Source organism: Macrosteles quadrilineatus, unplaced genomic scaffold (genome assembly GCF_028750875.1).
Source record: "Macrosteles quadrilineatus isolate MER2022 unplaced genomic scaffold, UCM_ALF_1.0 Scaffold_9__3_contigs__length_116548681, whole genome shotgun sequence".
Lineage (NCBI taxonomy): Eukaryota > Metazoa > Arthropoda > Insecta > Hemiptera > Cicadellidae > Macrosteles > Macrosteles quadrilineatus.
This window is the reverse complement of record NW_026542602.1, coordinates 14,997,085-15,069,173: the sequence shown is the minus strand read 5'-3', so window position 1 is coordinate 15,069,173 and position 72,089 is coordinate 14,997,085. Positions and strand designations below refer to the sequence as shown.

Genomic DNA, 72,089 nt, shown 5'->3' with positions numbered 1-72,089 from the left:
CCAAGCTAAGTCTGCTAATCTCATGTCTGCTTTGTTCCGAGCAGCAGTATCGGGATTATTCATGTAGAATATGTCATGCTCTTTACAATAAGAGTCTAGTTTATTTTTTGGAGGTACATTTTTGGCTAAATTCTCACGTACATTCGTCCCAGGTCCACAGTACCGATATGATGGTATGTGAAGTGGAAATGGAAGGTTATTTATAAGAGTATTCAATAACCCTCGACCCCTGTAAGGCTTTAGGAATAAACCTTTGCCCTTTTTACATGTTTTCTTACTATCATTTTTTACCATTTTTATTATATAAAAAATGTCTTTTATTCAACAAAAACATAAATTTAAAATAGTACATACTAAGGAAAAAATACCAAAGAAGTTGGGTCTATTTCCTACTAATATTCGATGTGTTATTAGCGGTCCAAGTGGAAGTGGGAAGACGGTTGTAATTTATAACTTAATTGTAAGAAAGGAAGGATTAAAATTTACAAACTTATATTTAATATCTAAATCATTAGAACAAGAAAAATATAAAAAAAATAATTGAAATATTTAGTTTGTGTGATGAAGTGAAATTACACACGTTTATTGACTGTGAAATCACACCAAATGATGTAAAATCACAGTCAGTTGTTGTATTTGATGACATAAATAGTCCAAATATTACACAATTTTTCTCAATGGGTCGACATAAAAATATTAACTGTTTTTACTTGTGTCAATCTTACAGCAAAGTACACAAACATTTACGTGATAATGTAAATTTCCTAATATTATTCAAACAAGATGATTTAAATTTAAAACATGTATATCACAATCATGTTGGTAATGACTTTTCATTTGACCAATTTAAAAATCTCTGTCATCAATGTTGGGATAAAACTAAATATGGCTTTTTCGTAATAGACAAAGAAAGGTCAAAGAATAATGGTAAATATAGATTTATGTTTGACCAATTCTATCAAGAGGATGGTAAGGGTAAATAAATAAAAGACTGGAGTTTTTTAACATTTGTATTTATTATATATCTACACATACAATTCATGTTTGATCAATTTTATAATGACCAAGCGCAAGAGTATTAATGCCATCTTCAAGAATAAACCTCTTGTCATCGTCAAAGGATAGTACTTTCTTGTTCATGGTCAAGGTTTGAAGATGATGATTTGTAGATTTAATTCTTGTCACATTCTCATAGTAATCTTGCCCAGTTGCAAGACAGTTCAAATAATGTTGATGTCTGAGGAGATGTTTAACAGTGGCACCATCAGCTCCTTTAGCTTTTTTCACCTCTAAAGCTTGCTTGTCTTCTTCATATAACCATTTTAGAGGAATGTAAGAATATAACTTTGGTCTTAAACCACAATATTCATACATAATATGACCATCTAATTCGTCTTTAAACTTGCCTGTGACTTTTTTATTTTTATCAGAGTATAAGAAATGGTCTTTACTATATCCAGAGGTATCAAAATAGTGTAAGTCACATTCTATTTCCTTGTAAAAGTCCTCTGTAACTATAGAATACATTAAAGAATCTGTATCAGTCATAAGAAATCTTTTGTTCTTAAATTTTGACATATAATTATAGTGGAAATCATACATTATTACTTTACTAATATCCAAAATGGTCATTCCCAAATATATCGGCTTATTAAACTTTACAACTAATTTATTTAAATGTATAGCATGTAAATTGTTATCGAACTTTTTGCTACAGTCAAACCTTGGATTAGTGACATATTTTGTTAATAGTGACTCATCCTTGAGATATATACTTTCGTTGATTCATAATTGTTCGACCAAAGAGACTATTATTTAGCAATTTGTAAAAGTCTTTTTCAAAATCATTTTTAGCCCATTTTCGTTTTTCAATATTAAAATTAATATAGGGTGCAAGCCATTTTGATTGTCTAAATTTTAAAATTCTATGGTATTTTGTAACAACCAAACCTAATTCCTCATATTTTTGTAATGCTTTATAATGTAAAATATATTTAGTTTTGTCATTTAAATTTGGCATTAATTTGCCATTCATTTTCTCAGGTGCTAATGGATAGTCATTATGTAAATCATGTAAGCTTTTATCATATTTTAAATCAACTTCTAAAATGTATCCAAACTCATCATTTTGATTATATTTGTAGTCTATCTCATTAGTCCAACGGAATTCGTCCACAGGCAGTGGCTCGCACATAGCTGTGGAGTATAGCGAGTTACAATCTAAATATATTAAATACACACTCTCTTGATTGGGATCATAATGTTCGCCCATATATCTATTATTGGCTTTAGCGTAACGTGTAGAAATCATACTGACTCCTCCTCTGATTGCACTTTCTATGAACAAATGCATGTCAATATCTTGAAATAATTGTAATTTTATACCGGTCATTCTAAGACAGGCCTCCCATGTAAGTCCTGGAAGTGAATACATATGTACGGGGTCAAGTTTATAATCCTTTAAACACAGGTCTCTAAATGTCTCAAAGACATCAGCCAACAGCAATACATCTGTTTTAAGATATAAATCATGATATTCTTGTAAATTATTTATATTAAAATGGGACCATACATTTTTAGCATGTTCATATTCATTGGGAGAGATATGTTCTTTAGTTAGAGTACTGTAAAATGCTTCTTTTGGAGGTAGAGACTCTGCAAACTTATCTGGTCCCGTCATGTATTCATAGGGAAATACGCCTTTACGTTGTAGTAGTGGATTGTCTATGAATCTAAATGTATTTAAATTGGAAGCTAATTTGTATAATGGAAGGGACAGAAAGTTATAGGAATCTAAAAATACTAAATCATCAACTGAGAATGAAATGTACTTTTCCATATCCTTGGCTATGCAATTTAATTTACGATTAAACTTTCCCAAGTGTTGCATTATTAAATGTCCATCATAATTTTTCAAGTTATGGAAGAATATTGGGATTTTCTTTGTTACTTTATAGTTTAAATTACAATCATTGTGGGCAGCTCCACGGTATTGACCAGATGAATGAGAATGATCTCGCACCCTATCAAAATATAGGGGCTTTTCACAAATGTGACAATGCGTTGTGTTTTGGAAAGATACCTCTTGCTCAGGAGTCATTACTAGGGGAATATATATCGCCATTTGACGTTTAATGAAGTCATAAGTCTCAAATAATCTTTTGAAAAACATGTCCATAACATTTTCACCACTATATAACTCTTCATAAATAATTGTAGAATCTTTTACTACAACAAATGCAAATCCAGATGGAGTATGGCTGTTAGAGTTTATAAAGCATTCAAAATCTGCATAAATCACAAATGGGGCTTTAAGTTGATATTTATAATTTTTAAATTCTAATGTATATTGTTTCGACATTTCCACTCGTTGAGCATCAAAGTTTTTACAATATGTTGTGTGACGTTCTAATATATCATTAGTATAAAAATGTTGCAAACACAACTTGCAAAAATACTTCTTATTGTTATCTTTTGTACAGTGGAACATTAACTTATCAAAATCACGAATTAAACAATAATGTGATTTACGACCTTCTTGTAATAATAATAAATCTACATGAGTATTACTATTCAGTTTCGTTGTTCTTAATGGATATACACATTTCTGGTCTTCAACTCCAAATACATTAACACTTATATTATTTTGTGTTTCAAATTTATCAATATCAGATATTTTTACGGGATAATTTATATTTGTCATATTTAACTGACTTTCATAGGGTACATAATTAGAGACTCTATTAGCGTGTTCATTAGAGTTCCTTGGATATAAAGCTGCTAATATCGACCAAATGAAACATTTATTATCTGTGTTTTTTATATTTAGAACTGCATGTTTTGATTGAATACTTTTTGGTGTGGGGATATATGACTTTGGAGTTAGGGGCTTATACTTATAAACATGCAGCTGCCAATATTTAGTATGGTCATATATCCATCCACTACCTTGGGCTTGATATTTATGTACCGATGCATCAATCTTTATAAGTGCATTTTTAATTTGAGACTTTAAATCTCTCTTCTCAATAGTTAAGGTAGTAAGGCTTCTAAAATCTGCTATACATTCTTTTTCATCAACTAATTTTCCATTTTGATCCATTGAATATTTTATAAATTTAATTCTCCTTACTAAAGTCCATTTTATTGGCAGAGAACAAGACTTAAGAGTATTTTCAAGGTCAGTTCTAATCAATTCACCAACAAATTTAATCATTGTATATGGACAATTATTGCAAGAATTTATATGCCTTCTAAAATGACCAACAACATTTTTCTTACAAAAATTACAAGTCTTGTGACTTTGTAATATATGTGACTTTAGAGTCATGTGGCTATCACAGATTAAATCACAAACCTTGCACAGTTTCAGATTCATTTGATGCATTACCTTATAGTGGCGAATCAGGTTGCTTTTTGTGGAGAGCAACACGGAGCAGTGTTGACATGACGGCTTCATGTTTAGGAATGAGGTCTCGGGCTGATGCCACCTCTATACATAGACTTTTGGAAAAATTCAAAAATTTTAAAATTTATAAAATTTTAGAAAAAAAAATTATAATTTTGAAAATTTTAATTTATAAAATTTAACTTTAGAAATTTTAATTTATAAAATTTGACTTTAGAAATTTTAATTTATAAAATTTGACTTTAACAATTTTAATTTATAAAATTTAACTTTAGAAATTTTAATTTATAATTTTTTTTAAATTAAGAAATTACTTCAACTAGAGGTTTCCCACCCAGGACTCAATCAAGAGCTACCACTAGAGACAAGGAGCAAGAAGCAGGAGCTTGCCCGTGACCATGGCAGTGCCTATAGGCCGGGAGCGCGCCTGAGTTTGCGTACAAACCTCGCTCGATTTTGAGAATATACATGTGAATGGGTGTTGGAGATGGATTTGAAATTATACAATATAGATATGGAGTTGTACATTTATATAGGCTTGTATAGGCCCAAGAGCAAGTTTAAGAGGTATATCTCAAAAGACAAAGAAATGAAAATATTAAACAACTCATACAACTAATATATATAGATAAGACAGAAATATAGACAACAATATATCAAATCAGTCAATAGAACAACTAGAAAGGGGAATGGTAGATGTACTAGCAATTAGGCATGGGCGGAGAGTTAGCCCAAAAACCCCGCACCTCAAAAAACGGCAGCGACAAACTATACTACTAAAAAAAATACACGGTGTTGCTCCTGATACAGTTAATAGTGTTTTTACACACAAAAATATATATTCAATCCAAAACAGGTGAAACATCGTGAGTAAAATATCGTGTACCGGTACACATGATGAGGTGCTATGGTACAATTGGGGGTTGCTGCTCCTGATCCAGTGAATAGCGTTTTTACACTACTATACTACTACACACCGCTGGAGATGAGAAGCATGGGCCGGGAGTGCGCTTGAGTTCTGCTGCAAATCTCACATGATTTGAAAATATATGTTGATTTGTAATGTTAATGGAGTTGTACAGTAGTATAGGGGATGTATAGGCAAAGATCAGGATTTTTGGTTTTAGTGGCCAAAAAATGATCCCATGTTATTTCTTATGGGAAAACGTGCCCCAAGTGGCGTTAAACCCGTAGTTCGCCACTACTACCGAACCCTGAGGAACACCAAAATCGACAGGTTGAGTGCCGGAGACAGCTCCACCAACTGCAACGACCTGCGAGCGTCGTTCAAGGTACGTACTCAGGATGGAAAGAGCAGCTCAAATGTCCACCAAATTGTCAAATTCTGTCCAACTAATAATATTTTAATTATTTCTTCTATATTATTATTGCTGGTCTATAGAGTGCAGCTCCAAAGATGGAACTGAACTGTGATTTGTGGCAAATATACCGTTATTAATTTACAATCTGTTACAGCAGTCTTGCAAACAGTTACAAGTCTCATAAAACTTAGCATTAGCTTAATGCATTATAGCTAAAACAAATACTATTCATCCAATTAGCAAACAAATCTCATACAGCAACAAGTAGGTGTTACTTAAATAGCAAAATTTATATTTACAAAATAAAGCCTAAAGATGTAACCGATTCATAAAAATTTGTTATGCTTTAATCATCTCCGAGAAAAAGTGCAGAAAAATTTTGATAAAATTCCTAATTATAATTGAATTAAATTCATTCATATTCCCTCCCTTGAAGTAATCGAAATGAGGAATACTGAAACAAGTTTAAAAATAAATCATGAGATGTATTGAGCGGAGCGAAGCGAAGCTCTTATACTACACTCCTGCCTTTGTTTTACAAATACTTCTCCTGAACGGCTGAAGCGATCTGCGTGAAATTTAGCATAGCCATAGTAACCAAAAACCATGGGAAGGTAATGATACTGCAAGTAGATGTTACGTTATGAGAGCCAGATGAAACGTAGACTTTGGATCCTGTAAGAAGACATTTCATTTACGTGAACTAGACTGATGATGACTTTGGATACTGCAAATAGACATTCCATTTATGTGAACCAAATATACCATTGAAATTGGATACTGCAAGTATATATCTCATTTACGAGAAACAGATGTAGCATTGACTTAAGAAAAGAATTGGATTAATATTCTAGCTTCAATTTGCAAGCAGACAACTACATTGTACACCTAGTAAGTGATTAAGAATTTTATAGTTTAAAAAGATATAACAAAAGACATGGCTTATACTGTTTAAAATGTGTTTTGTATAAAAGGAAATGTATCGAACATCTTTGTACATATTACATTTAGTATTAGACTCAAGTCTTAACAATGGCGCATTCATGTACACTCTGTTTCTATGTGATGAATAATAAGTAATTTGATGTAAATGCAGGTTACAAGTAAACAACATCAATTGCTTCAGTTAATCTCCCATCCAGATGCAAAGAAAAATGTACGCAGGAAAACAGGGTCCCTCATCCCACAACTTACGCCTTCTTACTGCCAATTACATGTTATATTTTACTCAGTCCTCATTACCGATTCAAAACACGACCCGTATTCAACTGTTTCATAAGTTTACTGTTACCAGCATAATAAACTGATATAGCTAAAGAGGTAGATTGCCTTGCAAAGTAATACCTTTGTTGGAGGGGGTTTAAATTATTGCAAATTAAAAAGTTGTAAATGATAATAATTATTAGAGTTATATGTGGTCATATTTGGAAAACTAATTAAGTTATGTTTACCATCATAATCAATGACACTAACCTATTTCAATAACATATCTATCTCAAGTTCAATAGAAAGAGGTCGCAGCACTCGTCATCAGCTTTTTGTTCACCATCTCATCATGAGACATCCTCGTTGATAGTACCAAATGCAGCGCGGATCCATAGTTCTACATTTGTAAGGAAAGTTGGGAAAGATCATCAGAAACGGTTTTGAAATTCATTCGGTTTGAACTTAAATCCTGCAACCATATAGATGAACTTAACAAAACTGCATAGCCAGTGAAGGCCAGTGAAGAACGTATGAGTAGCTATCCACTTCTCTTGGCTCGCTCTTTGGTGGATACGTGTGTGCGTTTAACGGTACGAGTCAGTACTTGTACGCATGCGTAGACATTTCTGCACTACGCAGCCGCAGTGACCGCTGCACTACGCAGGCGTCTGCGTGCTAATGATGACGTCAAGGTCACACGCACCGCGGTCAGAGCTCCCGCCACGAGCTGTCCCTATTTCATAATCAGACATTCTATTGTAACCGCATCATCATCCTCCGGCCTGTTACAGAAATATTGGACAGGATGGTGTTTGAAGAGGAATTTCATCCAGGCGTGTGAAAATATACAAAAATGTGTTCTATAAATAGCATATAGCAAATATTTCGTTCAACCTTTGATCTACTACTATCTCTCAACTACATTGATCTAAAACTCCTTATTTGATTCTGCCAAAGGGTACGTTTTTTATTGGTCTTTTCACTGTCATATAGTTATCATGGAGATGTACTTTTGTTCTCAGCAGCCCCTCTAATAATGAAACCGTATGCGGATTGAACAAATGAATGGTGTCAGGTGTTCGTATACCTAACTGCCCAAAAGAGAAGGGCTATACGGGGTTTTTTTTTAAGAAGACGTTGATATTCGAACTGGTTTTGGCCAAACCTTTAAATAATATGCCAATATGAATGCACGAAATGCTATCTCTAATATTTTGACAGTTCGTAATCAATATTATAACAGAGGTGAGCTGAGCACAAACAAATGTAATTTTTACATAAATCTAAACGATGCTAAAAATATCACAGTGCACTCAATAGCACAATAGCTTATTCGAATATACTTATACTTAACAATATATATATATTTTTGGGGCATTCATAAAGGGACATCACTCTATTAGATACACTTCCATGCCTCAGGGACTTATATTTTTTACTTGGTAGGCGAACCTTATGTTGAATAAGGGTTCCTGCCCACCAAATCACGTACCTTACCCGCACAATATCCATGATAGGCCCATCCATATGGCCCTAGCAATTGGGGATTTTCGGATTCGAAGCTGGTCTTACAGGAATAGTTATTTGTGTAACTAGTATGTGGAAAGTTTCTTGAGTGCAGCAAAGGCACTTTGCTTAAGGCACATTTTAGGTTTAGACATTCCATCCCCATATAAATTTGTAGCCTGTTATTATTCTACCAAAATCGTCGTAGTTGATGTGAGCCTCTGACAGATTGCGCTGATCTTAATCACTAATTTCTGTCCAATAAACAATCTTTATTAGTTATTCAAACTAATGGAATTACCTATTATGAGCTGTATCAACTTTTGGGACCCATCAATATGGCAAGGAAAAATTAGGTAGAAAATAGAGTTTTAGTTACTAGCGCATTCTGTGACTGGCTCTCTTCTCTCTAAGTGTTGCCAACTTATTTTCAAAGGATACACGTATTTCGTGCCTAATAAACGTACACTGTTTTTTGTTGTTTGATTTGAATACTGGATTGCGGCAAAACAATGAGTGCTGCAAAAAAACAATGAGTGTGGCAAAACTAACTGTAAATGCAACAATTATCTACATTGTGTGCTATAATCAGTGCAAAGCGATCCACTTTGCCAGGTAACTGTAAAACTGCGCTCCTCGCTAATTTCATAATAAATAACAAAACAATTTAAATATTTCAAATAAGTTGACTGTAGTTTACTCAACAGTAATATTGCAGTTTTGGCGAAGAAAGTGTGATACAACACGTAACGTTTACGTGGTCGATCGTATCTCACACTCGCCAAGTGTGTTGGAACTTGGAAAGGTATGGAGGAAGGGTCGTGCGCGCCTCAATTGATCCTACTCTTGGTTTTGTTACGGAACTGGACATGTTAGAGATTCAATTATTAGTTTTGTTTTTAAGGGCTATTTGTTTCACAAGTTGTTTCACAAAATGTGAATTGTGATATGAAACATTGTCTTGGCCTTACCCTTTTGTCTCTAGGTGTTTATTCGAATTGTTTAAATCGTAGATAGCTTTAAACTAACAAAGTTCTATTGGATCATTCTTCTATGTGTAGTGATATTTCGTATATTTTGTTTGACCCAATATTTTGTGTTCGCCTCACCACAATTGCAAATGCTGTTATGTTGTTAGCAAATGTGTTGTTGTTTGTTAATGCTGTGTTGTTGTTTGTTAATGCTGTGTAGTTGAATGCTGCGTGTAGCTTGCGGTTTTGTGCCAGCATACACAAATTATTTTATTAAACTTTAGAGTGTAGTTGATTAATTCTAGCTGTATAGTTTGGTTTCAGATGCTAGTTTGTCATCTCAAGCCAAATGTAAATTCTTTAAGTATAACAAGAAAAGTATATGACTATCCGGTAATGATAAATTAATGAATAAAATGAACAGTATATGCCTCATTTAAACTATTAGCTAAAGTAAGTATTAACATCTTTCGATACTAGTCACGAATACCTTTCTGTTCTAATGTTCGTGGTACTAGTGTTAACACAGGTCAGTAGGTAGTGTGGTAGGCCTACAGGTTAATAGAAAGATATTTTTGTTTGTTTCGAAAGATATTATATTTTATAAGCTAGACGACAATCATCTGATATATTTATTCTAGGTATCAACAGTGTTATTTTTATAAAAATCCAAATATTTATGCAACAGATTAATGTAACGATTCTATGTCACAGAGAATTGGTAATTAATCCCAAGTGCTTAAAGATTGGAAACAAACTAAATTATTCTCAACCTTATAACCTTATTCACCAGTATTCTGTGTGGTTATTGAGGTAGAATATAGTACTATCATTAATTTTTATACAAAGGGTGTTCCGGAACCCTCTACCAAAATTTTTGAGATTTTTTCCTGAGTAAGAAACATATCTAAATACCACATTTAAAGTCCTTATTTACTCACAACAGCCACAATTTAGTTTTTTTCACTTATTAATTTTTTTTAAAGGATGGTTAAACATACGAAATGGGCACTTTGTACAAACATTTATGACAACTAGACAAAGCTAACAAAAAACTATGACAGTTTTTCAAATTCATAAAACAAAATGGCGGTCATTTTAAATTATGTTTCTTAAATAACTCAAAAACTGTTAATTGTCTAAAAGGTTTACACGAATAACTGGTTTAAGGCGATTTCATTACAATTGACACCTTAATTTTAAAGATTGGACGAATATTAACTGAGATATGACAGTTTTAGTGATACGTGACCGCTGGAGGTTAGTTGCAGCGCATGCTGAAAGCGGTCACGTATCACTAAAGTTGCCATATCTCAGTTAATACTCGTATCGTCCAATCTTTAAAAATAAGGTGTCATTAGATTTGAAATTGCCTTAAAAAATTATACTTGTAAAATGTTAGTAAAATCAACGGTTTTTGAGTTATTTAAGAAACAAAATTTTAAATGGCCGCCATTTTGTTTTGTGAATTTGAAAAATCGTCATAATATTTTGGTAGCTTTGTCCAGTTGTCATAAATGTTTGTGCAAAGTTTCTATTTCGTACGATTAACCATTCTTTAGAAAAAAGTTAATAACTGAAAAAACAAAATGGTGGCTGTGAGAGTAACTAAAGACTTCCGGACAATTTGAATATGATATTTATGTTTCTTACCCAGGAGCAATGCCCTAAAATTATTGGTAGAGAGTTCCGGGACACTCTGTATTTTTAAAGTGTTGTTTCTTTTAGGGCTAATCAAGTTCGAAATTACGAGTCGAACCTTAGATAGCTGAGTCAAACTAGGTAGCTGAACAGACTTTTCCTGCTTTTTGTTTCAGTTGGTTTTAATCAAACACCAACGTGACTGCAAGTCTTCCTTGCGGTCGCTAGAAAATCATACGCGATTAATATTCGCATAATGTGAAAGGAGACATAAGCTCCAATTGGTTGACTACAAATCCGATTAATAATCGTACGAGCGAAATCGTATAGTGTGAAAGGAGCGTTAAAGTTCCCTGTTAACAAGAATATAAAGATCTGTCTGTAATATAAAATCTTCTGTCGAGATTTTATCTTAATTTTGTTCATGTTCACCTTTCGACGATATTATCAACTGATCAACTCTACAAGTACCAGAAACTGACGATGGTGTTTCAACACCGAAAATGTCCTAATTGGCACATTTTGTTGAGCTGTGACGGGATTACGTTAAGTAATTTAGTCTTACATTATACTGTTGTTGATACATTACCATAATTATAGCTATGTTAAGACAAATCTTTTTCATTCCTTCCAAGTACTATCCCTATATATTACATTGAATGTATGCGTGTTTTAGTTCACTGTAAGTTACAAAATTTTGTTTACCGTTGACACTTTTAATATCAATACTAATCGCGTATTAATACTATTCTATAGTTGGACTGTGTGTGGTGATAAAAACCTGTGTAATATAAAGTGATCTAAATTTGTATATATTCAGTTTTTAATCGAAATTAAAAACACCAAACACAATTAGAACTACCACGAGTAGATATAATAGGAGAATATGACCTCACTTTCGGCGTTTTAGAGGCACTTTTAGGGCACTTTTTATAGGGGAAAAATGAGAAAAAAATGGAAGAGCTTTTTTTGGCCACTTTTTTAAAGACCCAGCTCTCGACCTATACACCCCTATATAAATTTTCTACTTTTTTAATACTGAAAAACACGTCTGGAATATGGCTCATTTTTTTGGCCACTTTTTTAAAGACCCGGCTCTCGGCACGCGAACTCGGGCGCGCTCCTGGTCGCGGGTGTGCTCTAGGCATGCTCTTGACCCATGGCGTGCTCCCGGTCGCGGGCGTGCTCTTGGCATGCTCTTGACCCATGGCGTGCTCCATGCTATGGTCGGGCTCCTGTCCTATGCTCCTGCTCCTGACTCTAATGAATGACTGAGTGTAACCCAATGACCCCAATCAAAACTAATTGTTAATTTTTTCTGCCTGTCTGGCGCCAGTCTGTCTGGGGCAGGTTTTTTGACAATTTTTGGGTATAAAAGGGGGAGATTCTATCGTATCCTCACTCACTTGGACCACCTCGCCCGCCTGGACCACCTTGCCCGCCTGGACTACCTCACCCGCCTGGACTACCTCGCCCGCCTGGACCACCTCACCCGCCTGGACCACCTCGCCCGCCTGGACCACCTCACCCGCCTGGACTACCTCGCCCGCCTGGACCACCTCACCCGCCTGGACCACCTCGCCCGCCTGGACCACCTCACCCGCCTGGACCACCTCACCCGCCTGGACTACCTTGCCCGCCTGGACCACCTCACCCGCCTGGACCACCTCACCCGCCTGGACTACCTCGCCCGCCTGGACCACCTCACCCGCCTGGACCACCTCACCCGCCTGGACCACCTCGCCCGCCTGGACCACCTCACCCGCCTGGACTACCTCGCCCGCCTGGACTACCTCGCCCGCCTGGACCACCTCGCTCGCCTGGACCACCTCGCTCGCCTAGACCACCTCGCTCGCCTGGACCACCTCGCCCACCTGGACTACCTCGCCCGCCTGGACTACCTTGCCCACCTGGACCACCTCACCCGCCTGGACCACCTCACCCGCCTGGACTACCTCGCCCGCCTGGACCACCTCACCCGCCTGGACTACCTTGCCCGCCTGGACCACCTTGCTCATCACCTGAATCTTCTTGTTTTAACATGTAAGCTAGACTAGTGTAGGCCTAATATATTGTCGCGTGTCGGGTCATGGGATCAATTGGTTGTGACCAATTGATGCTTGTACTCATATTCTGTATTTCTTTTAGTTTGAAGTTTAGTTTCTTTTAGTTCTTTTAGTTGAATTTAGTTTTGATTTAGAAAATTATAATTGCCAAATCTAATTGTGTGAAATAATTTTGAATATTAAAAATATAAAATTAATATTCAAAATTATTATTTTTATTAAATGAAATTTTTTAAATGTAATTTCTACTATATATAGAAGATGTCAACCTAGTTTTTTAGTTACATGTCAATTGTATGCTGCTTCCCTATCTAAACTGTAACCTTATTTTGTTATTACTATTTTCAAGTGAGTCAAAAGTGTACAAGTTATTTTTTTAAAACTTAGCCGAATCTCAATCACTGGGGACTTTGAGTCAAAAGTGTACAAGTTATTTTTTTTAAACTTAGCCGAATCTCAATCACTGGGGACTTTGAGTCAAAAGTGTACAAATTATTTTTTTTAAACTTAGCCGAATTTGACTCACCTGGGGACTTTGAGTCAAAAGTGTACAAGTTATTTTTTTTAAACTTAGCCGAATCTCAATCACTGGGGACTTTGGGTCAAAAGTGTACAAGTTATTTTTTTAAAACTTAGCCGAATCTCAATCACTGGGGACTTTGAGTCAAAAGTGTACAAGTTATTTTTTTAAAACTTAGCCGAATTTGACTCACCTGGGGACTTTGAGTCAAAAGTGTACAAGTTATTTTTTTTAAACTTAGCCGAATCTCAATCACTGGGGACTTTGAGTCAAAAGTGTACAAGTTATTTTTTTAAAACTTAGCCGAATCTCAATCACTGGGGATTTTGAGTCAAAAGTGTACAAGTTATTTTTTTAAAACTTCGCCGAATCTCAATCACTATATAATTTTTTCATAGGTAGTCTTCTCTATATAACTAACACTAACTCTGTATAAATGTAGACTCAGCATTCTACTAAAAAGAGTTTTTATTTAAGATTTAGAATTTAGTTTTGATTTAGAAAATTTTAATTGCCAAATATTATTGTATAAAATTGTTTTGAATATTAAAATTTAGAATTATGATTTGAATTATTACTTCTCATTAATTTAAATTGTAAAAATGTAATTTCTACTATATAGAAGATGCCAACCTATTTTTTAATTTCATATATAAAAATGAAGACCACATGTCAACATTGTTTTGCATCGCTCTCCAAAAAAAGCAACCTTATTCGCCACTACAAGGTAATACATAAAATGAAGGTGAAACTGTGCAAAGTTTGTGATTTAATCTGTGATAGTAACATAGCTCTAAAATCTCATATATTACAAACTCATAAGACTTGTAATTTCTGTAAAAGAAATGTTGTTGGTCATTTTAAAAGACACGTAAATTCTTGTAACAAATGTCCATATACAATGATTAAATTTGTCGGTGAATCGATTAAAACTGAACTTAAAAGTACTCTTCAGTCTTGTCCTCTACCGATAAAATGGACTTTAGTAAGGAGAATCAAATTTATAAAATATTCAATGGATCAAAACGGAAAATTAGTTAATGAGAAAGAATGTATTGCAGATTTTAGAAGCCTTACTATCCTAACCATTGAGAAGAGAGACTTAAAGCATCAAATTGAAAATGCTCTTTTAAAGATTGACACTTCCATGCACAAATACCAAGCCGAAGGTAGTGGATGGATATATGACTATACTAAATATTGGCAGTTGCACGTTTACAAGTATAAGCCCCTAACTCCAAAGTCATATATCCCCACACCAAAAAGTATTAAATTGACAAAAGCAGTTTTAAATATAAAGAATGCTGATAGTAAATGCTTCCTTTGGTCAATTTTAGCAGCTTTACATCCAAGGAATGCTAAAAATGCTGAAAGGGTATCGAAATATGCACCCTATGAAAATCAGTTAAATATGACAAACATAAAGTATCCTGTTAAAATATCTGATATAGATAAATTTGAAAGACAAAATAATATAAGTGTTAATGTATTTGGAGTTGAAGACCAAAAATGTATATATCCATTAAGAAGAACCAAACTGAATAGTAATGCTCACATAGATCTATTATTATTACAACAAGGTCGTAAATCACATTACTGTTTAATTCGTAATTTTAATATGTTAATGCTGCGGTCTACAAAACATAACAATAAGAAGTATTTTTGTAGGTTCTGTTTACAACATTTTTACACTAATGATAAATTGGAGCGTCATATAACATATTGTAAAAACTTTGATGCCCAACGAGTGGAAATGTCTAAACAAGATACATTACAATTTAAAAATTATAAATATCAACTTAAAGCCCCATTTGTAATTTATGCTGATTTTGAATGTTTTATAAACTCAAACAATCATACTCCATCTGGATTTGCATTCGTTGTAGTGAAAGAGTCTAAGATTATTTCTGAAGAGTTATATAGTGGTGAAAATGTTATGGATGTGTTTTTCGAAAGATTATTTGAGACTTATGATTGTATTAAAAGTCAAATGGCGATATATATTCCCCTTGTAATGACTTCTGAGCAAGAGGCATCTTTCCAAAACTCAACACATTGTCATATTTGCGAAAAGCCTCTATATTTTGATAGGGTACGTGATCATTGTCATTCAAATGGCCGATACCGTGGAGCTGCCCATAATGATTGTAATTTAAACTATAAAGTAACAAAGAAAATACCAGTATTCTTCCATAACTTGAAAAATTACGATGGACATTTAATAATGCAACACTTGGGAAAATATAATCGTAAATTAAATTGCATAGCCAAAGATATGGAAAAGTACATTTCATTCTCTGTTGATGATTTAGTATTTTTAGATTCCTACAACTTTCTATCCCTTCCATTATACAAATTAGCTTCCAATTTAAATACATTTAGATTTATAGACAATCCACTACTACAACGCAAAGGCGTATTTCCCTATGAATATATGACAGGACCAGATAAGTTTACAGAGTCTCTACCTCCAATTGAAAAATTTTACAGTACTTTAACTAAAGAACATATCTCTCCCAATGAATATGAACATGCAAAGCATATCTGGACCCATTTTAATATACATAATTTACAAGAATATCATGATTTATATCTTAAAACAGATGTATTGCTACTGGCTGATGTGTTTGAGACATTTAGAGACCTGTGTTTAAAGGATTACAAACTTGACCCCGTACACATGTATTCACTTCCAGGACTAACATGGGAAGCCTGTCTTAGAATGACTGGCATAAAATTACAATTATTTCAAGATATTGACATGCATTTGTTCATAGAAAGTGCAATCAGAGGAGGAGTCAGTATGATTTCCACACGTTACGCTAAAGCCAATAATAGATATATGGGTGAACATTATGATCCCAATCAAGAAAGTGTCTATTTAATATATTTAGACTGTAATTCACTATACTCTACAGCAATGTGCGAGCCACTACCCGTGGATGGATTTCATTGGACGAAAGAGATAGACTACAAATACAATCAAAATGATGAGTTTGGATACATTTTAGAAGTTGATTTAAAATATGACAAAAGCTTACATGATTTACATAATGATTATCCATTAGCACCTGAGAAAATGAATGGCAAATTAATACCTAATTTAAATGACAAAACTAAATATATTTTACATTATAAAACATTACAAAAATATGAGGAATTGGGTTTGGTTGCTACAAAATACCATAGAATTTTAAAATTTAGACAGTCCAAATGGCTTGCACCCTATATTAATTTTAATATTGAAAAACGCAAATGTGCTAAAAATGATTTTGAAAAAGACTTTTACAAATTGTTAAATAATAGTCTCTTTGGTCGAACAATTATGAACCAACGCAAGTTTCGTGATATATATCTCAAGGATGAATCACTATTAACAAAATATGTCAATAATCCAAGGTTTGACTGTAGCAAAAAGTTCGATAACAATTTACATGCTATACATTTAAATAAATTAGTTGTAAAGTTTAATAAACCTATATATTTGGGAATGACCATTTTGGATATTAGTAAAGTAATAATGTATGATTTCCACTATAATTATATGTCAAAATTTAAGAATAAAAGATTTCTAATGACAGATACGGATTCTTTAATGTATTCTATAGTTACAGAGGATTTTTACAAGGAAATAGAATGTGACTTACACTATTTTGATACCTCTGGATATAGTAAAGACCATTTCTTATATGCTGATAAAAATAAAAAAGTCACAGGCAAGTTTAAAGACGAATTAGATGGTCATATTATGTATGAATATTGTGGTTTAAGACCAAAGTTATATTCTTATATTCCTCTAAAATGGTTATATGAAGAAGACAAACAGGCTTTAGAGGTGAAGAAAGCTAAAGGAGCTGATGGTGCTACAGTTAAACATCTCCTTAGACATCAACATTATTTGAACTGTCTTGCCACTGGGCAAGATTACTATGAGAATGTGACAAGAATTAAATCTACAAATCATCATCTTCAAACCTTAACTATGAATAAGAAAGTACTATCGTTTGACGATGACAAGAGGTTTATTCTGGAAGATGGTATCAATACTCTTGCACTTGGTCATTATAAAATTGATCAAACATAAATCTATATTTGCCATTATTCTTTAACCTTTCTTTGTCTATTACAAAAAAGCCATATTTAGTTTTATCCCAACATTGATGACAGAGATTTCTAAATTGGTTAAATGAAAAATCATTACCAACATGATTGTTATATACATGTTTTAAATTCAAATCATCTTGTTTAAATAATATTAGGAAATTTACATTATCACGTAAATGTTTGTGTACTTTGCTGTAAGATTGACTCAAGTAAAAACTGTTAATATTTTTATGTCGACCCATTGAGAAAAATTGTGTAATATTTGGACTATTTATATCATCAAATACAACAACTGACTGTGATTTTACATCATTTGGTGTGATTTCACAGTCAGTAAACGTGTGTAATTTCACTTCGTCACACAAACTAAATATTTCAATTATTTTTTTATATTTTTCTTGTTCTAAAGATTTAGATATTAAATATAGGTTTGTAAATTTTAATCCTTCCTTTCTTACAATTAAATTATAAATTACAACCGTTTTCCCACTTCCACTGGGACCACAAATAACACATCGAATATTGGTAGGAAAAAGACCCAACTTCTTTGGTATATTTTCCTTAGTATGTACTATTTTAAATTTGTGTTTTTGTTGAATAAAAGACATTTTTTATATAATAAAAATGGTAAAAAATAATAAGAAAACATGTAAAAAGGGCAAAGGTTTATTCCTAAAGCCTTACAGGGGTCGAGGGTTATTGAATACTCTTATAAATAACCTTCCATTTCCACTTCACATACCATCATATCGGTACTGTGGACCTGGAACGAATATACGTGAGAATTTAGCTAAAAATGTACCTCCAAAAAATAAACTAGACTCTTATTGTAAAGAGCATGACATATTCTACATGAATAATCCCGATACCGCTGCTCGGAACAAAGCAGACATGAGATTAGCAGACTTAGCTTGGACTAGAGTAACGGCCAAGGATGCAAATCTTGCTGAAAGAGCAGCTGCTTATGCCGTGACAAATTTGATGAAGGCAAAAGCAAAGATGGGAATGGGATTAAAATTTAATAAAAAATATGGACAACTATCAGCTGTTAGAGGCCGCAAAAGACGTGCCTCACTTCCGGGGGGTGTACCTAAAAAACGAGCTAAAAAATCTAACACCAAGAGTAAAAGAGTGCGGAATAGTTAATTTAGACAGTTCATCTGGCACACATTGGACAGCATATCGTAAAAATAAAGATATTGTAATTTATTTTGACCCATTTGGAATCCAACCTCCAAAAGAAGTAATTAAATATTTTGAGGGACATAAAATCTTCTATACTACTGATCAAATACAAGATTTAAATAGTTCTACTTGTGGAATTTTATGTTTATCATTCATAAAAAATTTTTGTTTATAAAAATGGATTCATTTACTATAACATTTTCGGGTACAGAGCCAGAGCTAAAGTCAGTGTTCTTTCCTCCCATAGAATTAAATGATGATTATGTAATTGGATTAGTAGATTTTCAAAGTTATAATTCTATATTTAATGTAAAAAAACCACTTAATACTTTAACATATTACAAAGTAGAGAAAAAAACATTACCAAAGGGAGAGATCTTAGTTGATGATTTAAACCAGTTATTAGATGGTAAACTTAAAGTTAGAATACATAAGAATGGAGAAGCATTAATTAATACTAAAGTCAAACTTTTATTCAAAGGGCTTATTCCAAAATTAAATCAACTTAAAGGCAACAAATTAACCATTGGAGAAGGTGATGATGTTTTCTATTATGACCACAAAGCTCCAGTTACAATAGAAATTTCTGAAGGAACATATGAGGTGGTTGAGCTTGCAAAGGAAATTCAAAAGCAAATCCCAGACTTTTTTCTTACAGCTAATAATAAAACTATGAAAGCGACATTACTTTCTAGCCACGTGTTTGATTTTACAAAACCATGTTTAGGGTCTGTTTTATTGGGATTTAAAGGTGTTTCTACTCCTGGTGTTCAGTTTGAATCTACAAATAAAATAAACATTAATAATGTAAATGTGATTAGAGTAAAATGTAATATTGCAAACGGGTCCTATTTAAATGGAAACAAATCACACACCATACATAGCTTTTATCCAGAAGCTCCTCCTGGCTACAAAATTATTGAAGTTCCAAGAAATATTATATATTTTCCTGTAAATAAGAGAAGTTTAGATGTTGTCAGTATTACATTTGCCGATCAGCATGACAAGGCAATTGACTTTAATGGAGAAGAAACTACAATTACTTGTCATATAAAAAAGATATGAGAATTTATAAGAATTTATCTATAAGTGTACAAAATGCTAGGTTCCTACGATCAATAGGACTAAAGTTAAAATTTTCTATTAATAAAAATGGAAGATTTTCTAGATGTTACAGGGAAATCCCAATTCGACGATAGTGTGGTTAAAATTACAAATCACTCCTATGTTCCCCACAACACTTTAGCAATAAATAATTCCGACGAAATTCGAATATGTATTAATAATCAAGATTTGCTAACTCTCCCGTGTAGGAGTTATCTATATATTAAGGGAGAAATTGAAAATCATGATAAAGGTCATTTTATAAATAATGCATTTGCATTCTTATTTGATGAAATTAGATATGAAGTCGCAGGTAAAGAAATAGACATTGTAAGAAACCCAGGAATTTCTAGTCTTATGAAAATATTGAGCTCTTACAATAAAACTACTAAATTGTCAAATGTAGCATTTGATTCTGACACAAATTTAAAAGAGTTCCATAAAGGTGGCAAGTTTAGTACATGTTTGCCATTAGAGCTGTTAATGGGTGTATTCGAGGACTTTAATAAGGTATTAGTAAATGTCAAACAAGAATTGGTGTTGAAAAGATCCAAAAATGATTTGAATTGTATATTAACAACCGCTAGTGCTCCAGCCAGTGGCACTGCTGATACGATTCCTAAAATTACACTTAACTCAATTCAATGGGTGATGCCACACGTGATACCATCAGATGGGGAAAAGTTACAATTACAAAAGATGTTATTGCAAAATAAAAATTTGCAAATTGCATTTAGAAGTTTAGAGCTGCATGAACTTCCATCATATCCCAATACTACAAGACATACATGGTCAGTAAAGACATCTTCCAGTTTGGAGAAGCCTAGGTATATTATATTTGGTTTCCAAACAGCTAGGGATAATAGTGCACGAAAAAGAACTGATGAATTTGATCACTGTAAATTAAAAAATCTCAAAGTATTTCTAAACTCTGAATATTATCCTTATAGTGATTTAAATCTCGACTTTGAAAATGGAGATGTCTCTAAAGCTTATGAGATGTTTATGAGATTTAGAGAGACTTACTATAATACTATCCCAGATCCTATGATTAGTAGGGCTGAGTTTATGAAGAAATATCCACTAATTGTAATAGACTGTTCTAGACAGAACGAAACAGTGAAGGAAGGAATTGTTGATATTAAATTAGAGATTGAAACTGCAGAAAATGTGCCAGCAAATACATCTGCATATTGTTTGATAATACATGATAAAGTGTTTGAGTACAATCCTTTGTCAAATGAGATAAATAAAATGTAAATAAAAGATGAAAAATATTCAACAAGAATTGGTTGACTCTGCAAATCAAATACGAGAGAAATATAGAGCTTTAAAACGTGGCAAGTTTCTAGAGGCTGAAGAGAGGTTTCAAACATTCCAACCTTTAATAGAGCCATTACAAGAATTAAAAAAAATTGCCAAAACAGAGAGGCCTCGAATGGAGATTCTCCCAATGACTCCATCTAGAATACCAATAATACCAAGATTGCAACCATTACAACCACACACTCCACATAAATTAGATTTTGGTCTTTTAGCATCAGACTATTTAGGAAATTACCTCAGTAAAAGTAGTATGACAGACACTACATATGGTATTAGACGAGAAGCAAATAAATTTTTTATTGGAAATAAGGAAGTTGACATTGCCAATGATGATGTTACAATTGCAAATAAAACCTACAAGGGGACAAAAGGTTTGTGGCAATTGTTAACTTTAAAAGAACCTGAGGATTATACTCCGGCTGATTTGCAAAACTATAAAGAAATTTTGGAAGCTACAAATGGACATTTAAAGAGTTACAAAGATGGTGCACCAATTTCAAGTAATAGACATACTAAATATCTTAATATAATTAAACCTCTTTTTAAATCTGTTGGTGAAGGTTTGAGACAAGTGACTGGTAATAAAATAGACTATATTTATTGGGATGATCCTAATGAGCTTGTAGATAGGTTAAGACTTCTTTGGCTAAGTCGCCAAGCCGGTAACTCAGGAGTGGATAATGAAATAGATTCCATTATTGAGGAATTGAGAGAAAGTGGAATTATTTATTAAATAAAAATATGTTTATAGATAAATTTTATCGTTTATATAATCCATATAATAAGCCTGCAGAACCTAGGGCTAGTAGTGAACCTACTTTAAATTTACAAGACGATAGTTGGAATTGTTTAAACCGTAAAATTGGTAATGTTAAAGATGGGGAGTTTGTAGATGATGTATCAACTTTAGGACAGACATTAACTAGAAAAGGTGATGTCTTCTTACAAGGTAAAACTAAATATGAGTTTTTAGAATCTAAGAATAAAAATTGGAATGCTAAAAAACAGAAAATTACTAATGTGGAAAAGGGTGAAAGTTTAGATGATGTGCCCACTTTACAACAGACTTTAATACGAACAGATGGTGGTACATTTGTACAAGACAATAATAATTATGAATTTTTAGAATCAGAGAATGGTATTTGGAATGCTAAGAAACGGAAAATTACTAATGTGGAAAAGGGTGAAAGTTTAAATGATGTGCCCACTTTACAACAGACTTTAATACGAAAAGAAGATGGTAAATTTGTACAAGACGATAGTAATTATGAATTTTTAGAATCAGAGAATGGTGTTTGGAATGCTAAGAAACAGAAACTTAGCAATTTGATGGAAGGTACAGATAGTAAAGATGCTGTGAATGTTTCACAAGTTCCAAAAATGGAAGTAGGCTATTGGAATTTTAATAATAAAAGGTTAGTACGTGTTAAACCTGCCATTGATGACACTGACTGTGTTACAAAAGAACAGACTATAACTTATAATAAAAAACTATATTGTTGGGATGCCAAAAAACAATTCATAAGAAATCTACCAGAGGGGAAACATTTGGATGATATTTGTCTAATGTCACAATCTATGCATTACGATGGATCAAAATTTGTATATGGAGAAAAAAAGTTTAATTTGATGGAATATAATCCTGATTTATTAGTTGCTGACCCCACATCTTTGAGTGGATTTAAGTATATAGATAATAGACCATATATACCAGAAAACTATGTATTTAAAAGAATGGAAGATAATCTATTGATTGGGGCTAATGGTGATGTATTTAGAGTTACAGGAAAGGATGATGTTATAAAAAATGAATGAAATTGCATACGAACTTCATAAACCTGCAAGAAAGAATTTCATAAGAAGGTCTTTCAAAGTATTAGGTATAAATGAAACCATACAAATAGATTTAATTGATATGCAAAACTATGCTAGAGAAAATTCTGGCAATAAATATATTTTAACTTTAATAGATACATTTTCTAAAAAAGCTTATGCTGCTCCACTAAAGAATAAGACAGGGTTAGTGGTTACAGAAGCCATTAAAACCATTCTACCAAAGGGGGTTAAAAACATTCAATCTGACAATGGAAAAGAATTTTTTAATCAATATTTTAGCAAACTAATGAAAAAATTAAATATTAATCACTATCACACATTTTCTACAACTAAGGCTGCAATTGTGGAGAGGTTTCAGAGAACTTTAAAGAATTGGTTATATAGGGAATTTAGTGCTCAGGGGAGTTATAAATGGTTGGATTTACTTCCAAAGTTAATTCGAAAATATAATAATAAGGTGCATAGATCTATAGGAATGAAGCCTAACCAAGTAAATGTTAAGAATAGTAAATTTGTGCATGAGAGGTTGACTTCTAAAGTAGAGCAAGTTAAAAAGCCAAGATATAAGGTAGGCGATAGCGTAAGGATTTCCAAGTATAAACATGTTTTTAGTAAAGGTTATACTCCAAATTGGACAGGGGAACTATTTACAATAGCAGAAGTTAAGAATACAAAGCCTGCGACTTATATCTTGAAAGATGAAAATGGCAATATAATCAGGGGAGGCTTCTATACAGAGGAGTTGTTAAAGACCAAGTATAAGGACATGTATTTGGTAGAGAAGGTAATTAGGAGAAAGGGTGATTCGTTGTATGTCAAATGGCTTGGGTTTCCAAGTAGCCAGAACTCATGGATTTCCACTAAGGATGTCCAAGGGAGCACATCATAAGCTGGGAGCGCGCCCGAGTTCGCGTGCCGAGAGCCGGGTGGCCAAAAAAATGAGCCATATTCCAGACGTGTTTTTCAGTATTAAAAAAGTAGAAAATTTATATAGGGGTGTATAGGTCGAGAGCTGGGTCTTTAAAAAAGTGGCCAAAAAAAGCTCTTCCATTTTTTTCTCATTTTTCCCCTATAAAAAGTGCCCTAAAAGTGCCTCTAAAACGCCGAAAGTGAGGTCATATTCTCCTATTATATCTACTACCACGGTTATTTAACACACAAAACCGATTCTACAAGTTAAAACCTCCTGATTCACTAACCAAAAGTGACACTTGAACTAATTAGATTGCGAGAGGGCGACAGAAAGTGGCCCGGGTTAGATAACTTTGGCTACTTTGGATGCTCGACGGTGGTTTGGTACGGAAGTGTTGTTAGGTATATGTACTACACCTTCCCGACAGTGGCACATACAACCTGGGGCAGCCAAGTGGTACAATCATGGTGAGTAGATAAATATTAACTTTATGTATAGGAAAATATTTTTACCAAGAAACATAAAGTAGTTAGATGGTTTTCTTGTAATACAGCCAAATTTACTTATTACAAACCCGTTTTATTTTGAGCCTGAAACGTTCAATATTCAACGGATTAAAAAAAAATACGTAGAGTTTAACATTGAGTCTTTTTACGTTTAAATAAAGCTCCTTTGCCAATTAAATATGTTCTAGGAAAGTAAATTTTTTTTAAAACGTTAAAAGATTATTTTTCATTTACATTAATTATGAAATTTAAAATTTATCCAATTTACTATGAGCTATTATAACTAACAACTGTGAACTGTATTTAGGAAAAAATTATAACATAACATGAGATATTTTTGTTAATTAAAAGTGTAAGTACGCTGCTTATATGATAGACATTGAATCCATAAAAATACCTCTATTTTTATATTCAAGAGTTTCAATGATATGATTCTGATTAAGAGTGCTCAAAAGGCAAAGATTTAATGAGAATATTCAAAGGCATCTTTTAAAATGCTACTGATTAACTCAATACTTGTTCATTTTACAACTATTGCAAGCTTTAACCTTTCACCAATACATTTCTGAAATCACCATTCAGATATGGGTTTCATTTAACCCTGACATTAAACTAGTGTTCAAGGAATGTTGTTGATAAAAACCCGTGACAGAGGGAGGCAATTAATGCTCCAATGAAATTTCACTGCCCACACCTCAATACAGAGGTTAACTTTTGGTTTATTTTGATGTAAATACAAAACAATTTTATGTATTCTAATGATTGGTTTCTGTATTAACGTTCATCAAAGTTGTTATTGTGAAATTTGTTTACCATCACCATGCTAAATATGAACTAATGTATCTTTAACTTTATTGTAATGTTGTACTGCATGCAATATAATCTTTTTGACACATCTTCAATTATTTAGTCGTATCTTTGGCTCTAGTTTTAACATAAATAATGTTTCGATTTCAAAACAAGTTTTTATAAGGAATTGACGAACCAAGTTTGATTACCGATAAGTTACTTAACCGATAAGTTTACAATTACCGGTTTGACAAATTTGGAAGTCAAAGAAAAGAACAAAGTAACAGATAAGCATTTGCAATTCAGTGGTTTATATTTACAAATTACAATACTAATGAGAAACAAAAAATAACATTACTAAGATATTCCAATTTTCATTTTCAGAGGACTCTAATCGCCACCATTTTGATGTCTTGCTGTTCCTGCACTCTGGGGTCGGTGGCTCCGGGGTATGTCCACTCAGCTCCTCCAGCAGTACCACCCTACGTCACTAGAACAGATTTCCTAGTAACTCCTAGGAAGTATCCAGTCGTTGCTCCGTTTCCGCCACCACCTCCGGCGTTCCTGCCCCCGGCGTTACCACCCCCAGTATTGCCACCACGAGCTCTGCCACCCCCAGCTCTACCACCTCCAGGACTACCCCCTCCAGCTGTAACACCAGCAGTAGCTCCTAGAGCATTTCCCTCCTTTTACCCAGGGACGTTTCCTCCAGCTCTGCCTGGACCTTTCTTTCCACCGGCGTTTCCTCCACGAGGTTTCGCTCCCCTTCCTCCCCCAGGATTCTTCCCATCTCCCTTTTACTCCTCTTTCATCCCTTCTCCCTACCCTCCCTTCACGATACCCGGGTCTGCTGTCTTTCCTCCGTTCATATTTAAAAGATAGACACATGTGATGTATAGTTTCTATTATCTAGTACAAATGTATTCCTGATGTAATCTACTGCTATGTATCATAGTGTAAATTACACTAAATAAACGTGTTGTTGTTTTTGTAATGTATTTGGTATTTATAATTATTCCTAATAGTTTGTGTTGGAAATTTACACAGGGTGACAATTAACTCTTAGGACGACTTTGTAACTTGAAAGAGAAAGAGAAACTAAAAAGAGAAGGAACAACCAAATTTGGCATATCATTAGTAAGGTACTTTTTGTGTACATGGTGATCAGATGTCACCTGTGGGGTACGGCCCTTATGGAGTAAGTAGACAATCTTAAAGGTAAGCAAAGGTTTAAATGTACATTAAATTAAAGGTATTGTTGAACTAAAAATAATGCCACGAACTTGACTAAAAATTTCTAGTCAAAAGTTATACAGCCGTTCATAGATGCATTGAAATTGCAATGCTATACGCTACCTATTCAGACGGACATCCGCAGCGGACAAGAAGCCTGCTACAAGATGGAAGAAAACCATAAACGTAATCATAGGTCAATATGCACATCAAATCAAATTAAATGTATTTTATTAATAGAATAATGCCAAAAAAGTGTGTCAAAAAGATTAACTGAGTAAAAAATGGCAGCCGTTTAAACGTTCAAAATGTCAAATTCAAGAAATCTTTGAATGACTGTCATATTTCAATCTGTTGTCCATTTGAGGTCTGGTTTGTAAAATTGTTTTTTTAACAAGACCTGTCATTTGATCTACATATCACCGCTCCTTAAGCATATCTATGCTTACTTGAAAGATTTTCATCTTACTTCCTTTGGGGCGTTCCCCCAGAGGTGACATTCGATCACCATGTACAAAAAATAGTAGCTTACTATTACCAGTAATAATATGCCAAATTTGTTTGTCATAACTCTTTTCGTTGAGAAGTTAAAAATTCGTCCTAAGACTTAATAATTGTCACCCTGTAAGTTAATAAATTGTTTTGTGCAGCAATTGCAATCCACATTAGTTGACCCTCAATGACGACATTTATATAACACAACATTTAATTTAAAATTGTGTTCATTACATTAAACTGATTATGGCTTACCATTATTGTATATCACGTATACAGCATACAAAGTGTTACTCGGTATGTATAACAAGCATTGTATTCTATATCAAACAACATATTCGTCTACTGGTAGCATGAAAGTTTTCCCGATAGAATATTCGAGGACAAAATTGTAAAGACAATGCTTTAACAAATTCTAATTATACATTATTTCACCAAAGTACATATTCAAAGGCCAATAAAATTAGTCAGGGACATACTATGTATTATTACATATATTATAATATAATGCACTTTTTTGTTTATTTTCATATCGAATAATAATTATCTCAGCTCACACGAGAAGCTGAACGAGAATGTCAAGTGCATGCGGCGAGGTTGCTGCACTCATTGACTCTACCGCAGCCTGAACAACACTTTGCAGCTCACTTTTAATGATGTTTAACAGACTTTAAACTATTAAAAGGACATGTTCAATCTTAAAATTCATTAAAATGCAAATTACCGAGATTAATTTCTAAATGTCCGTTTATTAGTAAGTTGAAATAATAAAATTTCTATGATTAGTGTTGGGTTATTGAAAGGTATGGACAGCTAGGTGTACCTTTGATTGCGTTTTAATCAATGACAAAATACAAGAAAACTAGTCAAATATAAGAAACAAGTTTCACACGACAGACGATATCTTTGTTTTAGCTGCAAATATTACTGGGCATTGGAACGTCAACTCTACTTTCAAAGTTGGTTATAAGGTTTTCGTAAAACATGTAAATATAAAGAGGCAAAGAAGTATATTTCAAATTAGCTTATTTTAAATTTTTTCAACTAAGGCCTTTCTTACATTAAGTAATACATTTTCTAGTATTACGTAATAATGTTTAACTAACTCATACTGTACCTAAATAATTAAGGTCTTTTACATAGTACAAATGCTGATAAGTATTACTTGTTATAAGACCCATTTGAGGTTACTCGCTTTAAGTTTGCGTTAATAGCGGGATGGTTTTCACAAGATCACAAACATCAACATACAACTTCAACACAAGTTACACCCAAAAATATGGATAGTTAAAAAAAAAGCCATTTCAACTGGATTTAGGATACTGCATATTCCAAATAAACCCTTCGTACCTCAATAGATAGTATAACAAATATTAAAGCATTGATTATAATTTGAATCTGGCTTGTACTTTTTATCATATTTGAAAACGTTATACACGTTAAGTTCAATCTCAATCCCAACAATAGCAATACCAACTATTAAAAAGTACTTCAATATTGTTCGGCTTGGCACGTTGTAAAAAACACATGAATTGAGCATATTGCATATACATAAAATCTTTTCAAGTTGACTATGGATCAAAGCAATAGCTGATTGCAAAAATATCCTATAATCGACTAATTGAACAAAAGATTATTCATCATAAGACTCTTATTTGGAAATTTTACTTCACAAACTCTAATAATAGGTTTTCAAAGTGATATGCATAGTCTAACAAGAACAGTATACATATTTTCCGTAATCTTGATATAACTACAAAAATGAGTACAGGATTCACCATCAGAAATCTCCAGTACTGAATAAATATAAGTAGTTGTAAGTATGATTTACTGTGATTTAGACCATAGAGAACAAACTCAAACTCAAATACCTTTATTTTTTACAGTTGTTTCAAACTGCATAATAGCGTCAACAAAAATTTATCTTAATTAAAACATGTTCTTATAGATGAAATCTAAAAACTAAAGATCATTGTTATAGTCACTGCAGGCATCTTAAAAATTCCTCAATACTGTAACAACAGCGTGACAAAAGAAGACTCTTAAACCAATTGCCAAATTTGTCCACATTATTTTCCATCTTCAGGGGAGTGGGCAGTGAATTGAACGGCTTAATGCCATTGTACAGTAAATTATTTTCAAAAAAGCATTTTGTGTTTTGGAATGTTATTCTAATAATAATATGAAACTTGAGGTTATGGTGAAAACTAAACAAATTCAGGTGACAATTAGCACAAAAAATACTATATAATAAAGTTTTATTTTATAGCTTTAACAAATTATTTCACAGCTACAACAGGAGCAGGGGCTACAGGGGCAACAACTGGAGTGGCAGCGTACTTAGCGGGGGCCGCTACGTAGGGGGAAGCAACATAGGGAGCAGCAACGTAGGGGGCGGCAGCGTAAGGTGCAGCGGCATAAGCGGCAGCTACGTAGGGGGATGCAGCGTAGGGTGAGGCAACGTAGGGAGCAGCAGCATAGGGGGCCGCAACGTAGGGTGCAGTAGCATAGGGGGCAGCAACGTAAGGGGCGGCTAGTCCTCTGTTCACAACGTTGACACTAGCAGCATAGGGTGGTATGTTGTATGGGGCGGCGTTGACGTATGCGGCGGGGGCGGCAACCACAGCGGAGGCGGTGGAGATGCCGATACATCCCAGGAGGGCGGCCAAAGTTATCTGCAAGAAAAAATAGTAAATGTTGTGTTTGAATAAAAACATTGCTTATAACGATTGTCTAGAATATAAGCTATCGACAATTTCCAAGTCAACGGAAATGACTGTTTGTTACTATACTGCAAACTGCTGAGTGTTATGATACATGTAAGTATATTGTATTTCATACTTTGTAAGCAATGAAACTAAACTGCCTTTTTTCGACCCCCTAGCAAATAACAATTTGGCAAAAATTATAGTTGGTTATATATGTAGTTATTGCAAAAGTTATAATTTTTTAACAACGATTTTTAAGTTTTACTAAGTACTTCTAAACAACAAGTATATAAAAGTTTGCAACTATAATCACATCAAAGGAAAAAAAACTATACGCATAATTAGTATTACATGGTTATGCTAAACACTGGTAATTTGAGTGTAATGGATGTAACATACTTTTTTAAGTGCAAATGACTCATAATTGGGTTTCCTTATGATTTTGGCTACTGTAGGTATACCAATAGTGACAAAATTATCAAGGCATCCGTTTCCACTCCTCGGAAATACAAACACTAAAAGGCATAATCATATTAAAGGAGAGAAAGAATTACATGCATTAAAATTTACTTTTATGTAATAAAGTATATTTTGCCGTTAGTAGATAAATCACGGAAATGCATAGGTTGCTTTCCTCAAGAGATTGGGGGGTTGAGTGAACCACTAACGTAATTAGAACTTTTGAGAAAAATAACTTTCAACATGATATATTTTAACTAAAGAATGTTTTTTAACCTGTTGTTATACGAGTTTCCCTTAAGTTTCAATAGTAAAAATCAAACTTACTTAAATAAAAACCTAGACACGTCACTAACAAAATATTACAATCCAGCAATCAACCATTTTTAAATTTGAGCTAAAGTAGTTTTACTTACGATGATTGTTGATGCCATGTTGCCTGTTTGATTGTACTGAGTACTTTGATGATTCGGTGTATTGTGTATTGGGTTATATAGCCAAGAGGCCAATACAGGTGCCAAGTACAACACGCAATAAGGACTTCTTTGCATGCCCAAGTGACTTATGGAAAGTTGTTCCCAGAAATGCCTTCATAATCTTGTACTGGACAACATTTCCGTTTACAGTAAATTGTACACAAATACATGGCTGAAAACAACGTATCGCTGGAATTATGGCAGCTTTATTAATTTGGGTTCGATAGACAAAGTACACTAGTGGTTAGTGAGGGAAGTCACGTTCAGCCAGCAACAATCTGTGCACATAGTAAATATATGTGTTCGTCTAAACTTATATGTTTTGTGAGACGTGAAATATGCACTATTTTTTATAGTTAAATATAAACCAAACTAATCTGTTTCAAGAAACTCTTAACTACATACAGATATAGCATCCTTATAATATATGATTCAATAATATTTCAGTTTCATATTTGTTTAGGCTGGCATAAAAGTCAAATGCTTGCATAGTAAATTGCTTCATAAGTTAAGGCCTAGTTTATCTTATTGGAGAATTTGAACCCACTTAAGAAGGGACTTCGGTTGATGCAAATTGTACAAGTTAATATATAACTGGGTTGTCTTAGTCTTGTATTGGACATAAAACGTGTAATTAAGACTGGTTTGGTTGGTAGAGTACTTTCCAAAGAAATTTCTAAGTTCAAAACTTTGTAATGCTTTAAATACTATAAAACTGTATTTACACATCGATTAAAGTTTGGGAGACAAAGGGGACCAACTTAGGTTGGGCGTTTGTGGATTGTACATTACTGGAATACATTACTTATTTGGAATACATTTGTACTGTTAGTTGTAATGTGTTAGTTAAGTTTTTTTCACCTGAGGACGGGATCAGATTCCAGATCCCGAAACTTTGTGTATTGTTTTTTACATTCGTGATGGAAAATGTCCGCAATAAACCTTTGAACAACAAAGGGGACGTTGTAAAAACAATTGCTTATTATAGTTTTTTCACACCGAAACAAGATCACAGAAATGGCATGTGAACTAACGGAAATAATTACTAGCCATACACTAAGACTATTATGGCTAGTCATTATTTCCGTTAGTTTACATTCCATTTCTGTGATCTTGTTTTGGTGTGTAAAATTATTATATGCAATTTAGTTTTTACAACTTCTTCTTTGTCCCCAAAATTTTAATCGAGATTTGAATTTAGTTTTGTGGTATTTAAAGCATTTCTAAGTTATTGAAATTATTAATTTATTTGTAAAGTACTGTACCAACCAAACTAGTCATACTTAAAACCGTTGATCAAACTTCAAAAAGTTGTAGCAGTTTCTATGATATTGCCAGGATTTATATTTCATTTCGTAGTGTTGGTGACTGTTATTGAAATAAATAACAAACATTGAACCTTTTAGTCAATATCGTTTTTATGCTTGTTGAATATGTCAAGGATTGTATCAGATTTACCTAAACAACATTGACGGCCGTCTCATTAAAAATTAGTGGAACGCGGGTTTGTATTTTGTAATTTTGTTGAATCAAAATTGACCCGCAGACCTAGATGAGCTATGTTTCACGAACCAGGAACAACAGCTCTCCTAGAAACTTCATTAATGTAATTTACAGACGACATCATTATACATAAAGTTAATTCCCACGTACCGATAACACCAATTATTTCCAACTAACCGCCTTCTCCAAACTTCACTGAAACCTTGCAAGTGTAAACAAACAGGGTTTGTGTATTGTAGGTGTAGAGTAAGGGGATGAAATATATTGCGACGGTGGCGCTGTGCCAAGAACTGTGGCCAGTCGCTGAACCACAATCATGCATGCTGTTACGCCTCACATGTGACCCTTGGGACGAATAAAGAGTATACACGTGGCAAGATTGTTTTGAACTTTTTGCGTAATACCCTGATACACTACAATTTTCCTTTTTCATTCAACTTTTTATATCAAATTAATATCAACTTTTAATTAATAACCCATAAAGTGTAGGTAAAATAAAAATGACTTTACGTTGATTTACTTTGGTTAGGGTATATATTTTTCTTTGAATGTAGCAGAAAATTAACAAATTTTAAGAATCAAGAATCAATATTATATTCCGTTAGACACGTACATGCATTTGGATACATCAATAAAGTTGATTACATGCTGCAAAAACACAAGTCGAAGATGGGGTGTGATCTTATTCTGCAGGATACTTGCACCTAACAAGATTTGTTGTGCTTAATTGAAATATTAAAATTTGGCTCATGCCTCAATATTTAAACCATTAAAATTCATCCCTAGTAATAATATGGAAAGTAATGATGCATATCATAGGATGCTTACTTAAATTACTTCTTTCGCTGTTCAATTAAATATATTTTAATAATTTGAATAGTTTCTTCTCGAACTTTGGGCTTTCATTTTGAACTTTACTGAATTACTAAAAAATAAAAGTGAAAGTTGGGGAATATTTTTAAAAAAGTAAAATGTAAAACCAAATTAGCATAAGCATACCATATAGTCCTCCATATTGAGAATGTAAAGTAAATACTAATGTATCAAAGGAAATACTAATAAAAAACAAAATCTGGTTTCTCTAATTAAAAAGGCTCAAATCAATATAAGAGTTTTATTTTATAGTTTAACTTAATTTAGAACCCAACCACTCTAAACGATCAGTAGATGTTGGTCATTTTATACAATGAATAATTAATTTCCTTGACTGAAGTGTTAGACACATTAACTGTCAAAACTGCTGACAAGTAAAGTAATACACATGCATTTGTATTATAAAATACATCACAACAACATTGTAATAAACATTTTGTGGAACATTAAACGAAAAAATACTCCATTGCTACAACATGTTCATTAAGAGCATTAAACAATATCCATATATAAACCCCAAAGTACCCATGATTTTTTTAGAAAAACTATAAGTCACACCCCCATAAACCATATACTTAAAATGTTCGTCATGAGGAGAAACCTTGCGCAAGACTGTCCATCATTTCATAAATTGCCCTTTATGGTCGTAATTCCTTTCTAAAGGGAACTGTTAATTGACAAATTAATTGACATAGTTGTACACGAGTTACATAACAACTTAAAATGTTTACAGTTTTAATGTATACGAATCAATTTAGTCGAATAATTATTGTATTCAAACAGCCACGATTTAAAAAATTCATTTCGTTTAATTTATTTTAGAAATACTTTTCTTATTTATAGTAGGAAGTTACATCCGTAAGACCAAGCCGATACGCCACCTTTTACAATAGGCCAATAAATGAACTAAAATGTATGGACTTTATAAGGTATTTTTATAAAAGACAATGTATTGTAACGTTGTATGATTTTTTCGTACCCATGGCAAAATATGCGATGAATTCAAACAAAAGCGTAGACGAAAATCAATTAAACGTAATACTCTGATGACCATTTGCAGAAAAACTTAAGTACTGCGCTTTTAAATTTTGTATGTCGAGTAAACTTTAAACGTTTTTGCAGACCACTCATATTTTGATCGTATTTTTAATCGAATGAAACTCTTGTTGAGGCTTACATATATGAAATATCATTTGAGTCTCTTAACTTTCAACTGCAATATCGGTCAATGAGTTATAATGTGCTTAAGAGCCAAGTTTGGCCGATGCCCAAGGTCCATGTGTCAACAATTGACCAACTCCTCGTGCTCGGACTGAGTTCTCGGGCTCTGCCCCACTGGTCCCCACCCTCGGGCCCTACTATATAACACATACTGACTGTTGGAGGATCATCAGCTACTACCCTAGCAACTCATCAACCAACTACCATCAACCATGGTGTCCACCAGCTTTTTGGTAAGTTAGAATTAAAAAATCTAAAAGAGGATGTTTATCATTTAAATATTTTTAAATACCTAACAGTATAATATAGCTTTTTGGGACAATATTAAAACTAAAATACCTTTATTAAATCTGCCGAAATAAAATTTTAGGTAATGTGATTGCTACCATTAAATATAAAAAATATATAGCGGAAAAAACAAACGCAATTTTATACAAACTTTATTAAAACAAATATATTAATATGCTTATGTTTATTTTTGTTAAATATATATTAATGTTATGTTATACGAAGGAAAAAATAAACTAAATTGCTTGTGAAAGGTTAACAATTATTTTGTAACTGCGTCCAACAAAACATCTGTTTCAGTACAATATACTTGTTTCGCCTCTAATTAGTGTGAATTTTTCCTAAAAAAGCACTTTCCTCATAACTAACTAGCATGTAAAGTCTTCTCAAATATTTACAAAGTTTAGGTACGAAAAATAAGAAATTGTGTAAAAGTATAAAATGTTGAGACGCAGCAGCACTTACACGGTTGACCGATTTATCCTAAGGGCAGAAGGGCCAGAAATGTTTGAAAGGGCAGGGATGTCGTCAGAGGCCTCTACCACCCGACTGTTCTCACGTCCGTCGCGCTGAAAATACTTCGCTTACCTTGGTGTTCATTTTGGGGTTGAGGTAAATTGGATGTAGGCGTTTGGACAGATACTCGCTACAGAGCTTTGTGTCCAACGACGTAAAATTAATGCTGCTAAAAGTTAATCAATCAAATAGTATTTCGATTTTTTCAAATTCAAATTCTAAAAAATATTTATTAAAGATATTACAACTGCTTGGCCTTGCCAAGTTACAAAACCTGCCGGTGAGGTCTAATTGATACATAAAAGTAACAAACAAATTTTACAAATTGTTTCCATTTTTCTTAAGTATATAAATGTTCTAAAACAACCGGCTCTAAGGCGGGTTTTGGCAGGCACCTATCTTGAAACGGAGTAATTGGCAGCAGAAATACAAAACTCTAAATTTAATTGCTTAATAATCTACCATTCTATGCGCATTATATTCCGTGTTTTTGTTTTCCTCGTTTTACCAGGGGGTATTTTATTGCAGAGGCAGTGTCAACATAACTGGAAAATTATAAAAGAATAATTGGCGGAACCATTCGGTACCTTGGAAAGTATACAAGTTATTGATAAGAGCTACACCGGTGTAGGTTTTTGTATAAAATAGAGTTCTCCTCACCTAAGAAATATATGTAATTTTATTTGATAGTGACAGAATCCAACCACCGAGTCACGTGCCTTTGCTACATAGCTAAACAGACCAGCCAATGTTTTTTGAAAGGGGTCTGTGATTTGTGTGTCAGTTCTCAATTTAAAATTAAACATTTAAAATATGAAATAATGACGTTTCTAACTAAAAAGAAAACAGGTCAACCATAAAGTATGTTCACCCCAATTGGTAGGTCTTAAAAACCCCCGGTTAATATTATCGTTGTATTAAATTTAAATATTACTCACACAATATTAATAGTTATACCTGTAGTTCAAGTAAAAATCCATTGCGGGTGAATCGTAATTTGGGTCATAATAAAATATAATTCAATTCTAAACATATGACTCGTAATAAAAAGGTTCAACAAAGTTTACTTGTGTTATTAAAATTTGATAGTTAAAACGTAATTTTATACTGTAGGTTGTGGATTCAGGCTAAAAATCTCAAACATTACTTGAAGCTTACGGGATGTTTTACAACTTTACAAGTACAGGATAGAAAACAAATAAAATTACATAATAACAAAAAAATATAAATATTTTAAAATAAAGAATTGATGAGCAGTCGAGTACACTGTAAAACAGTAATTACAATCCGCTGCATTGATTTGAAAAAGAAGAGTTATTACATCGTCATTTACAGTAGAAAGTGAATATTTAATGCACTTCGTAGCCACCAATTACTGGGTCTGATTGAACCGAGTGCGTTGACAGCAATTGTCGACCACGCGCAAGGCCACACGCGGCAAACACAATCTGAACGTGCAAACAAATTTATTTATCAACGAGTCGTAGAGTTTATAAAACACTTTAAAACTTTTAAGCCTTTAAAGGGCTTTCCTAGGGAAAATGTCTATGTATATTCTTTGATGGATTAAGCTTGTTTGAAAGAGTTTTGGTTTCAATTTTGTTGAAAAATGCTTTTAGATGTTTATTGCGTTTTATTCATCGTTCTAACTTAGTGACGATTGACCATTAGCAGTAGAGAGGAGGGGAGGAACCACCTGAAAGACATAGGAATGTACTATTATGAAAAACTACATTAATTTATCCATATACCCCACTGGATGTAGAGGGCAGCCTTCCATGCCACCCTCCGACTTAAATCACCACCACTGTTCTCACTCAAGCATTGTTTTTCTAGTAGGGCATGTTGTATTGCCTCAAAAATTATTAGCTCTTTTGTAGTTTTAGAAACGGAATTTTATTTTAACATTGCTTATTTTAAGGCCTGTGAATTTGTTTTTAAACCAGTTTGCACTTGTGTTATGTTAGCACGGCCATAATGCTAGTACTGGTGTTATACTTATTTTAAATTCTCATACCCCACAGTTCGCCACCCTCGCTGCCCTCATGGTCGCCCTAGGCGGTGCCCAAGGTGGAGTAGTCCCTGTAGCAGCCCCATACGCTGTGGCTCCCTTCGCCTCCAGCTACAACGCTCACACCGTCCACCACAACATCGCCACCCCAGTCGCCGCCCCTGTGGTTGCCGCCCCCTACGTTGCGGCCCCTGCTGTTGCCGCCCCCTACGTTGCTGCCCCCGCTGTTGCCGCCCCCTACGTTGCGGCCCCCGCTGTTGCAGCCCCCTATGTAGCCAGCCCCTACTACGCTCCTGCTGCCTACCCCTACACCTACCCTCTTCTGAAGTAGACATGCGAAATGTTCTTATTACGGATCTCTTTTCCTTAAATAAATTTCTATAGTCTATGATGTTTATATTCTTATTTTTCAATGTGTGTTAACCTTCTCTTACTGCTTTTTTAACACTTATAGTGTAACATTTTCGTACAGATAAAAAAAAAACATTATGTTGAAATCTCCTAATGAATTATAGATAATCACAAAAAAGCCTAACCTGCTGAAAGATTTGAGGTTAATTAGTAGTCCTACTAAAGTGTTAACAAATCAAGTAAAAACATATATTTACGTGGGAATTGGATATAACTGAACCCTCATATTTATTGAGTGAAGCTAATGCATATTTGAACTTTTACTCACTTAAAAAAAAATAAATGGGAAGTATTCGAGATAGTCATTAGGACAAAGTATAGAGTTCGATTTTCATCATCAATGTTACTTACGAACAAATAAAGTCTGAGAAAGCCTTGATTGAAAAAGTCCCAGATAACTTAATAACCTGACTTAAGAACCATCGATCTCTATTATTACAAAATTCTATGATGCCAAAATCTATAGAATATGGCTTTCTGATTAAATGTCTTTCCTAATTAATTTAGCCAAGGAATGATGCTTATCGTGAATGTAACGATTTTAAACCTTTTTCATATGTTTGGAGAACAAAACTCGAGAAGAATAAGTTACGAAATCAAAGTCGTTCCTAAAGTTAGCAACACACACGTGAACTTGGTCGAAGATGTTACAAGAATGTGCGCATTGTGTGTGTGCGACTACTCTTGACCTAATGCTACCTGTTACTCAACGATAGAAAGCTCGGTCGAGTTATGTGTGACAACGCACTGATGTCGACCTACTGCCATAATGCTTTCAGTCGGTGTTGACTCTGGTCTACTGCTGGATAAGGACTTTGCCGGGAAACTGAACAAGAGAAAATATAGGCGAAGTTGGCTAAGCGATCAGAGAAGCTGCCGCCCTAAAAGTATATATAATGTATGGGATGGTTGAAAGCAAGGTTTGTATATACTATGTGCGATTATCGATGATTTTCTAGGGCTCATAGTTGATGTCGCGATAGTGTTTTAAATGATAACTAACCTACTAACCAATTTGGTTGTGGTTGTTTGTGTTATTCAAATGCACTTACGACCAAATAAGTAAGAAAGAAAATAAATTATTAAAAGAGTTAAAAAGTGTACATTCCTTTAGTCAAACAATAACAAGAACAATAATAATGCGTTGCTAAGAAAACATCAGCTGACGCTACACCTACAACTACTCTCTGACCTCAAAGAGGTGGTTATATTTATGTTGCCCACGTTAGTAAACACAATTTTGTAGAAAAGAACCAATATACGTATAGTTTTTGTCTTTTTTTATTGGGTGACACTTTGTGTACCTAAGAAACACGATTAAGAAGTGGGTTTAAAAAAATTGGTTTTGATTATAAAAAAATATGAAAATATCAAAGTGATGGATTTATAGGGGCTTATTAGTGTACGCATGGGTTGCAAAACGTAATAATAAACAATTTATTTCATAGGATCAATTTTTGTGCACATACAACCAAGCAAAACCAACCAGCTTTACAAATAAACTGATGTGTTAAAATATCAAGTTCTGTCATGAAAACAGTCTACGGATTCTCAACGGTCGTACATAAGGGATTCGAAAGTAACAAAAACAGTTTCAGCAGAAAATAATTCAATATTAGACTCACCATTGTGGGATAAGTTAAAATTGATTAAAATTTGAAATCACCTAGATGGTAGAGAAATACCCCCGCCACAGCAAACCTGCCGACTAAGCGAATTTCCATTTGTCTTAATTGATTTTCAATTAAATATATTTTAATAACATTAGGTTTAACGAGTACCTAGGTTTGCTGCTACAAGGAAACTAATAAAGTGTGTTTTTTTGTAAAATATTGATAGCTTAGTACAAAATAAATAAATTTGATCAAAATACAAAATATATCCATAAACAAGCAAACTACAACATTTTACAATATTCTCTATAAGAATAACATGGGAATTTTAAATTTAAATTTTTTTAATTTTCTCCGTTACTATTAACCGAACAAAAATACTTTTGTATACTAAATTAATTGTTTTTTTGAGCTCTTTAAAAAGGTCTAAAGAGAAATTGGGAAATTTTGTGTTTTGAGGGTCAAAAGTGAGAAAAACCAATTTTTACCCCATAAAACCCCCCGTAAAGCCCCGTTCCCATGGTCCGATCATGCTGGTTCGCGAACTCATTCAAGTTTATCCCGCTTTACACCTTTAAACCAAATTTCATCAAAATCGGACAAAAATTACTCAAGTTATCGCGTTCACGGACGTATATATATAAGTCTATATATATATATATATATATATATATATATATATACATATATAAAAATTTGAACGAATGGTGTTTTTGGCCTCTGGGGACATCAAAATGAAAAAGTAAATCGGTCCCGGGTCTAGGTCTTACCGTGCCACCTACGGTAATAGCTACTTCCCTATACTTCCCTATAGGGAAATTCGCTAAAAAGTATGCACATATCTCGAATCACCCCAAGTATAAATATTTTCGTAGTTAATCGTATGACACAAACAGAAAATAACAGTGGGAACATGTCTGAAAACACAGACGTAAAAAATGAACATATGATCAGTTAGTACGTACGCTGATATGATCAGTCAAGTCAACCTTTAATTGATGAAGTTGTATCAATGTAGTTTGATTGGCAGTTAGCCAAGAACGGGCCGAGATTGAGCAAAGCCTTGGGATGTCAAAAGTCATAAAGAGGCTAATCTGACACACTGAGTCAACCGGGAGATTCCTTTCACTCAGCTGATAATTGAAGGTAACAATCTTCATTACAACAATGAAAACGAAAACTGGTGAATATGTTAGGGAAACATTGGAAACAGAGTATTTAACAAATGTTTACTACTAACGAAGTGTGTGCTGCAAAGCTTTAAATGTGCTTTTCCGAAAGTTTTTTTTTTATATTAAGGTACACATAGTTTAAAAACTGTAATACATAGAGACTTAAAATTTTGCATGCATTAGTCTGGGTACTTGGTGAGTACATTGAACCAATCATATATTATTGATTAGTAATAAATTTGTAATACAATATTTTATTTTTATTTTCAAAATATCGCATAAAAATTTGTATATTTAAATGGTTAAAAATTGTTTTATGTTTATATATTTCTTTAAAAAGTGGTTTAACATAAAGATATGGATGTGATAATTAAGTGTATAAAAAATCAGTAAGATAGGTTTGGTGGTTTTCGTGCTATATTTACTTGAACTTGTAGAGAAACTCCATTTAAAAAGCATTGAACCAGAAAAGGTACAGGCTCCCCTTAAGAAGGTTTAAATACCAATAAATATGTGGTGTTCGCCTACTAATCAAAAATCTACCTGATCCTGAGAAAAGTCAGTAGCTGTGAATCATTGGGTTTTTGGAAACTGGTTAAAGAACCAACTGATCTTAGCACGATCTTAGCTGATCTTGACTGATCTTAGCTGATCTTAACTGATATGTTCACGGATGTAATCTCATCCATTAAACACTCAAATTTCAGTAATTTTCACATTTTCAATCTAACATCCACTAATAAATTGGGGTGTCCGATTTCAATCAACTTAAAAACGCAATTAAATCGTTACTATGATTGCACATCCATTTGGTGAAAATAATAAGTTATGCCCTAAAATAAACCATCCCAAAAAAGCTACATTTATCATATATAATTTCCGTAGCAAAATACCATGAATATTTGTCTAACAGACGGTTGAAAGTGTGTAAGTTACCATTATAATAATTGCGTTTATTTATAATGCATCGACGTTTCAATAAATCAATCAATGCATACAGTGCAATAATTGTTTTAATTTAAGTTCAAAATTATGATTATAATTATTAACACTCTCTGTATGTCAACAGCGTTCGTTTAATAGAAAAGATCAAACAGATTTACTCTCAAAATAGAATTTTTTATGAAGTCTAATTACTCAATTATCTAATTTGATAAGGCTGAAATAACCAGTACAAAAGACCATCAGATTAGACGTTTAATTAGTTTGTTAGTTTTTGAGTATTGTGAATGGGATGCTGGCAAACTTATCACAATAGCCAATCGTATTTAGAAGTTTAGTAATAATTCTATTTAGCGCAATAAAGTCAAAATTGACATGTCTAATTATAATTATGAAAAACACAAAAATGTTATAAATGATTCGTAGATAATCAATGAGTGTTATCAGCTTGTCTTGGAAGAATTTTCATGTTGCACCAGTATAATATTAGCCAGGAATGTTAATATTTCTTAGTTTGCGTGATTCCAATGCTTAAAAGATTTTTCACTGCCTAAAGGAGTCGAAACAGATATTGTAGCTACATAACTACATTTATTTATTTAATGTTATAAACTATGGAAACTGCCATGTTATTATAAATAGGTTGATGTCATAAAATTAAGAAGTTGATGTTAACCTGTGTTTTATGTTTACAAGAACCTAGCTTGACCATCAAGTGCTCTATTGAAATGTATACTAAGATACAGAAACTGCATGGAAAGCATCCTAAACTAACTGATAATATGATGTTGAGATAATTATATTTATGAAACTAAAACTATGCACAATTTTACCATTAATACAAATACCACTGGTTTTAAAAACGTATCCAATCATCAATGCTGCAAAATTAAACGAGTGTGCTTTACATATTCTATTAAACAAGTCTACAATGTTCATGAAAAGCCCAAAGTTAATGATATGAAAAAACTATAATGTCTCCCACGGTTCATAAAATCAATCTGTTTATCAACAAAAATGTTTTTAAGATGATTTAGGTTTTAAGGTACAGCAAAAAAATTAATAACTGTAAACTGACGACACTGACCAACAACGACAATGTCATTGCGCCACGACTTGACTGTCGCTTCAATTAGTAACTGATAGAGTATTTAATAAATCATTGCTGCAATTTATAACTTTAAGATGCTTGGTTTTTAAAAACGTATAGACTAACTGCAATACTTTGAATAACCAGACTGGAAATTTTTATTTTGAGGAGTGTATATATTTTACCCTGTATGCGCTAACAAAATATAAATTATGTATTATAATTAAGCACAATCAAATTTATTATTTTAAGTTATTAGTATTATTTTAAGTATATTGGATATTATTGGCGAGATATAAGAAGTATAAAAGGGCGAGAATCCCCTGAAGTATTGTAAGGGGAATGTCTTCCTTCTTTAACCATCCCAAAACTAACGATGACGGATCATGGCATGACCTTGACGTATCAGTTACTAACAAGCTTGGAATATTCCTGCCACGCCCCCGGGATCATATGTACTTTTAATGTAATGCGGATGTTTATAAAAAGTAATACTAGTAAAAAAATATTCACAGGTCTTAATATTAAATGTTTATGAAATGTATCGAAATTCATTGTAGCATATGCATTCAATTAAATTAAAATTAAAAAAAAATTAAAATTCAAAACTATGATACATTTTATCATAAACTACTATTTGAGTTTATATATTTGTATTGGAATAGCAACAATAGTTGTATATTTACAAAGTATAAATGATGAATAGACTGGAATGTATAGAATGATTAATAGACTAACACCTGGTTGGTTTTAGTTAGAATCCTGCAAACCAGCTTTCAATTAGTTTACCTAGGATGAAACGATATGACAAAAGGAAGTTTGATTATTGCATCACATTGTTAAAATGTGAAATTACTAAATGTGATATGATTTTGAAAGACACAAAAAAGGGTGAAAAGGGTGTATGAAAAAATACGATTGTAAATTAAACACAATTTTTATTTACTTGTGAAACAATTTTGTAAAGCATACATAAAAAAAATAAATGAAAGTAAGATTTCATAGAAATAAATAACATAATAAATTTGCTCTTTTAATGATTTTCTAGGAATTTGGGTAAATGTTTATATCAAAAGTCACACTCTGTCCATTAATTCCAAACAAATGTATACAATTTATTTGTTCTAAGAACATTGGTCTAAGAAGAAGATTCGTGATAGGTTCTAAGAAGAAGAACGTTTGTGGCACGTGATTGGTTAAAATTATACTTTGTTATCTTATTCGGGTTTTCTATTTTTTTTTTGTCAAATTATAACGATATTCATTTTTATTCTGTTTTCAGTTTTATTTCAGTTTATTTTCAAGACTTGGTTAATATCGTCATATAATTTACATTACTACATCGACTATAGCTATTTGACCATTGCCTGTCAATTTAGTTAAGTAAATATATATATGGGGAAAATATTTTATATGCTTGTTATTTTTCTGTTAATAAGAAAAAGAAATTACAGGCCTATGTTAATAATACATTTTGGTTTACCTTTTAACATGTTGATCAGGAATTGAGGCATTTTTCCTAAATCACCTATTGAGTCTGAAAAATCACCTATCAATTTTGAGAAGCAAATAATTTAAAACAAAATACAAAGTAATATTTTAAATCATGTATTCCATACATCCCATATATATTATGACACATTTACCAAAGTTTGTTAAAGAAATATTGCTGGCACAAATTATAAGATAAAAAATTCTTAGATAAACAATCTTATCGTAAAAATAAAAATTAATTTCATAGTTTTTGAAAATAAGAATAAACAAAATTATTTTACATTCAATGTAACTAATTTTGCTGTCGGAACGCCATCCGATATTGCTTTAACACATTTTCTTCCTGACTTTATCCAATTCACAAAACATACCAGATGGCTTGATGTGCAAACCAGTGACAATGAAACAAAGACCACCATATTGACATGAGCGACCAAGAAGAGAAAGGCACAAGGTCAAGGTCATTGATAAAAAGCGGTCGCTGCGCTCTACTCACGTGATAGTTTTTGGCTAGACATTATATTTAGAATGCTGGGAAGTGGGAGGTACCAGGCAAAGACCAACTATCTTTTGTGACAATGCAACAACATTACAAGCTAAATACACATTACTACTGTGTATAATACTGAATATCAATTATCAAATATTTGGTCTTCGTGGTAGAGTATCCATTTTAAACATTTTCTTTTTGCGATGGTTTATTTAGATACTAAAACCATTCCAAATATACTATAGTTATATAGTATAGTTTCTGGGGAAAAACTACTGTAAATTAATAGAAAACGATTGTAGAACCACTGTAAGCTTTTAGTACAAATACAAATAAAAATAAAAATAACTTGAATTACTACTTTACTTTTATTGTTTAAAAGCCATAAAAACTACTTCTGGAAGTATAATGTATTGCCTTGCCACCTTGTACAAGGAAACACCAACAAACAATCCGTATCCATACGTCCTTTATAGTTTCTCAGAGGGCGTATCTAGCAGAGTCGGACAGGATACAAGTCCTGCGTCAAGGATATAAGGATATGTGACGTCACCAGGACCAACTGCACCGGAGGAAGTCTCCTGCAAGGTTGAACAAGATCTGGTCTATTTCTAGCTCCCCTCCTTACGTGCAAATACGACAAACGAGTAAACCGACAGTTTGCAAAAATGATCCGTAACCAATTACTGTTGTAGAGGTTCGAGTACAGGTGGTAATGAAATCTGGTTGCCTTGAAAAGTGAAGGGGCTTTTAATAATAGGTTCGGAAGTTTTGCGGTATGCAAACTCAGGTGGAAAGGTGTCAGGTGTTTGTTTTAAGGTTTTGTTTCAAGGTATTTTTTGTCTAAAGAAAGAAGGGGCTATCGTATATTGTGACAAGGACTTAAGGAAGTATCTTTAGTTTAGATTACCATATTAATTGAGGAGATACATTTCTGACAATCTAATCAATCAATTATGGCTTTAATTTGAGAACGTATTTTAAAATTTTAAGACCAAACAGTCATCAAGTACATGGCATGAATTTAGACCGGTAAGATTTGATATTTAAGCTACATAAATTTTACTAAGCTGTATTTGAAACCTTACGTTTATGGATTATATCACTTAAGTAATTTGATGTAAAACACACGATTATATAAAATGGAGTTGTAACTATTAATGTGCTAATTCTTTCTGATGGAACGACTTGTAGAGAGAGACAATAGGACTTCTTTGGTCTGAATTTTGGTTTTACATTCCTCTTGTATTATTTTTATTGTCCTACCATCATAAATTTATATTGTTGTGTGATTCTTCAATTTCTCTATGATTATATGAAGTAGGAAACACAATGTAATACGACAGAACATTATTATACTTTTAAAGAATAAACTACAAAGGTTCTGGGTTCTTTTTGAAAGTCAGAAGAAAGTGATTACTCTGTTATAGCAATGAATCCACAAACTATATTAGTTTGTGGATTCATTTGTTATAGATTTACATGATACACATTGAAGGCTTTGAACTATTGCCTGCTTCTTAGGGTGGTGAACAATTATAAAATAGCTTATACATTTTTTATAAATAGCAATCTCTATTGAATAAATAACTTGCAGGTTTAACTCTTCGTACTGTCTTCACGGCTTACTTTAGTTTCCAAAAGACTAATGGCCAGTCATTGGTTGGAACCACCAATTGTTGCTAGCTCTAGCCAATCAGCTGAGTCAGCAGTCATGGTGTGAGAGATCGTGATGAGCACGACCCCTTGCTGCCTCACAAAGTTCAAGGCCCCTCTCACCACGTGCAGTTCTGTCTGTCCGTCTGTTTACTCCAAGGTTGAACGTACTTCTACTTGACCCTTGAACCCGTTGGACTTGAACCATCCATAGTACTACAAGCTACAGACTCCTCAATGGCGATTACAGAGTTATTGAATCATGTAGAGGCTATTCCAGGGTTTCCTTGTCTGGAAAATCATACTTAACATTAAAAAAAATGTGATTTGATTGTGAGTAAATATAAGGGATACAAATGACAATTTAAAAAAAATCTGTACGTTATGCGTAGATCATGTGCAGTGAATACTCATCCATTTTAATTATTAATTTACAGTTCCTGTATTTAGTTTACGTTTTGTTATATTATAATGTCAATAATAAAATACACACCAAACATGATAATAATAACAACACTGCAAACTAGTAACTGGGAACAGATAAAAATAATAACGAAGACTGTAAAATTAAAATTTGAAAAAAAAATTACTAATTTGACCTATTACACAATTTTACGCAAGTTTATGAATTTAATTTTTACCGTATTCATCTATTGCCGAAATAAATCCTGGTTGTTGGAACAGAACAGTTAAACAAATATATTTATATTGTTCAATGTCTTTTTTGTATTATGATATTTTTACCCTTTTTATGTTTTGTCTTAGATATTTGTGCGTTCAAAAATTTTACAGCAGGAATGTTAGTAAATAAATAGTGGCTAAAGTTGTTAGTTTTAACTTAACTCAAAATTAAAGTAATATGATAGTTTGGCAGACAGAAGAATGAACTTTAAGTTAGGTGCATTATAATTCCAAGTAGACAAATTAATTAATAGTTAACAAATATTGAGCTGCATTGGAAAGACTGTGACTTTGGTCTCGTGCTGAGAACGAAACAAAGTGATAGTTTTTTCAATGTGTTTGCAATCATGAAGACCTTAAATTGTACAGTAAGTTATCAATTTAAAAGTTTAATTACAAGAAATATGTTGAAACAATAGATATTAAGTGAAGGTTGCAATTATACATAATATGATTTCACTCTTTACAGACAAAAATCAAATACATCTAAATTATTTGTTTGTAAAATAGCTATATTAAAAATTAAAAATTGTAATACATGTAACTTACCCATTTAATAAAACCATACCAATCAATCAATTATACTGTATAGAAAGCAAACCAGGCAATTCTTCGTTGGCTAAAAAGACTTTAACGGTGGTATAAACCGCAGCGTTGACAGTCATAGTATAAAACCGGAACTCAAAATAGTCTCTTAGTGCTATACACATGAAGTAAACCTCATACCGAGTACAGAACTGGCTGAAGAGGCGGGACATATCACAATAAACTACAATACAATAGAAGGCCTTGATATCAGGCCTCGAGGTCTGGTGGACTTCACGCCGCTGTACAAGTCTTTGGATCTGCGATCATATCGATGGAACATGCTGGGTCTACATTAATCTATGCTGGAAATCCAGTGGAATATAGTAGAGGATGTGGAAATACCCACCCTTACTGATAAGAGTAGTTAGTATCAAAACAAAATATATATTGTTCGCAATCAACCAAGGATTATTGTTCCTGAAGCTGCAACATCCTTAAAAGGTATTATCAAGCAAACATGTAAAACCATTATTGTTTATTTGGATTGTTTATCTTTTATTGTTGGTTTAACTAACCAACTGGGTAACCTAAGAAGAAATATTTCAATCAATAAAAGCGATTGTTTATATTAAGTGTACTGCTTTAAGGTAGTTTCAAAATTTATTAACGATTAAAACTTATATTACTTTGTAATTATGTGTATCCTTAATTTGACATAATATATAAAAGGACAATTAACTCCAATTTAACTAAATAATAATTTGCGAAATAAAGAATGGCATAAGTTGAAATCAAGTCTTTTGAACAACTATTATAACACCACAATACCTTACTGTTTCTTTTTTCCCAAATCATAACAATAAATTGAAGTGCAAAAAAAAACAAATAAATAAATACATTATAAATAAATAATAATAATACTAATAGTTTTTATTAAAAATTAATATTAGTTACTTAATAATTCATAATTAATTAATTATTAGTATTATTATAAATTATATTAAACTATAATTTAATTATACAAAAATAAATTTAGAATAAAATTGCATTTAACTATTCAAAAGTTTTAATGGGGTAGTAAGCATTATAAACTAAAACAGGTGAAAAAATACAATAACATATATTTTTACGATGTAGGTCTTCCGTTCCTAAAATAGGTTTGGGAAGTAAATTTTTCACACTGTTATGCCCAGTAAACTTTAAGACTTCTAAAGCAACGAGTTTACGAAACTATTAAGTTCACAGTAAACTAACAAGGTTGAAGCCCACGCTACCAACTCTGTTGTATTGTACAGTTAAATCACTAAACAAACGTTTTAAAAGTTATTGGAAACAGTAAAATTTGTAACTTGCTTTACATAAAAAACATGAACAAAAATAAGTTAAGTGACTTCTTAATATAATGCTATCCCATTATTAACGTTGCTCATTTGGCTTATCATGGGTATCGATGCAGAAAAAAAAACTGAAAAGTAGGGTAAATATTTATAATATTGGTTGATAAGCACATAGATCAGGCTGAATTTTCAACAATTAAATTTAGTGTACACATGTTTTACTCTAAGTAGCTTAATTTGGATTCTAATATGACAAGGTATATAAATCGTCGATCTGGTTTATTACAGTTAAAAGTTTTGGGAAATACAAGCTTTGACAGTTATTTAATAATTGTGAGCTCACAAACATTTATTAGACAAACTGAGGAAATAATTTGTAAAACAAACGTATTTTTATATTTTTTTAACATAATTTTAATTTCCAACAAACGATTTTCTTTCATTTGAATGAAACGTATCTTTTGTGGTGAAACGTTAAATAAATAAACACCAAACACTAACATTCATATTTACTTAATTATGAGACTATACATGTACATCAATACAAAATGTTAAGGGTAATTTATTACACTAAATATTGTTTAACATTTGAGGGTGGTAGAGCATGTAACCAAACATTAACAAGAAATAAACATAAGTTTTACAAAAATTAGAAGCATTTAACATTTTCTTGACAATATACAGATATGGTGCTGGCTAAAATTAAAATTAGTATTATCCAGTGGTAAAACTCCAAATGTTAATCAAACAGAACCATATTGCACTCTTACTTTCTTGTTATCTTCATTATTACCTTATTTGCATCCCCACCTTAGATAACGATAATTGATATCTAAAATGTAATCAAAACTAACCAGATATTAACTAAAAGTGGCTAAGTTAAATTATACTTAGATTTTAGTTATATAAAGTATATTTAGGTCAAGAACAATAATTTTACACATTATGATCAAAGTGTATTTTACATAATACTAGGAGGGAAATCGGCATTGCGTCATCCAGGAATAAACTGTATTGAAAAGTGAGACGGTGTGAAATTAGCATTCTACAAGTGGAGAAGAGAGACGCGCACTAGAATAATACCGAGCACTTACCTTGACATAGTAACAGCTGATCTAGTTAGAGACAGGTGACCACTTGATCAGCTGATTGTTACAGTCATTGTTGACTGTTGACTCAGCTGTTGAATAACACGTGACCCAAATATGATTGAGTGGTTAGGTAACGGATTTAAATTCAAATATGAACATATTTTTATGTTTTGCATCAATTCAGAATTCAAGTATCGAAAATTCAAGTAAAAAACTAAGTATCTCTAATTAGTTTTCATGATAATGATGTGCGAATTAAGGGAAGAAAACAGCAAACATAACATTTCTAGTTAGATAAGAAGACGAAAATTTTTAATAATTTCGAACATTGGTTTTTGGTTTACAGTGATGTTTAAATACCAAACAACTGATACATTTTTTAGAACAATTTTACTTTCATAATTGTACCTTAATGTTGGATTTCTATAATAACGCTACTACAAATATGAATACTTTTTGAAGGTTTTATTGTGTCAGAATTAACAAATTAAGTTTATAAGGAGGCATATTTAGTTATAAGTCAGTTTCTCTTCTCTTCAACGAATGTATTCATTGCTATTATAAACAAAGCAGTCAATTTATACAACATTGTCTAAATATCTCAACGTTATAATTTAACTGGGTTATACAAAGTAACACAGATTTACTAGGTAGTTAACAGAAAATGCATGTGAAGTTCGTTAAACAAACATACTCTAATCCATTAGATCTAATCAGAAAAAGGTTTGTAATAAAGTGTTTATTGTATTCCTTTTGGAACTCGTTTGTATTTTACAAAAATAATAAAACAAAAACTTTAATAAACTACAAATAATTGATTCTAGTTCGTATATAGGTTGGTGTTAGCCGGAAACTAACAAGTTTACTTTTTGTTATGAATAGGGTACTGAACATGCTTCCAAAATTCGACAGGGTTCTCCCAATAAGCTGTTACTCAACATTTATTCGAGTATTTATGCTGTAAAAAACCGGTACATTACAATATTATTTTCGTCCCATTCGCTCTCTTCTTAATTCAACCCATCAACAGTGAAAAATAACAAGAACTAACCTCTACGCAATTACAACGCATGAAAACCACTTAACCGAGAGGTTCGGCACGAATTTCAAGGGCGTCGCCAAACCTAAGAGGCTGCAATTGTAAGCCCGTTATTTTCATTCCTCTATGGACCCTCAAGGCCGAAGTAAAATGGACGTCAGCAATTGTCGGTGACAATGGTTGATCAGCTGGCATTGTCATATTTAATTGGCACTCTACTCTGAGTCATATTGTGGTCATTGTGCAAAGACAACACGGTAACGAGAAAGTTTGCTCAAGAGTGTTTATAGTGGTATTTTATGAGTTTCTTGAACATTTTGGTTGCTTCGAATTATGTAGATGTAGTAAGTATTTCAGTGGATGGGACTTTTCAAAATTAAATACTTCAAGATAGATTGATCTTTATTTAGTTCGTTTGAATGACAAATTTGTTTTCTTAATGGTTAATTTGTCGAGAAAAAATAAATGTAAAATACTACATTTTTTTGAATAACTGTAATTAAAATTAAACTATTGACAAGATCACCCCCCTTATCGTGAAAGAGAAAAGCAAAACCAAAAAGTTTCTCAACTTAATTGAAATGAGTATAACATGTTTTTTTGTTATAAACTACTGTTAGCCGAAATTTCATGTCACATACAACATGGTATCTATAGGATGATTGTTTAAAGAGTTTACGTTTTCTCCAGAAATCCGTAATATATAGCTGAGCACTCTATTAACGACTCAATTCAATAATTACTGTCCATTTCATTTCTGAAACTGGCACCAGCTTTAACAGGGAAATGATATCTAAAAATCTTCGAAATGCCAATTCATGAAATCTTAGATGGTAAAGCGACAACAGGACTGAATTTGACCTGAGCCAGCCTGAGCCCTCTGGGGCAGTCGTGCGGTATAATGCGAGGGTGCGACATTAGGACTGAATGGAATCTCCCCGTTCTCCCTGCCTAACTCCCATCACCCTAGTGAACGGATCGGCTCATGGAATCGTTCACGGAAATATTTACTCCGTGTAATTTGTCAGCACTCGTCATTATTAATCTTCTATATATTTAATACGCGACGTGAAACTTTGTGAACAATAAGGTTTTTTTGTTTTAAGATTTAACCCCACATATTATATACCAAAATGTTCGTCTAGGTGTGTAGATGTGCAAACTGGCTTTAGATTTTCGAAATATATCTTTTTAAGGGCGTGGATTGCCCTCAAAGTTCCTTCCATAAGGATAACATTGTTTGATTTGAATGTTATTACATTCTGAAACAGATGTCAATACATTAGTTTTGTATAAAAAATAAATCCCAGCTGTTTTGTTTGGAATTGAAAATGTAAACAGTTTGCATGTTTTTTAACTAATTAGAACCCGGCAAAGAAATGTTACCTATAGGACACGTTGAGAGAAAAGTTTTACATTTTATTTTCATTTAAACATTCCAAGGACCTGACGACAAAGAAATATTGCCTACTATTTGAATTATGGTTGGCCTAAATATTACAATGAAATAGTAAAAATAAAACTGGACCACACTGTGCTGCATTTTTGATCAATCATTTAAAGAGCCAATTTGCAAACTATGGAAACATGGGAAAGTCATAGATCACCACCAAGTAGAAGAAATAGAAATAATGTGATTTTTTAGAATTAATAATCATTATTATGGACAACCTAATGCGGCTATGAGTGGGAAACATTTGTAGAAGACACTTAAAAACATGATCATCAGATTTTGAAAAGTGATAAGATATTTACAAGAAATGTTGATTATATCGAACTGTTATGTACATCGTGAGTATTTCCATAATCTTTGAGGCGACTCTGTTAAAGTAATCAGAAATTATGACTGTTTTTCATTTTAAAATAACGCCTGTAATACTTACCAATTGCTCGAATTCGAGTAACAGGTACACTAGTATAATTTAAACAGGTATAATTGCCTTTGTATATAACATCTAGCCGCTATTCCAGTGCCTCGCAACGAGATCGAGATTCAGAAGAGACAATTTTGGTTTCTTTAAAATACCGTAAAATGTTTGTTTGATCAGCCATTTTATTTAGATACGAAATTCAACTGTATTACTTGACTTGATAGGAGTCCGTTTTGTTAACTCAGACTGTGAGCACTTATTTAGGTTACCTAGGGTGGTATACATGTTATGACGATGCACTGATTTAAATATTACATAGAAAAAGTGTTCTTTTTGCCCGTTCCAAAATTCAAGGCCCTCAAATTCACTCACCTACAATATTATTTTACTAATACTATAAATGTGAAAGTTTGTGTGTTTGTTTGTTTGTTTTTAAGTTCAATCACGCATTAACTACTGGACGGATTGGGCTGAAAGTTGGCATGATGATAGCTCACATTCCCGATTAACATATAGACATATTCTTATCTCAAAAATCCTTTCGGGCTCCGCCCCAGTGGCTCTGTAGTTCCCCATGTTAACCTTATGAGTATTCATATTTAAAGGGAACTAGCTGTAACCCGCGGGCTTTGCCCCGTTTAACTTCTTAATTTTCAAGATGATCTCGTTCGCATGGCTCAATCACGTCCTGGTTAAAGTTCGTTCGCTACGCTCACTCACCTTTAGGTTGGGGCTCGTTCGCTACGCTCACTCACCTTTAGGTTGGAGCTCGTTCGCTGCGCTCACTTGCCTTCAGGTTAGCTCGTTCGCTACGCTCAGTTGCCTTCAGGTTAGCTCGTTCACTACGCTAACTCGCCTCCAGGTTGAAGTTCGTTCGCTATGCTCACTCACCTTTTGATTGCAAATTAGCTGTTGTCATAAATGTAAAAGAAATAATAGTGCTGCGCCCTGTTGGTAATCCTTGCCACGAAACTTGGTACATACGTGTACAATTTCATGGAATAGGTTTATACACCATCAATTTTGTGATTCGTCCAATCGGCTCCGCCCCAGTGGCTCTGGAGTTTCCCATGTTAACCTTATGAGAAATGGAATTAATAAATCTTAACAGCTGTTTCAATTAAACAAGTTGGTTCTGTTCTATGATGCTCAATAGCATTAAAGTTACAAGGATTACCAACAGGGTGCAGCACTACTTTTTCTTTTACATTTATGACAACAGCTAATTTGCAACCAAAAGGTGAGTGAGCATAGCGAACGAACTTCAACCTGGAGGCGAGTTAGCGTAGTGAACGAGCTAACCTGAAGGCAAGTGAGCGCAGCGAACGAGCTCCAACCTAAAGGTGAGTGAGCGTAGCGAACGAGCTCAACCTAAAGGTGAGTGAGCGTAGCAAACGAAGTTCAACCAGGACGTGATTGAGCCATGCGAACGAGCTCACATATGAAGCTAAACGGGGCAAAGCCCGCGGGTACAGCTAGTAATATTATAAATCTGAAAGTTTGTGTGTTTGTGTGTATGTGTGTATGTGTGTTGCTCAATCACGCAATAACTACAGGACCGATTGGGCTTTAATTTGGCATGATGAGCTAACATTCCCGATTAACATAAAGACCTATTTTTATCTCAAAATTCCTTTCGGACTCCGCCCCAGTGGCTCTGCAGTTCCCCATGGTAACCTTATGAGTATTCCTATTTAAAAGGAATTGAAGAATTTAGTCACCTGTTTCAACTTTACAAGTTGGTTCTTTAATATGCAATAGCATCAATAAAGTAGTTATAAGATTTACCAAGATGGTGCAGTACTATTATTATTTTGTTTTTGCATAATATGACAACAGCTAATTTTAACTAAGCAGAAACAAAAAGCTGTGATACACAATGAGAACTGTAAAAGTAGGATTGTTTACAGTTATATTTATGTATCTGATTTAATAAATAATTTAATATTGTGTGACCATTGATGATATTTTTCTATTGTTTAGGTGCAGTGGTAGAACATTACGGCTATGGTAGATGTGTTATACTATACCATACCGTAAATTTAAAGATCCAAATTTTATCCAACTGTGTCCTCCCCCATAGCAAACGCAAAGCTTGAGTAACTGCAATAAGCATTTTATACTTATTTATATGCCAACCCCGTACAAAGGACGGGTGCTCTGCTAGTAAATCATATAAATAAGTAGTGAAACACTTTACAACACGTTTTTAAGTTTGTTTAAATCCAAACATTAAACGGAATGGGAAACACTGCACCAGTTGATCGTAGTCGTAATATCTTTAAATATTACCAACTTATTTGAAAGCGTACACATTTTGATTTCAAAATAACATTTTAGTAAAAAGTTGCAGCCCTTTAAAGATTCAAAATGGCAGATTCTAGAAATCTTTTCCCCTGAGGAAGTAGCGGATCACTGAATATAGAATAAAATAGATTTTTATGCCCAGTAACTTTGTGAGCAGGCTTGTGAAATACTGTACGCAATAAGAAGATGTGTTTGTCTCTTTGAGTTTTTTTTTTCACAAAATAAATCATGAACAACTAAACTATTTGACGTACAGCGTTGAGATATTGCACAAATCTTTAGTTATTATTTGTTACTTTTTTACGCTTAATTAGACGAAAATACCATTAACCATTTCAAAATAGAAAAAAAAATAATCTACCGGCATCCCTGAGCATAATTATTAAATTCCAATTAACTTGTTGCGTCATTTTATTTCTTTTTTAAACCATACAAAGACGTTTGGTAAAATTCTATTCAGTGATGTTGGTAGATTATTTTCTCCCTTTAAATTCATGTATAGATCACATATATCGGACCACGCGTTGAAGCAGGAAACTACATGAAATTTAAATTTACAATATTTTAAAAATATTTGTTCTTAATGTATAATATCATAAACTAATCTTTCTATCTAAATATATAAATGACAATCAAAAGTGTGTCACTGATGTAGCATGTGACTTCAAGTAGTATAAATATTTTGTACTTAAGTTCTAGCAAAGTGATGGACACTATCCTCTGTTAAGCAAAGACTGCTGGAAGATTGAAATATATTAGTGACAGTAAACAAATATTTGATTTCTTAAACAACACTTCACCACGACAACATTTGGTTTCGTTAATTATTGAGATTTTCTATTATTTATCAACTTCCCGTTCGCCTGACGCATAGTTAACAAATAGGAACATCTGCGTCGTGCTAGGAATTCCAGGAAGGGTCACACATTCCCTTTCCTCTGTTCATAGTTCCCAATGTTCTGTAATCTGGACCTTACACACCCAGCTACTAGGATTACTGAGAAATAATTTATCCACTACAACACCAATGCCAATGAACTTTCTTAAATATGTTCACAGAAAATAACAGATCAGTGTCCGTCCACCACAAACCCTATGACCTCGAATTTTAATTCTATGAGCTGCATTTCCGCAATCCAGGGTGTTCCTGAGATCCGTTCCACAAAATAACAATACCACATGTTGGCATTAATTAAATAAATAAATCCAGTTACTGTAATACGACTCAACGTCAACAACACCGTTAAATCTTCATATCAATACGATAGTACAATAGGTACTACAAAACTAACTATCAAACAAATAATTGTTTTTAGTATAATTTTAGGTTTTACTTTCATATCTTGAACTATTTTTAAACCTATATATTGCCCCTGACAAACATTAATTTTTCATAAATTTACTAATATGAAAAGTCTTAATTCACATTAGGCCTACATACAAACGCCGCAGCTACAACTAAATAGCTTTTTTAATTTACTCCTTGTATTTCCATAAAACTATACATTATGTAACTTACTAAATAATAGAGCCTATATTTCAGTAATTATTTAATGGATCTAACAACTGTAAGGGTGATATTATTTTGACCAACTAAACATTTTAGTTTTGATCTGGGGAAAATATGCCGCACAATGCACAGTCAAGTTCTCTCAAAAACACGACGCAGCAATTAGGTGAACGTTTCCATGAGGTGATGCGTTCTCAGTGACATAGTGAACGACTCCATTAGGTGATTAGTTCTCTTGCCTGTGTCTGTGAGGGCAGGGAGAACGGGAAGAAACCGATGCGGCGAGGGAGATCTCCCTCAGTCCTAATGTCGCACCCCTGAAATTATCCGCATGGCTGCGCCTGCGGACCCAGAACGGACCAGGTCAAATTCAGTCCTGTTGTCACACCACCATCTTAGATTTATTAACAATTAATTTTGATCTCCTGTAAGGTCAAACTCCATCCAATATAAAGTGTATTGCTTGTTAACTTGGTACTTACGAATTATACCGACCATACCGATAGATCAACTTCCACATAAGATTTTAATTAGTTTTAATAACAAAATCTTCCTAACCTCACCTAACCCTTAGGTTGAGTTAGGTTTGGTTATAATTATTAGGTGTGGTCTGTATAATGTAAGTACCGTAACAACTTATATAATTTCTTCAACTAATAAATCACTCTTTACCATTGGAAAATAGCATAAAAGGGAAGGCTGTCGTTGTTTCGTTTGTAAACGTTACATGAGTGCACTCTATCGGCAGTGATCTGTACTCTCAGTGAGTTGTCTGAGTAAACCACCATGTTTGTGTGGCAGATATTGTTGATCCATCTAACCACAAACACGCAAAGGGTGACGCGTCATTGGTTACTGCGCAATTGTCAGGTGTAAATAATATTGGCTATTTTTAGGGCGGGTTTCTGAGTCAGGGATTTATAAGTCCAGAACTAGGCTAGTCATGGATTAAAATTAGTCATGTACTAAAAATTCACTTTCTGAGTCAAGGATTAAGGACACACGGACTAATTTAACGCGGGTACTTAGTTTAGTCGGAGATTAAAAGAGCTCATGATTTTCAAGGGAAATGTAGGGTAATTTGTGCCGCCGTGCTGGCAACACTGTCAGTTTGATGTGCCCACAAACAAAACATGAAAACAACGATCTCAGTCAAACCACTAGTCAAACCTTGGTTTTGAGGTTATATCTGTTTTAATTCATTTATCATTGTAATATATTTTATTATTATTATAAACTAGTTGTATCGTAAAATTTTAAAGTTAGGATTGGTGTTTCATCCTTTTTTTTTAATAAGTTAATTGTATAAATAAGTTAAAATGAATACTAGGCCAGCCCTATCATTATAGATCTGGATGACTTTCTGATGAGTGATTTAAGACAAGGAAATTATAAAGAGGTGTATGAACAAAATTAACATATTTTAAGAAACTTAATACTAAATGATGAATTTATGAAATGAAATATTACAACTTTTATGAGAAAAATGTCTCTGGATGAGGTCTGCACAAGATAAAACCCTAAACTATTTACAAATATATTTACAAACTATTTAAAACTCTATTTAGTATTTTATTTTATTTTATTCTCTTATATTTTATTATCTCACAGAGTTTTTTGAAAATCTATACATATCCTTGAATTCATCCTCACTTAAGTCATCAAATGGATTGTTTTCCCGCTCACGACGAATTCGCGGCCCACGACGAATTCGCGGCCCACGAAAACGGTAAAAATCATGATAATCAATGTAATCTATAATCACCTTCAACTTTAACACACAAAAATGGCTTAGGTTAAAAGTGGACGACTAAAGTTAATCCTACCCATATGCAGGATTAAAATCTATCATGTTTTAGTCCGTGGACTAAAGCATAATTTCTTTAGTTCAGAATTAAAAACTAGTTCTTGACTAAGATTAGTCGCTGACTTATAAGTACTCGAATCAGAAAGATATTTTTCTTAGTCCAGTACTAAAATGAGCTTTAGTCTAAGACTAGCGCTAATACCTGACTCAGAAACCCGCCCTTAGAAATTTTATTTTAAAACATACTTTTAAAACAAATTAAAAATAATATTGTAATTGTAGTCAGTGTAGGGTAAATACCTGGTAAGTTAGTTGGCCTTGCTAATTGCCAATTAGATAATACTTAGAAAATAATTTTTACGAAAACAGCTTATAGTTTTAGAATTCCTCTTAACTTTGAATGTTATATTAGAGAGTTCTTTTTCTTTCTGGAAGTAGGCTAATATAGCCTAACAATAAACTTACTTTGACTCTAGATATTAAATCGACCATGACGCAAGTAGAAGAATATCTTTATCCATCTTGGTAACCAATAAATAAAAGGTCAATATTGTAAATAAAAATAGATAAACTCTCCTGACCTAGAGCAAAATACGCGTAGCCCAATAATTAACATCCAAGTTACTTTAACAACACAAAGTCAAACTATTTTACAAAATAAATGCATTTTCATAATTTTAATTTAGGAATATGTTTCAATGACACTTTTGCCATACAAAATAGCATATAGGTTTTGTCCATTTCAGAAAAAGTTATCCTCACCTGAAATTGTGAATGGTGGACATGCAGCCTAATGTGGGCTCGAAACACCTGATTAAGGTGTTTAAGTGTGATTAAGTGCCATCATCGCAAAAATCAAATACTGAAGTGGTCGTCAGGACATTGACTCAGGATTTAAAACGCGTATGTTCTATCACCTTCCAAAATACAAGCCTTCTATATCTTATAACAAATACTTATATCGCGGTTCAACACATCAACAATTATCAGTGAAACATATGCACTGTGATTGTAGGATTTTTAGGGAATTCAATAATATATTAAGAAAGTAATTTTTTTATTTCCAATATTCCATTAACAAAGGAAAGCTTACAAATAAAAATACTTGCATACGATCTCTGTCTTTAGGAAGGTTAACACCTTTTGCCTTCCGGGTCAAATCTCTTCTCCAATAATGGACGCTTCAGTGGGACAAAGTTGTGCCTGTAAACGTGTAAAAGAGGAAAAGGTCACTCCCAGCTCCCAGAGATGAATCACACAAGTAAGAAGTATCCAGTTGTAGAGAAGCTAGACGTCACAACGAACACTCAGTATTCTACGTGAGTGTTGGGTTCCATGCCCAGCACGTAGGTCCTGCACGTCCAACATACACGTAACAGAGCATCCTTGCATCACGGTTGAATCATAGGGAAGTGACCAGCTGACCAGGCGACCAGACACAATGACGCAAGCGGGCCAAGCACTGGATCACGCAGCTTTTTGGGCATTACTTGCGAACTTTGTTTAGCAACTTCCTATTTTGAAATTTGACACGTTTCGTTGGTAAGAGTTTGAAGCTGGTAAATCAACGGTAGATTTTAGTTACTTAGAAAAAATATATGAAATGTCAAAACATGAGAGTATCAAGGTATAAAACCACCATTGTAACTATATTTAAATGGTTACATTAAGTAGAGTTGGGAAATACCGTTATTTTTCCGCAATAGTCAGGAACGTTCCTTTGCTTTTCGGTTATGAGTAAAATTATACTATTATTTTGTCACCTATTATTTCCCCTTCCAGCACGTTTAAGGTTGGTTATTCTATGGTTTCAGCCGGTCGTCCCCTCACTATCGTAGGTTTTTTTTTCGCTCATTTACTTTCTTTTACAAGCATAAGTCCTTCATTATTGTTTTTACGTTGTATGTTCGTCATTAGAACGAAAATAGAATACAATTATTAAGTGCGAAACTATTAGTAAAGTTTTCAGCATGAAATGAAGCTATAGATATTTTTTCCAGTTGTGATTTCCAAATCGACGTTATCTTGTATGCATGCGTGCTATGCCCCATACCAAATAATTTTCAGTACATTATTCATATTTTGGAATGCTATTAGTATTTATAGTTATACACAGAAATGAAATAGACTACTTCCTACTCAACTCCACATTGAGTAGGCATTCTATGTGACAAAGGGTTTTCAGAGTGAATTTATAATTTGAATATATTTTTGAATAAAATTTCTGTGGGTGTACAAATCTAGTTTCGTTTATTAAGAGTTTTTGTGGAATTGTTATTTGCAATTATAAAATAACTGATTTCATTTCAATAGATACAACTAGTGGTAATGCTCATTTATTCCTTTAGGTAAGACATAAAAAACCGAAGTAAAATAATGCTACAAGAACTATTAAAATGCCAATTGCTTAAGTTCAAGGAATTGAATGAATGCATGAATGGTATGACAGCTTATATGAAATAATCCAAGCATCTTCGTTTATGTACTGTTTTTTAACTTGTATTTTATTGCATGTTGCATGACAAGATATATTGCACCGTATGTGTTTAATGATCAATAAAGAATCTTAATGAATCCAAACCTAACTAAAATAAAGGTAAACCACTTTAACTTAAAACCATCTTCGCATTTTGCTGTCAATTCAAACCCACAACTGTATAAGTAATATTTCTTTATGGTATGGAAATAGCAAAATGTTATTAAATCAAAAATATCGAAGTTCTTATAGGCTACATATTACCGGAATCATTCGCAAAAACCACTCAGGACAGGGAACCGTGTCGTGTGACTTCCACGAGTATCAGTGGAAGGAGACGCAGGGGGGCTCGACTTGCCAAGGTCGTCGGACAACCTCGACCTTCGCCTCCAGTGACTCCTTTCTCCTCCGGACCCGCGGGCAGGGCCTCGCCCCTCTGGATCCGTCTAGTAACTGCCTACTGTTCTGCGACGTACGTCCGGCCGGAGATGACGGGCAGTAGGCCTATACAGGAAATACCAGGCCCTATGTAAAATAATTTGTTGAGTTGTTCGAATTGTATGTAGTAAAAATGTAAAAATGATGAATATGTGGAAAGTTTGATCACTTAATAATTTCATAACATTAAACTAAAAAATTTTATCTTATTGGTTTGCTGTGCAGACTTTGACTAGCAGTCCTGTCGGAATTAGCTAGTTATAATCAAGGCTTAGTTGTATATCTATTTTATTAATTTTTGTAACGCAGCCTTACAAATTTAATTTAGGCGAAGTATAAATAAATATTATTATTATTTATTAAATATTATTTATTTAAAAAATAAATAAATACTATTATTTGATTACTTGATGTAAGAGTTCTTCGACATTCACGCAAGAATAGTTTAGTATTTGAGGTTGAATGATCTTGCTAAAGAAACTTACTTGGGACCTACATTCATCGATCTTTAGGACATTTCCTCAATTGTTGGACTACAATTAAAAATACAACATTTATTGGTAATTAACAAATCCCAATTACATAATCACATCGTAAAAACCATTTTAAACAGTTATTGCGTAAAGTAATTATTCATGTCAACTCCCAACACCCAATGATGATACAGTATCGATTAAAAAAGCACTGCCGTCATGTAGTAAATGAAACCACCAAAATTAGTTCCACTATTCAAAAGTATAGAAAAAACGTCAGTAAACAACATAACAAAAGGCCTTTGAACAGCATTCCGGGAAAACCAAATCACTACAGGGAGATATTGCTTGTTGTACACCAGGAAAACTTGACTGAAAGTTGGGTGTAATGTTTTTTGATGTCCAGTTTTAGTCAATGATTGGAGGTAAAATGTTGTTATAAAATGATTGGTTGAGTATAGAAACTATGCTAAAACAAATTTAGCTCAACTAAAACAATTTGGCTGATTTATGTGCTTTTGACTTAGTAATTTTATATAACCAACTCACCAATATGATATTTTTTCCGTTTTGATTAATATTTCGTAAATTACAGCAAAACATCAGTGTTCAGTAGTTTTTTTATATTATCATATTATTTCCATCATTCATATGACCACGACTATTTAAACAAATAAAGATTCAGCCTGGTTCCTCAGAAGAATTTTATAACTTCTTGATCAGCATCGTACGTGTTATTTAATTACCTAAAAGTACAAAAAATAGCAAATAACACTTATAATAGTATATTTACACTTATACTGTTTACTTACAAGACGGTAAATACATATAAAAGATGGTAAGTGGTAATCGATTTCGATTGGACAGTCCAATCATCATCAGATAAGCGAATGAAGCCCATTTATTGGTTATTACATATGGGTGATTACGTATTTTTTGTACTTTCAGGTCAGAAGAATTAACTAAACGAAAAAGGTCTAAAACCATAATAAATAAATAAAAATACAACAATATAGGTATTCTTTCTATAGTACAAAATATTTTCAGTTAAATATTGCACAACACGCCGCTGTTTCGTTGAAAACATGACATTTCAGTTATCGTTCATTGCACTCGCTGATTAACTGAGTGTGAAACGGCGATAGTCATTGGAGTAAAAAGTTAACATTTTATTCATCCGCCAGTTCTTTTGTTCTCCAGTTTTATTTATAGGATCAGCTTTTCATTATTTATAGAAACCCTAAAATTAAAACAAGTTTTCGTCATACTGCAGCAAAAACAGCAGTTTTAACTCATGCGTCTAAAGTAGCATTTTTACTCTCTTGGGAGTAAAAATCAGCTGTTGTAAACAGTTGTAAATTTTGATTGTGATAATCATATCAATCGAAATTATTTATTGATTTATTAGATAAGATTTTAGCCTATTGTTGGCGATTGCAAGACATATCGATGGTATAATGTACTGTAACACAATCGCAATAGACGAAATAATTGGATCACTTAATAAACAGCTGCTTATTTGCATGAGCAGAATTGAAAACAAGCTGGAAGTCGTTTTGATGGGGTTATCTTTACATAAAAATTATTTCGTTTTCTAGCTTTGTTTGTTAATTAATGATGCAATATGACGAAAAAGATAGTTCACCACTCGGGCAAAAAGGGACTTTTTGTCGTTAGTTACTATTAAACGTCAGTCAATAGTATATTACATCACTAGGACCTAAAGTGACTCTTATTTACGACCGAGGCGAAGCTGAGGTCAGAAAATGAGCGAGTAACAATAGCACGTGGTTTTGAATGCACACGGGGATTTTATGAGCGTAGTAAATCACATGTGTTGTTTATGATTGATGTTGAGGCTGACTAGTTTCTTATCAGTCCGAATTCGATGATTGCGTAGGCAATGTGTATCAAAAGTTTGTTCCAAAGTCAAAGTATTTAAAAATTTCTAATTTTGATAATGATTATTACTTAAATGTCAACTGTTCACTATGTTGCATGGATGCAGTTAAATGTGAAGTCAAACCTTGGACTGGCCACTTTTAGTATTTTCTCCTAATTTACAATGTATTTAAAGTATAACCACATTATTGTAATGAATTCTCTGTGCTACAACCTATGAAATAAATCTGTAACATTTGGCGTAATAAAGGGTATTTGAGGGCTGTACATGATGGCGTCAAACTCCAATTCACGAATTAGATAATTTTATATTTCAAAAAGGGATATGTCTATTTCTTAATGATACTTAATACACACTTTTAGTTCAGGGTGATATTATAAATCAGTTGCAACACCTCTGACGCACTCAATTGTACTTGAATAAAACTAAGGAAATATGTACATAAATTATTAGAAGTTCTTTTTTTTACTGATTTGATAGAAAAGAACTCTATGAGACTACTTGAGGATATAAACATGTGCAGAATATACTTTCAAACCAAATAGTTTTTTTTTCATCTATTATAAGGAAGTTGCAGAGAGAAAACCAAGAAGCCTCCCTCATGCACATTCTTGGGATAAATACATCTTGGGAAAAAGTGTTTTGAAAATATTTAATGATATAATGTAAACAAATTTTATATGTACAGTTGTACTCCAATTTCCCGTTGGCAGCCACTAGGGGGCAGCACCCGCCAACTGGAGTAGGAAGCAACTTAGAGAAGGCCGTGACCTAGGCTAGCCGTGCCAGGTATATAAGCCCCACGAGGACCTTACACTTCACTCACACCACCACACAACCACCATGTACAAGCTTGTAAGTAGATACCCACACCAATGTGCTTAGACTAGTAGAGGTTGGAAAAATTTAAAATTTAAAATTTTTTCCATAAAATTATATTTGGATAAATAACTCTGTTTATTTTATTTGTTCTAATTAATTTTTAGGGGAGCAGAGGCGGGTTATTGTTGTATAGGGTTGAAATAATTGGAATCAATTCGGTTTTGATAAAACGGTAAATGGATATGCGTTTAATTGAAGGTGTAGACATGTTTTGTTTTCTTTTTGCATAACAGATTGTAATTAAAATAAATGTCATCCCTTAAGGTTGTTAAGAAATTGTGAGACTGGGGTGGATTTGAAATTTTATACAGTTAAAAGAAATAATTCCTAAACAAATTTGCATTTACAATTAACTTAATTTTAGGTATTTTGAGTTTTTGCCCTAAAAAATCCGGATGTTGAACTTATCTTGGACATTGGTTAGCTAAATTAATTAATCGAAAAAAAAAATTAATATCGGTATTTTAAAATGGGCCATACAGTAGAGCCAACAGTCAACTGTTTGTTACATTATATCGACTATTTCGTCACATTTATTTCATAAATCAACATAAATCCAGCTTAAATAGGATAATTTGACCATACCCTAGTCAATTATACTTTACGGAGTTTACTAGTACAGTATTTTAACATTTTAACAATGGTTATTATTTTTTTGTCATAAGTGTGTCCTTTTAGTTTATGATTGGATATAGTATTTAATTTTTTATTCACTAATTTCTTTTTTACACTATGCTAAATCGAACAGGTATTAATTAATTTTATCAAAGTATTTCAATGTTTTAAATTACTATTTTGATTGCATTTTGATTGTATCTGTGCTTCCTTAACAAATGAAAATCTTTGTTAATTTGAAAATTTAAACATTTACGATTCTTTACCACAAAAAGATTAAGGGAAAAATGGACATTAATGTAACGTAAAGCTTTTCCATCGATTGTTAAACATCTATTTACCGTGGGAAATATTACTATTTAATCAAGCCTAAATAAAATGTCCAATATATAGAATCTCATGTATATAATCACAGAGAATCGACCATTAATTCACTATATTTGATTGTAATGAGTTCAAAAGATTTTATGTAATAGTATTCATAATAGTCAAATTTAAAGACATTTCTACTCCCACAATATTACTACAGCCTACTGCTTCTGTAATAATATACCTACACTTGCACACACGGGTGCCTCAAAGGTTCATAAATTGTACTTTAGTCATCATTCCCTTTCATGATATCCAATATGTGCATTCAGCATATTATCGTTTGAAATAAATTTTAAATTGTGAATGTTAAACCTTAACTATACATCCTACTGTAAATATAATTTGTTTTTATAAAAAAAAATCAATTAGTATACACTCTTACTCTTAAATTTATCTCTTACATTACCTAATCTCTTACAGTACCTGGTATTACAAAAATGATTGACTATGTATAAGTTTTACCTTCTTCTGTTATTCACAGGATTTTATATTTACATCGTTCGATATAAGGTCCTAGACTTCAAATAATTTAATTGGGTATAACATAGTTAGGGCTTAATATCCTCATAATACATGTTGAAGGTACATAATTTTTTAATACGCAGAACTCTCTAGCTCCAGAATGATATCGTCAATACAACATTAAGTAAATCATATAGCTAGTTACATGTTTGGACAATGTGACCAGACGCTTCCAAAATGCCGGCACAGAAATATTAAACTCACTTGGAGTTGTGGTGTACAGGAAACCAGCCAAGATAAAACCAGAAATGTACATGCTTGAACAATGTATTAAAGACATTTTTTTGTCGGAGTTGGGACAATAATCTTGTTTAGGATTTTATATGAAAAAGGGTTGTTCACTCTGGATTAGTTCTAACTTATTTTATTTTTCAGGCTTTGATCGCCCTCTTCATCGCCTCGGCTTCGGCCTACGCCCCCGTGGCTCCCCTGGCCTACGCCCACGCTCCCGTAGCCGTGGCTCACGCCCCCGTGGCCACCTCATACGCTAACACCTACAAGGTCTCCACCTCCGTCCACGCTCCCGCCGTCTACGCTGCCCATGCTCCCGTCGTCGCCGCCCCCGCATACAAGGCTTACGCCCCTGCCTACGCCCCCGCCTACGCTCCCGTCGCCCCCGTAGTCAAGGCCTACGCCGCACCCGCCTACGCTCCTGCCTACGCCCCCGCTGTCGTCGCCCCCGCTTACAAGGCTTACGCCCCCGCCGTTGTTGCCCCCGCTCACGCTCCCCTGAGCTACGGTTACGCCGCCCCCGCTTATGGATACGGCAAGGCTTACGGCTACGGATACTACCACTAAACCAAAATCCACCTTAGGAAATTATTTTTATACAAAATGAAAGAGTTGGCTGGGTTTATATTTTAATAAATCTGTTCAACGAATGAAGTGGTTTTCAGTTTCCTCATTTCTTATTTAGTACAGTTTTACACTGTTATAACCAATTACTTGTTATAAAATTGTTATATGTAGTGCTTATTTTATAATTTTATTAGTCACACACTACGTTTTTGAAAAACAACTACATTCAGTCAACCTCCTATCCATTTTATGTGTATTTTTAGCCAAAAGTATTAGGTGAAAGATATAATAAATTTTGAAATCATGAAATATACAATTTTTCAAGCATAAAACTGAATGGTTAGGACACATTAATTTGTAGTTAAAATTCTAAGAGTGAAATATTTTATGATCGCACAAATCAAAACATTCAGAATTTTTAAACTCTGACGTGATTTCTATTATCTGCATAAATATTGAATTTATTTATTATACAAAATGTTAAACGACAAGAGTAGTAAGTTGGAATCTATATATTAATAGGCAAGCATGTTTCTTTAAAACCTTTTTTCTCAGCTTGTGTGCATCACAGGAAAAATCTACGCATACTGTTAGAAAGATATTTGCCTGTAGATGTGCAAAATCCCTTTAAAAATTAAAATAGGTTAAAAAATAAGCACAAAAAGTTAATCTGAAAACTTTAAAAAAATTAACATGGACCATATGGGTTGCCATGATGGTGACAAAATAACAAAAAAATGTAAACAGAAAATCAAAACAAATGGAAGAAATTCCAATCACATGTTTTATTAACAGTGTGGAGAGAAAATAGAGAAGTCTGTAGGCCTACATGAATTATTTTTGGTCGAGTTTCGACCACAGGATGACCACTAGTTCATATAAAAGCTTAATCAAAGTTATAAATCAGAAGGTTAATAGCTGTCTAAAAGAACATCTCAAAATGGTTACTTGCGTTTTGTATTTTGTTTGCACATCCCTTTTATCACATACATAATAAATATATATACATAATAAATAACTCACTTCTCCACGAATAACATATTAAAAGATATCAATGGTGACGTCAGATTGAAAGATTTACATAATTAGAGAATTTTTCGTAATTAATAAATAGGCCCCTGGTGAAGAATAATGAACAGTTTGAAATAATAAAACATATTACAAGATTTGGTGCTGTTAAAGTTTTATTATCTCAAGATCCTTAAAAATTGGGTATAATTTTGCTAAAAGATACTGGAAATAATTAAAAGAGAAAACATCGCGATTAGTCGATTGAATCAACACAGTAGTGTGTGTTTAGATAAACAGAATCCCTGCACCGTATATGTGTCTTTTTGTGGTATTTAATAACAAAGATCAGTGGTTATTTGTTTTTATCCACGGGTTTTCCTTACGACTTCCTTTAGTTATTTAATATAAGTATACATTGATAAAATATAAGTTCTGCTCACAGCTAATTGAATGCAATAACTGTTCTTATATTGACAAGGTAAGTTAACTGTTTTAAGAGAACACTTGACAACTGAGAGTAAATCTTCATTTATAACACAGTGACCTAATGGAACTGTAGCACTACTAAACGCGCTATATTTACTTTTGCTTGATTTGAGAGTGCTTATCAACTTATATAAATGCAACCATTTGCAAAGTAAATAACAGTGCTAACTAACAGATATATCGCTGTCACAAAGTAATCAATAATCATCGATAACTATAATATTTCTTCGTATTTCTCAACTTGTAGAGCTCCCACTAGCAGCGTACAATGCATTACTTTGGAGAGTTAAGTATGTCTTATCACACTACAGAACGCCTGACTCAAGATAATTTAACAGGGCCAGTGCTATTAAAATGCATGCTATTTCAGTAAGCACCCAAATTACTTAGTTGGGCAAGTTGGCAACAATGGCAACCCACAATCAATAGAGTTATGATTTCATAGTCTGTCTTCCTGTCTGCCCTTTGACCGAAAATAATCATCGAACTACCAACAACCAACTCTCGCCCTCTCACGATTTCACCTTCATACTTCATATCCTGTCAAAATCTCCTGTCTGTGCGTAGAAGAACTAGGAAACAAAAGCTAAGATAACTGAGATTGTGTGTGCATTTTTGATTGTCTAAGAAATAATTTATAAGTGGTCTAAAATAGATTTGAGAACATTTTTTTACTGTTTTAATATTCATCTCTTAAACCTGTTGTAGAAAAATAATGACGTCGAAAGTATCTTGTCTTTAGGTATCTAAGTTGAAACATCACAGTAGCAAAGAAATGTATGTCTCTTGTTTAACAATATACTATGCTTTGGGAACTAAAAAGAGTTCATAAAAGTTACGTATAATTATCGGTTGTTTTTAATTTAGGAAATACCATTTTAAGCACGAATTTAGGATGCAACATAATCGATTATGGATTTATCGTTCGTGATGATATTTTTAAATAAAGATGTGCAAACACTCAATTCTTTACTGTAACAATGTATATTATACAATGATTTGTAAGTCATGATAAAAAATCATGGATCACCCTAAGAAGTAGTGGACATCAGACGTATTTACGATAGTAAAAAATTAACAAATCATCCTGTGGCGTTTAAACACATACTATTAATACTATAATAGAGAGTATAAGAGCATTGTATAGAAGTTTCAATATTTCCTTTACATAGGAAATTGATTTATCTCGGCATTACTGTAGTAAATATGGCAACGTGAAAAACAAACATAAACAAATATAGGAGAATAGCTTCTTCTAGGTAGTTGCTTGTATGTTTTTACCAGAAACCCAAATTAAACGTTCAAATATCTTTTGCAGCTATAGAAAATAATAAAGCCATACAATTGTGACCATAAAACCAATTTGAAAATTATCTGCATGTAAATTAATTGACTTATAGTGTCCAAACAATAGTGCTAGTCCTAATTAATAGTTAATTTACGGCCACAAAAGGTCTGCTTGGGGGCAGGAGTGTGTTGGAGGCAGTGTTTGGAAATGGCAGTTTGATCTGTGATTTAGGATCAAAGCTAGACCGATTTCAAATTTTACGGGTTCAATAACCTATATCCCTTTGAGGGAGAAACGCTTCTCTGGCGAATGTAAATAGAATATTCGGTAGACTTGAAAACATTTTGAGAAACGATAAAGAATTAAATATTTTACACAATTGCTGTTATGCGTTTTATAAGTGAGGTTATTTGTAAGGAATTGGTACAAAACAAAGAAATAACTCTTAAATAAATTGAAAATGTGAACAAGAACTGCTTGGGTAGCCATCCTCTGCAAAACAATATAAACATTTTGTAACGAAAACCTCTACCACAGTATGACTAAATATAAATTGGTTGATATTGTTTTACCAGGGCAATGAATTATAATTACTATAAGTTTCTTACATTTTGTAAAAGGAAAACCAATAAATAAATTAAGTATTTATAAACTGTGAGCCAAACTGATTCCCTCAAATTTGCCTATTTATTATAGGTATGATTCTCAAAGCACCAAGCTTGATAGTATTGCCATAGATTAAAGGGGTAGTAGAGTCTACTCTTGTAATCCATAGTATTACCATAGATCATTTTATCTTATCATTAATTTAATTTCATTCCATTACCAACTCTAACAAAATTACCATAAGACCGATCCTGCTAGTAATATTCCAATATACATCCTCTCATTTTACTATAAAACTGAAGAAAAACGCAGTTTTGGTATTCAGCCTATGCTATTTTATTATTAATGGACAACAGGCTTTTACTAAAAAAAACTATGCCCGTCATAGAGTTTCTTGTGCAAAGCATTATTTAATTATGGTTCAAAGCCATCAGATGTAATGCGGGCAGATTAAAGTAAAGCTCACTAAAGTGGAGACTGTTCCGGCATTGCCTTTATGCAATCAAGCTGTAGTTTTTTTATAATATGTTCCAGACAAAAAGCTAAACATTTCCAAATCATTTTGTACGTCCTGAGAAAAAAAAAAAACTACTATGTAGTTTCTGTAACATGTGTTGGAAATAAGACACCTCCTATGTTCTCTAAGAGATACTTATATTTAACCAGAGATGACAAATAAATTACATATAAAATTTATCAAAGTCAACAGTTTGAAATCAATCTCGCTAGAAATCTGAATCCACAACCGTTTAGTAATATCACTAAAGTTGAAATGTTTATTCATGTTTTTTTTTCATTTTTCCCATTCAGCATACAGTAAATCTATGTCAAACTTTTTAAATTACAAGATTCGTTGTTATTTAACCTCTCGGTGTTGCTTATAATTGTAGTATGGCCTCAATATTCACACGCAATCACCAAGCATATACATAACTAAAATAACTCATGTCTAAAACTATTTTAAAACATCTCGGTGTGCTCTTGGATTTGGTTCTTAAGTTACAGATTTTCCAAACCTATAAGGACTTACATATTAAATCTGTAGCCTAGATTTAAAATGTTTGGTAAAACACCACAATTTAGTTACATAAGGCAAAATATCAACAAAAGTTTTTCAAGTGTTTTAAATTATTGTTTTTTCAAACAGAGGTTGTCCTACCTTATGTTGGTGCTGTTAAGTGATTAGGTCCCAAAAAATTACTCATTCAAAGGAACAAACAAACGTGTGCTTGTAAAAATTCATTTATTACATTATTTGGTGTTGTACAGCACACAGCCTTGATTCAATTATTCTATTTACTAATGCAGGTATCCACCGTATCCGTAACCGAGTCCACTACCGTATCCGTAACCGAGTCCACTACCGTATCCGTAGCCCAGTCCGTGGCCGTATCCGTAATCGTTCAGTCCACCGTAGTAGTCCAGGCCGTGACCGTAGGATCCGTAGTAGCTCTTGTAGGGTGAGTATGCCACAGGGTATGATTTGTACGGAGCGCTGTAAGCCAAGGGGGAATGGTAGGCCACAGGGGCGTAGCTCTTGATGACTGGGTAGCTAGGGGTGGCTGCTTTGTAGACATGGCTATAGGAGGTAGCCACGGGGGCAACCGCCTTGACCACGGGGTAGGAGTCCAGGTAGGAGTTGTAAGGAGAGGCGTATGAGTACGGGTACACACTGGCGTACCCAGCCTGGGTAGCGGCGACTACGGATAGAAGCAGAGCCTGGAACAGAACGGGTGGTTACATTGAATTGTTTCAAGCTATAAGAATACATGTACTTTTTTGAGTTTGTGACATAACATGTTTGAAGTCTGGGTTTAGAAATAAAATCATTCTGAATATAGCCGTGATTTCAGGATTAAAGTTTTATTTTCGACTGTTTCCCAAATAATAAATTACTTTTTTAAGTCTATTATTAATATTACTTGCTGTAATACCCTTCTTAACTTTAGCACCTAATCATTTATAGTTTAAATCCCTGAGATTGGAGGGCCTGT

The 72,089-nt window shown here is 33.2% G+C and overlaps 5 protein-coding genes across 5 annotated transcripts in view; 3 read left to right on the top strand and 2 right to left on the bottom strand.

Moving 5' to 3' along the window:
- Nucleotides 1–24,558: 24,558 nt before the first annotated feature.
- LOC129002000 (uncharacterized) lies at nucleotides 24,559–26,401 on the top strand. Its single transcript, XM_054429479.1, has 2 exons — nucleotides 24,559–24,575; nucleotides 25,788–26,401. Exons 1-2 carry the CDS (start codon nucleotides 24,573–24,575, stop codon nucleotides 26,283–26,285), a joined length of 501 nt encoding a protein of 166 aa, XP_054285454.1. The 5' UTR covers nucleotides 24,559–24,572; the 3' UTR covers nucleotides 26,286–26,401.
- A 2,971-nt stretch (nucleotides 26,402–29,372) lies between these two features.
- Nucleotides 29,373–30,745, bottom strand: LOC129004517 (cuticle protein 16.5-like). Its single transcript, XM_054433133.1, has 2 exons — nucleotides 30,715–30,745; nucleotides 29,373–29,806 (listed from the first exon to the last, which is right to left on the bottom strand). Exons 1-2 carry the CDS (start codon nucleotides 30,730–30,732, stop codon nucleotides 29,411–29,413), a joined length of 414 nt encoding a protein of 137 aa, XP_054289108.1. The 5' UTR covers nucleotides 30,733–30,745; the 3' UTR covers nucleotides 29,373–29,410.
- Nucleotides 30,746–34,548: 3,803 nt separating this feature from the next.
- Nucleotides 34,549–37,583, top strand: LOC129004463 (proline-rich protein 27-like). Its single transcript, XM_054433057.1, has 2 exons — nucleotides 34,549–34,604; nucleotides 37,200–37,583. The coding sequence occupies exons 1-2, from the start codon at nucleotides 34,584–34,586 to the stop codon at nucleotides 37,515–37,517; spliced, it is 339 nt and encodes a 112-aa protein (XP_054289032.1). The 5' UTR covers nucleotides 34,549–34,583; the 3' UTR covers nucleotides 37,518–37,583.
- A 26,681-nt stretch (nucleotides 37,584–64,264) lies between these two features.
- On the top strand, nucleotides 64,265–66,787 carry LOC129002916 (cuticle protein 12.5-like). Its single transcript, XM_054431036.1, has 2 exons — nucleotides 64,265–64,370; nucleotides 66,282–66,787. The coding sequence occupies exons 1-2, from the start codon at nucleotides 64,359–64,361 to the stop codon at nucleotides 66,702–66,704; spliced, it is 435 nt and encodes a 144-aa protein (XP_054287011.1). The 5' UTR covers nucleotides 64,265–64,358; the 3' UTR covers nucleotides 66,705–66,787.
- A 4,534-nt stretch (nucleotides 66,788–71,321) lies between these two features.
- Nucleotides 71,322–72,089, bottom strand: part of LOC129004098 (cuticle protein 64-like) — a 3,096-nt gene continuing 2,328 nt past the window's right edge. The window contains exon 2 of the mRNA XM_054432492.1: nucleotides 71,322–71,814. Within this exon, the coding sequence (XP_054288467.1) occupies nucleotides 71,395–71,814 (420 nt within the window). The 3' untranslated portion in view covers nucleotides 71,322–71,394. The remainder of the gene's footprint in view (nucleotides 71,815–72,089) is intronic.

Coding starts and splice junctions, on each gene's coding strand:
- LOC129004463 (XM_054433057.1), top strand. CDS start 34,584: ATGGTGTCCACCAGCTTTTTG. Junction 34,605..37,199: donor TGGTGTCCACCAGCTTTTTG/GTAAGTTAGAAT, acceptor CATACCCCACAG/TTCGCCACCCTCGCTGCCCT.